At 42.6% G+C, this 71,169-nt stretch overlaps 4 protein-coding genes and 1 pseudogene across 5 annotated transcripts; 2 read left to right on the top strand and 3 right to left on the bottom strand.

Annotated features, from left to right (window-relative positions):
* Positions 1 to 9,575: 9,575 nt before the first annotated feature.
* ZNF77 (zinc finger protein 77) lies at positions 9,576 to 17,485 on the top strand. 2 transcript variants are annotated; one of them, XM_075998001.1, is made up of 5 exons: positions 9,819 to 10,410; positions 10,708 to 10,839; positions 13,240 to 13,366; positions 14,538 to 14,718; positions 15,361 to 17,485. In XM_075998001.1, exons 2-5 carry the CDS (start codon positions 10,792 to 10,794, stop codon positions 16,694 to 16,696), a joined length of 1,692 nt encoding a protein of 563 aa, XP_075854116.1. In that variant the 5' UTR covers positions 9,819 to 10,410; positions 10,708 to 10,791; the 3' UTR covers positions 16,697 to 17,485. The 2 variants fall into 2 exon arrangements, with proteins under 2 accessions (XP_012624810.1, XP_075854116.1); XM_012769356.3 differs by lacking the exons at positions 9,819 to 10,410; positions 10,708 to 10,839 and adding an exon at positions 9,576 to 9,749.
* A 4,464-nt stretch (positions 17,486 to 21,949) lies between these two features.
* LOC142864982 (uncharacterized) lies at positions 21,950 to 22,033 on the bottom strand (annotated as a pseudogene).
* Positions 22,034 to 23,294: 1,261 nt separating this feature from the next.
* On the bottom strand, positions 23,295 to 43,129 carry ZNF57 (zinc finger protein 57). The gene is given in 11 exon segments (XM_075998189.1): positions 23,295 to 24,561; positions 24,564 to 24,606; positions 24,608 to 24,969; positions 25,035 to 25,423; positions 25,585 to 25,896; positions 25,898 to 25,962; positions 25,965 to 26,055; positions 26,365 to 26,422; positions 26,425 to 26,490; positions 26,912 to 27,035; positions 42,985 to 43,129. Coding segments are annotated over 10 exon segments (1,500 nt in total). The 5' UTR covers positions 26,943 to 27,035; positions 42,985 to 43,129; the 3' UTR covers positions 23,295 to 24,478.
* Positions 38,699 to 58,324, top strand: LOC105874005 (uncharacterized). Its single transcript, XM_020284021.2, has 7 exons — positions 38,699 to 38,790; positions 42,666 to 42,747; positions 44,867 to 45,015; positions 45,259 to 45,373; positions 53,000 to 53,126; positions 53,986 to 54,046; positions 54,470 to 58,324. The coding sequence occupies exons 1-7, from the start codon at positions 38,699 to 38,701 to the stop codon at positions 55,557 to 55,559; spliced, it is 1,716 nt and encodes a 571-aa protein (XP_020139610.2). The 3' UTR covers positions 55,560 to 58,324.
* A 7,096-nt stretch (positions 58,325 to 65,420) lies between these two features.
* ZNF556 (zinc finger protein 556) lies at positions 65,421 to 69,524 on the bottom strand. The gene is made up of 5 exons (XM_075997967.1): positions 69,507 to 69,524; positions 69,248 to 69,374; positions 68,632 to 68,815; positions 67,290 to 68,235; positions 65,421 to 67,131 (listed from the first exon to the last, which is right to left on the bottom strand). The coding sequence occupies exons 1-5, from the start codon at positions 69,522 to 69,524 to the stop codon at positions 67,030 to 67,032; spliced, it is 1,377 nt and encodes a 458-aa protein (XP_075854082.1). The 3' UTR covers positions 65,421 to 67,029.
* Positions 69,525 to 71,169: the final 1,645 nt, after the last annotated feature.

Consider the following 71,169-nt stretch of genomic DNA (forward strand, 5'->3'; position numbering starts at 1 on the left):
GCTTGAGCCCAGGAGTTTGAGGTTGCTGTAAGCCAGGCTGACGCCAGGGCACTCTAGCCTGGGCAGCAGAGTGAGACTCTGTCTCAAAAAAAAAAAAAGTGAGTATTTTCCAGAAACATCATTTAGATTAGGAGACCCCAACCTATGTGGTCAGTTGGCATTTATTAGCATGATTTTTTTTTTTTTGAGACAGAGTCTTACTCTGTTGCCCGGGACAGAGTGCTGTGGCATCAGCCTAGCTCACAGCAACGTCAAATTCCTAAGTTCAAGCGATCCTCCTGCCTCAGCCTCCCAAGTAGCTGGGACTACAGGCATGCGCCACCATGCCAGGCTCGTTTTTTTCTATATATTTTTAGTTGGCCAATTAATTTCTTTCTATTTTTAGTAGAGATGGGGTCTAGCTCTTGGTCAGGCTGGTTTTGAACTCCTGACCTCGAGCAATCCGCCCGCCTCGGCCTCCCAGAGTGCTAGGATTACAGGCCTGAGCCACCACGCTCTGCCAAGCATGATATTTATTTGTATTTTCTCAACAGATGTTAAGGTACAATTGTGTTTCTGTTGATGAAATCTAAAATCCACAGTACTGAAATTGAACAGTTGTGAAGATGCGTCTTAATGGTGTAAAGAATTGAAGTTGTCATGATTTAACTGATAACTCCTGTGCACGGACTCTGTCTTTGCTGCTAACCTCATTAGTTGAATCAGCTGATTTCAACTCTAGCCCTGAACAGAAATAACTCCTTAAACGTACTGTTCTCCTTCAGCCGCGTGGAGTTAGCTAATCAAGATAGCTCATGCAAGCAAAATCTGCCTTAAGAAAATTTAATATATTTTAGTTTTTTTTTGTTTTTTTTTTTTTTTTTTTTTTTGAGACAGAGTCTCACTTTGTTGCCCAGGCTAGAGTGAGTGCCGTGGCGTCAGCCTAGCTCACAGCAACCTCAAACTCCTGGGCTCAAGCGATCCTCCTGCCTCAGCCTCCCAAGTAGCTGGGACTACAGGCATGCACCACCATGCCCGGCTAATTTTTTATATATATATCAGTTGGCCAATTAATTTCTTTCTATTTATAGTAGAGACAGGGTCTCGCTCAGGCTGGTTTTGAACTCCTGACCTTGAGCAATCCGCCCGCCTCGGCCTCCCAAGAGCTAGGATTACAGGCGTGAGCCACAGCGCCCGGCCTGTTTTTTTGTTTTTTTTTTTGAGACAGAGTCTTACTTCTGTTGCCCAGGCTAGAGTGCCATGGCGTCAGTCTAGCTCACAGCAACCTCAAACTCCTGGGCTTAAGCGATCCTCCTGCCTCAGCCTCCAGAGTAGCTGGGACTACAGGCATGCACCACCTTGCCCGGCTAATTTTTTTTCTCTATATATTTTTAGTTAGGCAATTAATTTCTTTTTATTTATAGTAGGGATGGGGGGGTGGTCTTGCTCTTGCTCAGGCTGGTTTCGAACCCCTGACCTTGAGCAATCTGCCTGCCTCGGCCTTCCAGAGTGCTAGGATCACAGGCATGAGCCACCACGCCCGGCCTAATTCATGTATTTTTGAGACAGGGGCTCCCTAGGTTGCCCTCGGAGAGCCACCGCTCCCAGTCTGCTTTCGTTTCTTTTGGGTAGATCAACTCATGATCAGTGGGCAGGTGTGGTATGACGATGGGTATGTTTATTTTATTTTATTGATTTATTTTTTTGAGACACAGTCTCGCTCTGTTGCCCTGGCTGGAGTGCCGTGTCGTCAGCCTAGCTCACAGCAATGTCCAACTCCTGGGTTCAAGCGATCCTCCCGCCTTGGCCTCCCGGAGTGCTGGGACTACAGGCTGAGAGCCACTGTGCCCGCTGACACGTTATTTCTAAATGCAAAATAAAACAAAACAGAGTATCCAAAGATGTAAAACCTCCATCGGGTGCCTTGGAGGCCGCTCCGTGTTCCTCTCAGGTGTTGATCTTTAAGTCAGTGGTTCTTCAATTCGAGGATGCATTGGAACCACCTGAAGAGGGGTTTGTTAAACCCAGATTGCTCAGCCTCAACCTGTGAGTTTCTGACTCAGCAAGTCTGCATTTCTAGCAAGTTCCCAGGTAGCTGTGCTGCTCTTGGGGGTCTGGGGACCACAGTTTGAGCAAGGTTACTCTCAGGCCAGGTGCCATGACTCACACCTGGAATCCCAGCACTCTGGGAGGCCGAGGTGGGTGATCACTTGAGGCCAGGAGTTCGAGACCAGCCTGAGCAAAAGCGAGACCCCCTCTCTAGGGGGGAAAAAAAAAAGGAAAGAAAGGTTACTGTTAATACTAAAGCTTAGGGTTCTATTTCTATTTTTGGATTTGCAATGGTGGAGATTATCGATCACAGGTGACGAGTGAAGAGTTAGCTCCGTTACCAACTCCCGTCTCCCTGCCATCTCAAGGCAGTTGTAAGTTTAGTTAGATCAATAACGAATGTTTACGTCGTTGTGAATCTGTAAATATTGTTCTCTTTTGAACAACATCGAGCAGTGGCTCACGCCTGTAATCCTAGCACTCTGGGAGGCCGAGGCGGGCGGATCGCTCAAGGTCAGGAGTTGGAGACCAGCCAGAGCAAGAGCGAGACCCCGTCTCTACTAAAAATAGATAGAAATTAGCTGGACAACTAAAAATATGTAGAAAAAAATCAGCCGGGCATGGTGGCGCATGCCTGTAGTCCCAGCTACTGGGGAGGCTGAGGCAGGAGGCTCGCTTGAGCCCAGGAGTTTGAGGTTGCTGTGAGCTAGGCTGACGCCACGGCACTCACTCTAATAGGCAATGCACCTATTAAAGTGTTTTTAAGTATATTCACTGTGTTATGAAACCCTCACTACACTCAATTTTAGGACATTTCCATCAATCCTCAAAAAACCCCGTCCCCATCAGCTGTCACCCCCATCCCCTCCCAGCCCATGGCACGCACGAACCCACGTCCCGTCTCTGTGGATCTGCCTGTTCTGGACATTTCATATAAATGGAGTCGCACACTGTGTGTCCTGTGTCTGGCGTCTCTCACTGAGCACGATGTCCTCAAGGTCCCTCCACGCTGTGGCCTGCGTCAGAGCCCCGTCCCTGTTCATGGCCGAGTAATGTTCCACATGGGAATGGACCATGTGTCTTCATCCACCCCTCTGTTCATGGACATCTGAATTGTCCACGCTAGGTTTTAGTTACCCTATTCCTCTCCCTCCTCTCCCCCCCCCTTTTTTTTGAGACAGGGCCTCACTCTGTCACCCAGGCTGGAGTGCAGTGGCGTCATCACAGCTCACTGCAGCCTCCAACTCCTGGCCTCAAGCCATCCTCCTGCCTCAGCACCTGGGACTACAGGTGCAGCCCCCATGCCTGGTTCTTTCCCCCACCCCTCTTTACAGTATATTTGGAGCACAGCAGCTGGAAAAGTTCTTTATAGATTAAATCAGATCCTGTTCCTCCTCTGCTCAAACTCCTACCATGGCTCCCATGTACTTAGAGGCAAAGTCTTCAGAATGGCTTTTGAAGGCCCCACCGGCTCTTTACCACGGCAGTGATTGCCCTCTGTGTGCAGTCCCTTTACTCGAGCCCTAAAGGCCTCCCTGCTGGTCCTCAAACATGACCACAGGGCCTTTGCACGGGCTGCTCCTTCCACACAGAACACCTTTGCTTGATATTAATATCATCATGACACATCCTTCACTTACTTGGATTCTCAGCTCAATACCACCTCCTCTAATCTATAAACTATGTCCCTATAATCTTTTGAGAGCACCTACCTACTTTCTGGCATAAACCGATGATCCAAGTTGTTTTTTTTTTCTCTCTCTCTCTCTCATAGATAGTTTGGATGTGATATTGCACATTAGTTTTGCAAAATATTACCATTGGAGGAATCTTGGCCCTGTGCAGAAAGGATCTGTCTGCCTTATATTCTTACAACTGCATGTGACTCTACAATTATCTCAATAAAAATTTCAACGAGAAAAGACACCTGCTAATAGAAATACAAGGAAGCAGTGCCATGATGGCAACACCAACAACAGAGGCTACGGAAAGAAAATAAAGACACATATTGGCTGCTGCTTGGGAGCAGTGATCATTTAGAGCGAAATGAACGAATTCCCTCTGTCATTGTCCAAGTATGATGCTTTACAGCAATACATTTGAGAAGAAATAAAAATCAGGAATAAATAGAAAAAGAAAAAAGCATCTGGGTGATTCAGGTGAGTGGCCTTGTTGGGGACTCCCCCCTGTCTTCAACCATAAATGATTCTAAAATTCCTTCAGGGAAAAATGTTACCAGTTATATTTTTGGCAAATACAGCAACAAAACCAGAAACGTAGGAAAAAGGATGAGAGAAAATGGTTACGATTAAAAACCTTGCAAATTATTCTTTGATCATTGCATGGCTATCTATTAACATATGCTTTATTGTCCAAACTGGGAAACTGTTTTTGGGTAACTTTTTATCTTGATATAACTTCAAAGTTACAGAAGAGTTGCAAGAACAGTACCAAGAACTTCTGCATCCTTCTTCCACTTTTCCCAGTGTTTTTTTTCCCGTTTTGCTTTATCCTCTCCGTGTGTTATGAATATATACATAAATTATGTAAATTATGTCCCTTAACTCTAAGAGCAAGTAGCTTTCTTTGCCTTCTGTGGGTATTTCTGAAGAGCAGCAAACTGAGCCGTTTTGAGAGTCAAAGGCGCCCTCTTGTGGTCATGCTTTTTCTACGTTGAAAGAATAGTTTTTATATTAATTACTTGATCAATACAGTTGGCCCTCTGTATCCGCGGGTTCTGTATCCGCGGGTTCTGTGTCGCGGGTTCCATATTCGCGGTTTTCAGTCTCAAACCCATGGATTCAATTGACCACAGATCGAAAATATTTGAAAAAACAAAAAATGACAATAGAACAAAACAACACAAGTTTTAAAAGTATAGCATAACCACTGTGTAGATAGATAGTGTTGACAGTGTTATTAGGTATTTTAAGCACCCTACAGGTGGGGGTGTGAAATCAATCTCCTGCAGACACCAGGGGATGCCTAAAGGTATATATTTCACAAGTATTTTCTCAGTGACATCATCACAGCTCACTGCAACCTCAAACTCCTCGGCGCAAATGATGTCCTGCCTCAGCCTCCCAAGTAGCTGGGACTACAGGTGTGCACCACCACGACCTGCTAATTTTTTTCTATTTTTTTTGTAGAGACTGGGTTCTCACTCTTGCTCAGGCTGGTCTTGAACTCCTGACCTCAAGCCATCCGCCCAGAGTGCTAGGATTATAGGTGTGAGCCACCGCACCTGGCCAGGTTTTCCCTAAATTGAACCTGCTAGTTTAAGGCAGTTTCCCGCGTGCAGAGCCTGGAGGGCAACTGAGCAAAAGCACACGTGCTCATAGCCACGCCCCTCTCCCTTACCTGAGTATGGTCCTCTTAGCGGGAAACACCACCGGGCTATGTTATAATATGCATGGCATTTATTAACACGGTTAACTTATTGTCCCTCCCCGCTGCAATCTGAGAAGGAAAAGAACTAGGATCTCTGCGCTCTGTTTACTGACTGGTTCCACCCAAGGCACAGCAACGAAATATGCCCAAACGTGAAAGTGCGAGCTAGGGCGCCATCTAGCGGCCGGGACGGAATATCACAAGGCATTCGTTAGAAAAGCCACCTGTAAAAAAATGCGTAAAACACGGCCCCATTTCTGGAATAAATAAAAGACACACAAGGAAGAAAAATTCCAACCATGGGAATATCTCCGTATAGGAGTGTGTCAGCGCGGAGACAGTGCCGCCTGGAGGAATCGAGCAGGTATTGCTTATTTTAGCATTTATTGTTTACCAGGGTAATGGGAGACCACGCCCCCAGCCTCTCCCCTGGGCCTGTTCGGGCCGTAGCCACGCCCAGGGGTGGATACCAGTGCAAACCACGCCGACAACGCCAATCTCGCGTCTGGCACGCCCTGGGGAGGCGGATCCGGCCACAAGGCCCAATCGCATCCTAGAGGGCGGGGGAACTACTTGCTTCCTGCTCATCGATTGGAGAACGAAGCATGCCCCGCCCATCTTTGAGGCATCACCAATCCTAAACCCCGGGCCGCCTCCTTTTTCCGCTCCTGGCAGACCCGGAAGCGGAAGCACAAGTACCAGTCCGAGGGCAGCGGTGGGTGTCGCCCTTACTGGCCGTATCGCCTCCTGAGGGCGGTTCCTCCTCTGTCTATCTCTGGACCTGGCCCCGCGTCTCTTCGGTGACCCGGGCTAAGCCTGGGGCGGGCGGGGCTGGGGGTGGGTGGGTCAAAGGACAGTGGCGGAGTTCAAAGGGCAGGGGTCAGGCTCTTTCTAATGGCGGATTCCAGGTGCGCGCCCGAGGAAGATGTCTCCGGAGGCCAGTGGAACCGGGGGAGGCCTCAGGGGGTCTTTTTTGGGGGCGCGGGACGTTTTGGCCCCCTAGACCTTGGGACCTGCGGCGGTCCCACTGTAAGATTTGCTAGGGTTTAGGTGAAATTTGAATGCAGTGTGGCTTCTATTGGCTCAGCAAGGCAGGACTGTGTGTAAAGGGGTCAGCCGCGGGTCTGGACTGCTAAATGAACTCAATTCCCGTTTCCTTGGGAACCACAGATAAGATAGCTGTGCGTTGTTGTGTCCGGAAACCCCCTTATCTGAGCCCTGCACCTGCGTTGGAAATGGAGACGGACCAGGCAAGGGAGAGAGGTTTCATTGTTAACTGATAAAATTTCTGCCACGGGCTCTGATTTTCCTGGGCAGAGTTTTTAGCGAGTTAGAAGACAGGAACAGCTCAGAGAAAGGTGTCCTTGGAGGAAATACTGTTTTTTGTTAATTTTACAGGTGGCATTATCTGAGTCTGTCCTCCCAGCCTGATAATGTCTGGGCAGATACTAATCATTCGGAGCTGATTTTTTTTTTTTTTTTTGAAACAGAGTCTCACTTTGTTGCCCAGGCTAGAGTGAGTGCCGTGGCATTAGCCTGGCTCACAGCAACCTCAATCTCCGGGGCTCAGCGATTCTCCTGCCTCAGCCTCCCGAGTAGCTGGGACTACAGGCATGCGCCACCATGCCCGGCTAATTTTTTTGTATATATATTTTTAGTTGGTCAATTAATTTATTTCTATTTTTGGTAGAGACGGGGTCTCGCTCAGGCTGGTTTCGAACTCCTGACCTTGAGCAATCCGCCCGCCTCGGCCTCCCAAAGTGCTAGGATTACAGGCGTGAGCCACCACGCCGGGCCCGCAGCTGATTTTTACTGTCTCGCTCAGATCTTGTGCACGGAGGCTTTCTGCTCAGCTGGGCACCAGCCTTGGATTGGGGTGCTGGCCCAAAACCTTAATCAGCTCTCGGGCGTTATTAGGGAAGTTGTTTAAGCCTCTTAGTGCCTCAGTTTCCACAATTGTAAAGTACGTAAGGTAACCTGCATTTATCAAGTAGTGAGTTGATTACTATTGTGAGCTCAGCACCGCGACCAACATCCTCATAGAAACGCCTTAGAGCCGCAAAGGGCAGACGGTTATGACTGGTTATGACCGTGGGCTTTGGAGAAAAGACTCTCTAATATCAAATAAAGGGTGGAGAGCAGTGACAATGCCTGGAGATATTTTTGGTTCTTGCCACTGGCATCTAGTGAGCGCGGAGATCAGGGATGCTGCTCAACGCCCCACGAGGAACAGATCGGCTTCCCACCAGCTAGAATTATCCAAGGCTTTGAGAAACGCTGTACACGGCATAGAGTAGGTTCATTAGATAATTGACGTTATTATTGTGTTATTTGTCAATTTGCATGGAGGAATGACTTTCCAATCCCAGTTAATTCCTTAATCTTCTCAACAAGCAGTTAAACCATTTCCCAATTTGCTTTTTAATGAAAAAAACAAAGTATAGAAGTAACTTACAAAATTAAACATTTAGTCATATTTCCTGAACATATTTGTAAAACAGTAAGTAACAGCTATTTCTCATCCTCCCTGCCTGGAGGTAGCCGTTTTTTCTAATTTGACACGTAACCTTCTAGTCCATGTTTATATAGGGATTTTTTTTTAATGTGTGTGTGATGTTTTATGTGCTTTTAGAATTTTATTTCAAATATAGTTTTATTCTGATTCTAAATAAAAAGGAATGAGAATGATGGAAATAAAATTTCACCACTGAATATTGTGATGTGACTAACAGTCTCAAGGAGGAAACCACTGTGTTCAAAAACAGCTAAATATGCAGATCCAAACTATGAGGGTATTTTTATTTTTTTAGCTGCTGCATTCACTCCCAAGGCCATTTATCTCCTTCCACATCCCCCAGATGAAGCACATGTTCTGCTGAGCTGGATAACAAAGTGGCACACACACTGCACTGCTGACATCGCAGGACAGCTGCCTGTGAAACTGGGACTTCTGATATTGGGCTCTAGCTTCATCCTTACAGGGTATCATCCTTATCTGGGAGAGCAGTTGTCTGAGTAGCCTCTAAATCATGCTCATACTGCACTGTCAAAGCTGGGTCTGGGCAGGGCATGGTGACTCACACCTGTAATCCCAGCGGAGGCCCAGGCAGGCAGGGCGATCGCTTGAAACTTCGAAACCAGTATGGACAACATAGCGAGACCCCTCCATCTCTACAGAAAAATAGAAAAATTAGCTGGTGCCTGTCTGTAGTCCCAGCCTCCTCCCAGGAGGCTGAGGTAGGAGGATCGCTGAAGCCAGGAATTTGAGGCTGCAGTGAGCTTATTGAGCCGTGATGATAACACTGCACTCACTCTAGCTGAGGCAACAGAGCAAGACTCTTTTCTCAAAATAAATAAAAATAAAGAATTTTCAGGTCCAATTCCAAAATTATGTAAGCTTTTATTACTTTTTATTAAATCAGTTAAAATAAGAATTTGATTGCCTTAGGGGTATGACAGCCTTGTACATTTTAACATTTCTCTAGGGACACACACAAAAACGAAAGTAAAAATGTTGGTTTTTTTTCTAGTATCAAATATACAGGAGCATTTTAAAGAACACATCTCAGGTCTAGTGGCGTCCTTCCCCAGCCAGGGCTGCGGGCTCCCGTCTCCCCCGGGGCAGAGATTCGGGTCTCCAGCCCGGGCGCTCAGGCTGGGCGGGGCCTTCGCAGCGTGCGTGGTCCGACGTGGTGACGTCACGCCGAGGGTCTCCTCTGGGACGGGGAGCAGAGACCCCGGGACCCCACCGAACCCCAGGCCACTACGTCCCGCCCTGGCTCCTCCTGCCCCGGAAAAGTACGATGGGTGGGGAAAATGAGTCTGGAATTCCCGCCATTGTTTGGGAGGGGCCGCACCGAGCCAGACCGAGTTCGCCTGGATGTGAAGGTCCCCCGGGTGGGAGGGGTCAGCCACGGGCGTTCGCGACGCGCTTGTCACTCAGGCTTCAGGGGGCGGGGCCCAGAGAATTATCCAATCAGGGGAGACAGGGGCGGTGCCCAGGGGAACAATGAGGAGTGCTGGGGCGGGACTCAGAGACCTGTCCAATCAGAGACACGAAGTCGAAGTCTGGTGGAACTGCCCAATCAAGGGAGCTAGGGGTACGCGCGACTGGGTAGCTGCCCAATCAAGGGAGCTGACGCCCGCAGCACTTTCCAATGAGGGCTGCGCGGCCTCTAGCTCCTGTCCAGTGAGGCTCCGAGGGCGGCCGTTGCTGTGCCCGCGGCCCCGCGCCCCGCCTGCCGGAGCGACCCAGGTGTCCCGGTCCCTGGCGCTCTCACCCTCACGGGCCGCGGCGCCGCCCCGGCGCGCCCAGGAGCGAGCGAGACATGGTGAGTGTGCGGGGCCGGGGCGGGGCCGAGGGAGCGCGGGGACGGCCCCGGGAGGGCGGGGTGGGGGGTGGGCGCTGGGACCGCGGGCGACACGGTCACCGGGCCGGGCCGGGCCCTGGAGCCCGTCAGATAAAATCGGATCCGGGCTGGGGGGCACTTTATCAAAAAGGCTGTTGACTCAGGGACAAGCGTCAGTCTCGAGCCGTAGTACAATGGGGTTGGGGAACCGTTGCTATAGGGCAGAGGGGAAATGCAAGAGGGGTATGGGGACAGTTGATATTGGGCTGGGGTGGCAGGGAGACAACTTCAGCAGAGCACTCTGACCCAGTCTGCAAGCATCTGAGGAGCTGGTAAAAAGAGGTTTTCTTTTATGGAGGGGAGTGAATAACGGTAGAAAGAGCCAACTGTGGGGAGATGGAATGGAAGGCTGACACAATGGGATAGTAGATCCAAGAATGTTTCACCCCATGCCAGCCTGTTTTCAGCAGGGCTGCCACCTGGCCCAGGGTGGGGACATGCAGGGGGATGGAGGGAAGCTTAACCCAGAGCTGACTATAAGACAGTTTGTTCCTACGGATCAGTGGGGACAACCAGGTCGCCTAATCATTTCTGAGAAGAAGACTGGGGATTTGGAGGATCTGGGTCTGGCTTTGTCAACTGTGTGAGTCTTACCTAAGTTATATGGGAAGGGTGGGTCCTTGCAGTGTCCCATTCCAGAACACAGCAGGGTGGGGGGATTCCTTTAACCTTTGCTGTTTACCAGGAGGACAGGGCTCAAATAAAAGTCGACATTGTCACCTGACAGCTGTGACCAGCGATGTCTGTGTCCAGCCTCAGGTTTCAGTAAATGTAAAATAATGAATTCTTTTTACCTTTTTATTGTCCTTAATGAGGGTAGTAACCTTCTCTGGTGTGTCCCTTGCCTTTTGCTGCTACCTTGTGTTATTCGGGGGCTTAGCCTCAGAATGCTGCCATGGCAAAATGGCTCAAGTTCAGAAAAGTGAAGACATGGATTGAAGATTCGTGAAAACAATAATGACTGATGCAGGGTGCAGGATTTGTGACAGTGTGTGATCCTGTTCCATTTCCTGTTAGTATCTCGTCATCACAGATTAATGCACATTCTATAAAATGTAACCTTTAGTACTGACCAGTGACAATTCTGATTAGTTGATTTGCGGACAATTTGTTTATCATGAGCATAGGTGTTAACTGATACCTGTTTCCTGCTAGGGACCCTTAGTGGGATAAAAAGCCTTTTATCTCATTTGGAAGGGGTTGTAAAATTAAAAAAAAAAAAAGTCTTTAACTTTGAACACAGGCTGGAAGTAGTGATTCTGCTGCATTCTTATTTGGACCTTGGGTTTAAGGGACTTTGGCTTGAAGAGGGTGTAGCACGTGAAGTGGGAAACAGTTGGGCTTTGTACCATTTGTGTGTTCTTTGATGAACATTGCTTTCCAATGCAGATGTCCAGCTATTCTGATACTGCTAAGATTTTTGGTACAGATGGATGTTGAATAGGATAAACTGCTTGTTTGGGGGCATCCATTAAGATGATTTGACAGTTTTGATGTATTTTGACAAATTTTATTAGATGAGTTCATAGCATATCGTAAGCTAGAATACACATAGAATTTTCATAAGACAATTGCACAGTCAGCTGAAGCGTTCTGGAATGAACATTGTGTAGTGACAACCAGGCCAAGTCTTGGAAGAAGCTTTCACGTCAGATATCCCCTTTGACACGATAAGTAGTGGTTGGCCCCTCTCTCAAGATTAGGTCAATATACTGCATTATAAGGAGATAGTTTTCTTGCTTTTCTTCATAGTTTTATCACTTGTGTGTACATCAGTAAGTCAAGATATTTTGCATGTTTATTTTGTATGCAAATGGTACCATACTGTGTGTGTGTACTGCTGTATGTCAGATTTCTTTCTTTCTTTCTTTCTTTTTTTTAGATTTCAAGAACTTATTTTTTGTTTAGATGATCTGTGATTTATTTTTGATGATTGTTTGCTCTTCATGGGTATGGGTTCCTCCCATATTTCACTAAAGATACTGATTATGTGTGTTTTTTTCTGTTAAAGTCACTTGTGGCTATTTTACATAGCCACAGATAATTAAACAGCTCTGTCTGTGGTGCCACTTACCTTTAATTCTAGGCACTTGGTTATTTATTTGAGAGACCCTGCTGGCTTGACAGAATCTTCAGGAACCAGGTTCTATTTTTTTTTTTTTTTTTTTTGAGACAGAGTCTCGCTTTGTTGCCCAGGCTAGAGTGAGTGCCATGGCGTCAGCCTACCTCACTACAACCTCAAACTCCTGGGCTTAAGCAATCCTCCTGCCTCAGCCTACTGAGTAACTAGGACTACAGGCACATGCCACCATGCCTGCTAAGTTTTTCTATATATATTAGTTGGCCAATTAATTTCTTTCTATTTATAGTAGAGACGGGGTTTTGCTCTTGCTCAGGCTGGTTTTGAACTCCTGAGCTCAAGCAATCCGCCCACCTCAGCCTCCCAGAGTGCTAGGATTACAGGCATGAGCCACCACGCCCGGCCAGGAACCAGGTTCTGTTCTTACCGAACAGGTGTTGCCAGACCCCAGAGCCCAGGTCTGCCTCTCTGTCCCTAGTGTCCACAGCCTCCTGCAGGGAGACCATGTTTCAGGTTGCATGCGATGAGCCCAGACCAGATTCATTGACTCTGTTGCCTTCTGAGATAGGAGTTCAAATCAAAGCAGCGTTGGAAATCCACCCTAAGAATTTGCAACATCCTGACCTTCTTGTACCAGTTCTTGGAGCTGAATAAGAAATAATAAATTTTTGCCAGGCACAGTGGCTCACACCTGTAATCCTAGCACTCTGGGAGGCCGAGGCGGGAGGATCGTTTCAGTTCAGGAGTTCGAGATCAGCCTGAGCAAGAGCGAGACACCATCTTTACTAAAAATAGAAAGAAATTAGCTGGACAACAAATATATAGAAAAAATCAGCCGGGCATGGTGGTGCGTGCCTGTAGTCCCAGCTACTCAGGAGGCTGAGGCAGGAGGATTGCTTGAGCCCAGGAGTGTGAGGTTGCTGTGAGCTAGGCTGACGCTATGGCACTCTAGCCTGGGCAACAGAGCGAGACTCTGTCTCAAAATAATAATAATAATAAATTTTGAGCAGGACATGTATCAATTTCCATGTTACCTGAATGATGATTTCATAGATCAGTCATTACCCTGCCCCCAAATAAGCTCTATCTTAGTAACTGTAAGTCTATACCAGTTGTTATCGTGGCATTTTGTTTCGTGTTTCTAGAGCACCTGCCGCTGAATGTGTTGCATTTTTTGCATATTATTTGTCATCTCACAAGACTGTATGGTCCACGTGGTTCAGGATTCCTGTCAGTTGACTCCATTTCCCTGGACTGTCAGCCTCACCCTTCCTCCTGTACAGGTGGGGGCAGATAGTGCCTTGCTGAAATAGAATGTGTGGGATGTTTTAGGGCTCAGTGGCCTTTGAGGAAGTGGCTGTGAACTTCACCCCAGAAGAGTGGGCTCTGCTCGATCGCGCTCAGAGGACACTCTATCGAGAGGTGATGCTGGAGACCTTCAGGAACCTGGCCTCTTTGGGTAAGGATGACACCGTCCCTTCGCTGTATCTCTAGAGAGCAAATATATCTTGTCTTTTTAAAGTTTGAACTCAAAAATAAAAATATATTGGAAAAGAGACAGACATGATCCCAACCCTCATGACACATGGAGTCAAAAGACTTCTCTGTGAAAACAAAGTTGGTTTTTATTCATTTATTTTTGAGACAGGGTCTTGCTGGGTTGCTCAGGCTGGTCTTGAACTCATGGGCTCAAGCGATCCTCCCACCTCAGTCTCTTGAGTAGTTGGGATTATAGGCCTGAGCTACCACGCCCAGCTGATGAAAACAGAGTTTTGTGTATTATTGAAATTTTATTTTTCTTGATCACCAGACTTGAGGGGCCCTATGTTTTGTAAGTGTGAACATCGTCTCCAGTGTCACATTGGGGCAATGAAAGCAGCTTTGTGGGTTCATCCCTGTGACAGTGACTCTGTGATTAATCCATATTTGACATGGTAGTTTTGCTGCAATTATACCCACACTTAATCATCATCAGTGGTCTAGAAGACCAAAGTATTGGCCTGTCTTGTGGAAGTGTTTGTTAATCTCATCATGTAATTTTCTTTGTGAGTGTATGGCAGTCACATACAGCCATCTCATCTCCCAAGGACAGCTGGGGACAGTGCAGAAATGTTTCACATAGGGCCTCTGTTTGCGAGTGCCTTGAGAGGAATAGGTTTTGGATAAGGAGATTCTATTTGGACCTGTCTGTTAGAAACATAGATCATTCTTTGTTTAAGAAGGGAGAAGTTTGTCCTCTCGGCTGCTTTGTTTGACATTTTTTCCATCCTTCTTTGGGGAAGACCTTCTGTATTTCCTCTTATAGAGATAGCATTTGAGCATGTGCATTTTGCTCCCTCCCTCCCTCCCTACTTTGCTTTTCTGATAATATTCTACTTAACAACACCCTCCATCTGTTTGGAAGTGGTTCTTAGTAAATAGGCTGTCATTCTGATGCATTCTTTACTATTGCCGAAGTCCCATATAGATGAGGTCCTCAGAGTCTCACATTGGTGGCATGTCTGTTCTTATAAAATGTGGTTACAATTGTGGATCAGTACATGAAAAGAAATCCACATGTGGTCTACTTTCTTTCTTCTATCCTACAATTTTCCCCCCAAGGAATTAAATTATGTCACTAATTGTTACAGATTGTTGCATTTATGTTAGAACCAATGGATCAAGTCCTTGGCGGCATATTTTTGGGAATGAAGTAACCAATGGTGAGAAAATTATAAAATTCACAGGAAATGATTCCAGGTCTATTTTTGGAGAAAACTGGAGACTTCATAACATTGAGGATCAGCACCAAATCCCAGAGAGGCATTTGAGGTGAGTGGTACTCAACCAGAGGAATGAGTATCTCAGCAAGTATAAGACTAACTTGAAATTAAAGAACAAGTGTATTTGAGAGGCCAAGATGGCCTCTCAAATTACTTGAGGCCAAGAGTTTGAGATCAGCCTGGGGAATATAGCAAGACCCCATCTTTACAAACAATTTTAAAATTAGTTGGGCATGGTGGTGTGCATCTGTAGTCCCAGCTACTCAGGAGGCTGAGGTAGGAGGATGGCTTTCACCCAAGAGTTGGAGGCTGCAGCGAGCTATGTGATGATGCCACTGTGGTTGAGCCTGGGTGATGGAGCAAGACTCTATCTCTTAAAAAAAAAAAAAAAAAAAGCCAAAAAGAATAAGTATAAACCTAGCTAAACAATTATTTACTCAGGGAGTTTTCATAGGATAATATTTTCATAAATTTGATGTTGATGTTAAGTATCTGAAATATAATCAATTGCAAACAATATCCAGAAACCCCATATGTATGACACTGTGACAATTCTGGCTATAGTTGAGCCTCCATCCAGAGCCTTAAGATTGTTCCACTTAGAGATAATGTTGATGATGTTGAAAATATACTCATTCAGTGAAAATGGCTAATCATTAATGACTAACAGTGTGCTTACTATTTTAAACAGAAGCCAGTTGGTGGAGAGCCTCTGTGAAAGCAATGAAAGTCATAAATGTGGAGAAACATTGAGCCAGATTGAAAACTTTACTGTGCACAAGAGTTATCCTATGGAAGTTAAGCCCAATGAATGTACTAAATGTGGCAAAGCCTTCAAGAATCAGCAAAAGTCTCACACTGGACAGAGACCGTATCACTGTGAGGCATGTGGGCAAGTCTGTGGTTGTCTTTTGTGCCGAAGCCCTCATGTGGAAACTCACGTTGTGGAGAAACCTTATAAATGTCAGGACTCCGGGAGAGTATCTAAGAAATACGTGAAAAATGTCAGCAGTAAAAAATCTTTTGAATGCAAGAAATGTGGAAAGGCTTTCACTTGTCCCTCTTCTTTTAGGGGACATGTGAGAGGTCACTGTGGACAGAAAACACACACATGTAAAGTATGTGGGAAAACATTCATGTATCACTCCTACCTTACACGACACATAAGAACTCATACTGGAGAGAAACCCTATGAATGTAAGGAATGTGGGAAGGCCTTCAGTTGTCCTTCATACTTTCAAGAACACGTTAGAACACACACTGGAGAGAAACCATATGAATGTAAGCATTGCAGAAAACCATTCAACTGTTACTCATCTTTTAGAGATCATGTGAGAACGCACACTGGAGAGAAACCCTATCAATGTAAGCATTGTGAAAAAGCCTTCACTTGTTACTCATCTCTTCGAGAACATGGGAGAACACACAGTGGAGAGAAACCTTACGAATGTAAGCAGTGTGGCAAAACCTTCAGGTATCCCTCATCCCTGCGAGCACACGGGAGAATGCACACTGGAGAGAAACCTTACATGTGTAAGCAGTGTGGGAAAGCCTTTGGTTGTGCCACTTACCTTAGAAGGCATGTGAAAACACACAGTGCAGTGAAACCCTATGAGTGTAAGGAGTGTGGCAAGGCCTACAGATTTTCCTCATCCCTTCGAATACATGTCAGAACACACACTGGAGAGAAACCCTTTGAATGTAAGCATTGTGGGAAAGCCTTCGGTTGTCACTCCTCCCTTCAAGAACACATAAGAACGCATAGTGGAGAGAAACCTTATGAATGTAAGCAATGTGGGAAAGCCTTTAGCCATTCTCAGTATTTTAAAAAACACGTGAAATCGCACAGTGGAGTAAGACCCTATGAATGTACGCAGTGTGGGAAAGCGTACAGTTGTTCCTCATCCCTTCGAGTGCACGTGAGAACACACACTGGCGAGAGACCATATGACTGCAAGCACTGTGGGAAAGCCTTCAGGTATCTTTCATCCCTTCAAGCACATGTTAGAACACATACTGGAGAGTAACTCTAAGAATATAACGAATGTGTGAAAGTGTTCATTCAACCTTAAAACCTTGTTGTAAATGCAAAAAGAAAACAAAAAACCCACACTGGTAAGAAACCTTATATATGTAGAGAATGTGAGAAAACTTTCTGGTAGAGTACTTATTTTGTATAAGAAAACTCAGAGTAGGAGAGAAATCTCTTGATTTTTATTGTGATATCACCGTTTAAGTGTCTCAGCCTTAATAGTGACTCCTAGGATATTAATTTTTAGATCATGTTTGGGATATAAACAATAAATACCCTGTTTTGTACCCTTTTGGCTATTTTTTGTTATATAGAACTTTAAATAATTGTATTATTCAAAACCTTTCTTATTTATGTTACGATGTCTTTTGGACCCAGAGGTGTAAAGTGTTTTTTTCTTTTCCTGTACAAGTTGACGTGATTCTAGATGAAATGTTTCCTGATTTTTACTTTCTATTATGTCTCCAGTGTGTGATCACGATGAGACTTTGGTGTTGAAAATTTTTTCCAGTCCACAGTTGCAGGTACTGGAATTTGCTGTTACACTATGCACCCCTTCAGTCCTTATTATTAGAAGATGTACCTTCCACATTTGTTTGTTGCTAGTGGATACCACATGCATATAATTCACAGAAATTAGTACTTGTAGAAGGCTCTTGAAAGAGGTCATTATCAACTGATACGGTCATATTTCACATTTTTGCTCGTTGTCCTTAATCTTGGTTGGAAATTGGACACCCAGCATTTAGAAAAGAAACCTGACATAAAGATGAAAATTAGTGTACAGATGATTCTCTTTAATTGTGTTGTCAACCTTAATAACCTGGGAAACCATATATCCTAGAGCCCTTTCTGTTTATGGTTCTGAGTTAAAGTTCATGAGAAGAGGAAGAAACATGAGTTATGGGAAGAAGCCATTATTCTCAGTTCTTCATTATTATCAGGAAACAGAGACATCATAACCTCGTGGGCTTAGGTTACAACACATTATTCTGACTTCTGGCTCTGGTAGACTAGAAAAGCCCCAAAGCAAACAACATGCTTGACTTTAGTTTCTTCTTAGCACACTCTGCAGACTTTCCCACAAGATTCCCCATCGTGGACCCTCTTTGCTACTCAGGCCCACACAGATCCCTTGATTTCACTGTAGCTCTGTGGGTGTCATCAGGCTATTTCTGGCTGTTGCATTTAGTGATCTCTCATCCTGTGAACCCCTTTATTTCCAACTCTTCTCATATTTACATCATGTCTGTAGCCATCATCTTGTTCCTTAATGGTAGCTTTGCTTCCTGACTCCACCCTGGCAGATTTACTGTTGCAGCCCCAAATGCCAAAAACTTAAGTCCCTGTTTACATTGTTGAGAAGTGGCAGTGACTATGGAAGCTGCCATTTTATTTCCAACAGGTTATGATTACCATTGTCTGTGGCCCTGGAGTTTATTGTTCATTGAGCTACACGATCTTCCCTATGACCTCCCAGAAAGCTTAAAGAGCTTATGTGAAATAGATTGATGTTCTTTCTCTGGTGTCACAGTTGTGTCCATACCTGTTTCACCATGTAAAAAAAAAAAAATTCCTTAGAACATGAGAAGCTTCAAATCCATTTTGGGTATGTAGACATTTTCATCCAATTAGACAATGCCAATGGTGGGACAAAATTTTGTGATACAGGACTCAACATCTTCATTGCCCACAGTAACTAAAACTTATCCCAGTATAATTACTTTTCAGGTCCTACTCATGATGTCTTGAAATGAGTATATGAAAGAACCTAGTTCTTTGAACTTCTCTGTGAAAGACATTGTAGAGCAATTTCCATAATTCATCTAAATGCTGTAGCACCTTATATGACAGGTAGCACAGTCCCCTTCTACAGTTGGGAAACTGAAGTTAAGAGGAGTAAATTCAACTAATCCAAGATAGTAGACATTATTCATATGTTAGCCTGATTTCAACCCAGGTTTTGGGAAGTAACACTACATGCACAGATTACATCTCGTCTTAAAGCATCAAGGTGTTCCTGGCATTTCATTTACCACATTAATATGAGGATAATATCTATTTGTTTGTTTTAATATGTAACAGTTTACCACACATATGTTATTTGATCTTCACAGAATGGACATTATAGATATTTTAGCTTTTTTCACACTTTAGACTTAGGAAAGTGATTCTCCAGCTTGCATATCAATGAGAATATTTCAAAGGTACACCGCAATCTGCAGTGTTTTGCTCTACTTGCTGAGCCCTGCTCCAGAGCTAGGTCTCCATCTTCTCCCGGGGTTAGACATTTCTGGTCTCAAGCCCAAGCGGCTGGGCTGGGCGGGGCCTCTGCGGTCAGATGTCTGACGTGGTCTGACGTGCGTCTGACGTCACGCTCTCGTCTTGTCTGAGACTGAGGCACAGAGCCTGGGACCTCACGGCCCAGGCCCGCCCGACCTCGCAGGCCCCGAGGCTATCCGATCCACCCTGGCCCCTCCTGCCCAGACAAGGACGCTGGGTGGGGAAATTGAGTCTGGAGTTCCCACACGCGTCCAGGAGGAGGACGCGGGAAGGGCAGCGCCAGGCCCAGATGCGAAGGCCCCCGGTTGGGCGGGGTCACACATGGGTGTTCTCAAGGGGCCTGTCGCTCAGGCTGCAGGGGGCGGATCGTAGAGAACTATCCAATCTGGTTAGTAAGTCTGGAGGAACTGCCCAATCAAGGGCGCCAGACTTGGAAACTCTCCAATCAGGGGCACTGACCTCGGCAGCATCTTCCAATCAGGGGCACCGCGGCCCGAGCTCAGTCCAATCAGGCCATGAAGGCGGGCCATCGCGGGTCTCGCAGCTCCCGTGGCGCAACGGCCCAGACATTTCCGTTTCCGGTGTCCTCACCTGCGTGCGCAGGCTGTAGCGCCGCTGGGAGCCTAGGAGCGGCCCCGGGACACGGTGAGTGCGCGGGCTTGGAGCAGAGCCGGGGAGGGGGCAGTGCAAAGCAGCCTGAGCCGGCGGGACCCGGTATCCGCCCCTGAGTCCCAGCCGGGGCTGAGGGACGCTGGCAATCCCTCACCCGACGAGGGAGGACGCGCTCCTGGGCCTACGTGCGACGTCCTCACAGCGCCGAGGGGTCAGGGAGCAGTTTGAGGGGACAAACCGGAGTTGAGGGGTGACCTGCCCTGGGGCCTGACGGGTGTGTGCCACTGTAGACTAATAATTTTTATGAAGGCCTCAGTTTTCAGTAAATGTAAAATTATGAATCCTTTAGGCCTAAATTTTGTTCGACGTAGTGAGAATAATAACTTTCTCAGATTTCTTTATCTTGTTGCTGACTACTGTTACTCAGGAACTTACCCTGAAAGCGCTGCTGTGAAAAAGTGTCGCAGTAATAGTGTTTCTTCCGTTGAGGTAAAGAAATTGACGCAGTTGCACACTTAAAAGTGAGGTGGATGAAGAGATGGGTTTTAAGTTCATATACATCGTTGTCACTCTTGTTTGCAGAGTTTGTGACAATGTGTGATCCTGTTGTGTTTCCTGTTAGTGTCTGAGCATCAGATTAATGCAAATTCTGGAAAATGTGACCCATAAAACCGAGGAGTGTTCAATTCTGATTAATTGACACACAACTTGTAATCGTTGCTCTTTTAGCACATTAACTGCCACACTAGAAGAAGTTTTTTCTCTGGGGCCACGGTGTTTTATTAAAACAAAATGATCCTTTCTAATTTGTTTTTTGTTGCTTTCTGTGCGTGAGTCATATGCAACGCAATGCACGTATTTAGAATTAAATTGTCAATTGTAATAATGAGAACATCAACAAGTAAGATTTTCACAAACCACCTGTAGGGTTTTTCTTTAAGAGACTCCAAGCTCCAAATTAGCATGAGTTAGATATAACTCACGTGGCAGTCAGTGTGTTAAGGAAAGTGCTCTATACCGTTTTGTCTTCAAACCATTTTTCCTGACAGCTTCACATCCTCAAAAAATGAAGGGCTTTGTGAAATGCTGGCAAGCAGAAAGGAACAAACATGGCTTCTTACTTGTGCTACTTGTTTTGTTTCTCGAACACACAATGAAATTAGTGGTTTTCCTATAGTCTCATTCCAATACTGGGATTGGAAGTCTTTGAGTAATTTAAAATTTCTGTGATGCTGTGAAGCCAGTGTAGCACCTGGGATCTAGGGGAAGGGTTTGAGGCAAGTGAATCCAGCTGAGTCTACCGTGGAGCCTGCAGAGGCGGCTGATACAGGTGCAAGTTGGGTTGAGGAGCCTCTCCCCGTGCAGGGGCCTCCAGCCAGAGCAGCCACGGCAGGAGCTGATTATGCTGGGAGGCCTCATGGAGGCTTGGAAGGGGAGCTATCCTGGTGCACACGCACTTGGGGGTGTTTTGACCTAACTGAGGTTGTACTTGTGGTGGCCTTGGGGATGCCTCCTGCTGGTTTAGTTTGGGTATGCCCAGAGTTGGCGCAGAGCGTAATTTGTGCAAACTGAGACAATCTGTGAAAATCAGACTTAAGAATAGGTTCTTTGGGTTCCACTGCTGTTGAAAGAGTTTATGAATCGGAGAATTTATTTGGGTGAGAACTTAAACTCACTCCAGCTGAGAGTTTCCGGGGTGGTGAGACTTGAGGTCTTGGAGGAGGAAGCATTGCATGGCTACGCTGTGAGGAGCGGGAGGAAACTGTGGAGACAACCAGAGATAAGTCCCCTGGGTTCTCAGGTTTCCCTCCTTCCCTAGGAGTAGCCCCCAGGGTATATCTCTGCATTACCTAACTATACTTGTCTTTTAGAGTTCTAAAAGAGTTTTTTAAATTTTTTTTTTATTTTTAGACAGAGTCTCATTCTGTTGCCCAGCTAGAGTGCAGTGGTGTCATCGTAGCTCACTGCAACCTCAAACTCCTGGGCTCAAGCGATCCTCCTGCCTCAGCCTCCCGAGTAGCTGGGACTACAGGCACATATCACTATGACTGGCTAATTTTTCTTTTCTTTCTTTCTTTCTTTTTTTTTTTTTTTTTTGAGAGATGGGGTCTCCCTCTTGCTCAGGCTGGTCTCAAACTCCTGGCCTCTAGCAATCCTCCCACCTTGGCCTCCCAGAGTGCTAGGATTACAGGCATGAACCACCACACCCAGCTAGAGTTCTGAGCTTAAAACTTTTAGTACAAGGGGTGGCACATAATAGGCCTTCAAAACTGAGGGATTACATTATTACGATTACACTGAGATATGTAAGCCTAGGTTAAGATTCTGTGCCTTCTGCTATTTTTATCCCCCATGTCAGATGGGTAATGTGCCTTTGAGGAAGTCACCTCTTAGATGACTGTGAAAACCCAGTCATGGTTAAAAACTACAAAAGGATTCTCTCTTTCTTAACTTTCTTCATTTGTATGATGGGAGGGAAGACGGGGACAGGAGAGGAAATGAGATGATAATCAAATCACATTCTTCTCTGCAGTACTTAACACTGAGAAATGGACAAAATTTTATTTGCTTTCCTCATTAACAAAACACAAAGCTATTACATTTTTGTTTCCCCTAAATTTGGTGGCAGTCTAAACACATAAAAAAGCAAAGTTTTATTTATTTATTTTTAAAATTTTTTTGAGATAGTGTCTCTGTTGCCTGGGCTAGAGTGCCGTGGCGTTAGCCTAGCTCACAGCAACCTCAAACTCCTGAGCTCAAGCAATCCTACTCCCTCAGCCTCCCAAGTAGCTGGGACTACAGGCATGCACCACCATGCTTGGCTAATTTTTTCTATACATTTTTAGTTGTGCAGCTAATTTTTTTCTATTTTTAGTAGAGACAGGATCTCACTCTTGCTCAGGCTCGTCTTGAACTCTTGAGCTCAAATGATCCACCTTGGCCTCCCAGAGTGCTAGGATTGCAGGCGGGAGCCACCATGCCTGCCTCAAAGTATTTTGGGAGGGCTTTGCAGATCACTAAAACAAAAAGCTTCCAAGAGCTGAGGGCAGAATCCACAAGTTAGCAATGCAGCTTAGTCTCTGTATCAGATGACCCATCTGCCATTTACGAAATTTCGAAAATTTAACATTTCATGTCAATTTTTAACATCCATTCAGACGCAAGAGCCAGAGAATACAAAGGCTTTTAATAAAATCCCCACTGCCCTTTTTAACTATTACAAATGTACTCAGACCACTAGCAGTAAATGCAGCATTAACATTATGGCTGCCAAGGAGCATCCCGGTTGGAATGCAGGAGAGGCTGGGGAGCAGCAGGAGCTAGGTTAAAATGCAGCTCACAGTGCACTGAGAAGAGTTGTAAGACACCCTGTGATCCACATCAGTGGGGGGCCTCTGATCAGTGATAGGACATTCAAACTTGTGATCATATATTGCAGAGCCTAAGAGTTTTAGCCAGCCGGGCGTGGTGGCTCACACCTGTAATCCTAGCACTCTGGGAGGCCGAGGTGGGTAGATCACTCGAGGTCAGGAGTTCAAAACCAGCCTGAGCAAGAGCCAGACCCCGTCTCTACTATAAATAGAAAGAAATTAATTGGCCAATTAATATATATAGAAAAAATTAGGCAGGCATGGTGGCACATGCCTGTAGTCCCAGCTACTTGGGAAGCTGAGGCAGTAGGATTGCTTGAGCCCAGGAGTTTGGGGTTGCTGTGAGCTAGGCTGATGCCATGGCACTCACTCTAGCCTGGGCAACAAAGCGAGACTCTGTCTAAAAGAAAAACAAAAAAAGAACTTTAGCCACTGCAGAAATTAAGCTGAAGCATATCTGTTTATTTTTATGGGGATTCAGAACTATTAACTCCGTGAATGCACAACTATGTATGTATGTATTGCTCCCCACTATTTACAAACACCCCTGAGTAGTTTCTCAGTTAATTTAGTACCCACTAGGTAGAAGAATATATAAATTAATGATGGCATCTTCACTAAGGCTGCTACTGTCTATAGGGAAAATACACAGAACATCCATACATTTCCTGTTATTTCACTTGCCATAGTTTACTTTCTTGCGAAGCCCTTATTTCCTTATAAAAACTTTGCCATTTATAAACTGTCTTTGTCCACAAAAATGTAAGAGCAAGGACTCTAAGAATTTGTTTTGTACTTCTATAGCTAGAACATACAGTGTCTTAATTAAATTGTGTACATCCTGAGACCAAAATGCTTGTTATATGAGGGATGCACAAAAATTAGCATCAAATAAAGAACATAGACTCTGTGTAGGAAAGGCTTGATTTGAACTTTGATCCTGTCTTTGTCCCTAACTCAGTTTGTGACCATTGGCAATTTACTTAAATGTGTAAGCCCCAGCATTTACCTTATAACGTTTGATGAATAACTGAACTTTAAAATTTTAACTGTTATTTCATAGAAAACAAAGCACAATCTGATACATACTAAGAAACATGTCAGTGTTTAGATAATGAGAAAGACCAAAAAGAAAAATAGTTATGTGATATCTATCCACTATCTACCACACCAGGTCAGTAAGAAAATTATGAAAGTACACTTCAAATCACCATGGGTTCAATAAACTTCAAGACAAAAAGACAAGTGGTTTTATTTCATTTAAATTTCTTAACTATTCAAATATATGTTCTGTAGCTAAAAGAAGATTTAGATAATTATTTCTTACATAAACATTTTCAAAAGAGCTGAAAATTCATTCATTACTTATGAGTCTACTTCATGAATGAAGTATTGACAAAGACAATACGATACTTACAACTTGTAAGATGTCTCTCCTGGTGTGAATTTTCTGGAGCACCATACATGAATTAACATGAGGTTTCCCCATACTACTGACAGTTACAGAATTTCTAGTGTGTGCCCTCACATGTTTTAGAAAGAATGACTTGACAACTAAGGGCTTTTGAATACTACATACATTCATAGGCCATTCATTCATGTGGCTCTGAAAGGATTAGGGCCACTTGAAGGATTTTTGGACACTGTTTACATTCATGAGGTTTCTCTCCAGTGTGCATTCTCACGTGTTTCTGTAAGGATGAGGACCAACTGAAGGCTTTTCCGCATTGCTTACATTCATAAGGTTTCTGCCTTGTGTGCGTTCTCACGTGGCCTTGAAATGATCTAGAAGAAGTGAAAGCCTTCCCACATTTTTCACATTTATAGAGTTGGTCTTCAGTGTGAATTCTCACATGTTCTCTAAATGTTGATGTCCAAGTGAAGGCTTTTCCACATTGCTTACATTCATAAGGATTCTCTCCAGTGTGAATTTGCACATGACCTTGAAAGGATTTGGGAGAACTGAATGCTTTCCCACATTGCGTACATTCATAGGGTTTTTCTCCAGAGTGAGTCTTTTCATGGCTTTGAAAAGATTGGCGATAACTGTTTTCCCACATTGTTTACATTTATAGGGATTCTCTCCAGTATGTGTTATCATGTGTCTTTGAAATGTTGAGGGATAAATGAATGCTCTCCCACATTGTTTACATTTATATGGCTTGTCTGTTTTGTGAGTTCTCACATGCCTAGTGAAACTTGAGATGTGATTGAAGGCTATCCTACACTGCTTGCATTTATAGCTTTTCTCTATTGTGTGAATCTTTATATGATGAGTGAGGGAGTAGGAATGGTGAAATGTTTTCCCACATGATTGACATTCATAAGGCTTTTTCCCAGTGTGTGTTATAATGTGTCTTTGAAAGACTGAGGGATAATTAAAGACTTTCTTACATTCCTTACATTTATAAGGCTTCTCACCAAAGTGAGTTTTCACATGCCTGGTAAAACTGGAGAACTGATTGAAGGCTACTTTACGTTGTTTGGATTCACAGGTTTTCTCTGAAGTGTGAATCTTTATGTGTTGAGTGAGAGAGTAAGAATGGTGAAATGTTTTCCCACATAATTTACATTCATAGGGCTTCTCTCCAGTGCCTGTTATGTGTCTTTGAAAGATGGAGGGATAAAGGCTTTCCCACATTTCTTACATTTATATGGCTTCTCTTCTGTGTGAGTTCTCACATGTCTAGTAAGACTGGAGAACTCAATGAAGACTTTCCCACAGTGCTTGCATTCATAGTTTTTCTTTGAAGTTTGAGTCCTGATATGTTGAGTAAAGGAGTAGAAGTGAGGAAAGGTTTTCCCACATAATTTACATCCATCAGGTTTCTCTCCAGTGTGAGGTCTTGCATGACTGTTTAGATGTGAGGGATAAATGCAGGCCTGCTTTCATTTCTGATCGTGATACGGTTTTTGTCCACAGTGAGATAAGAGAAGAAAGATGCATGAAAACTGTCCCACACTTGGTGTACTCATATGGTTTTTCTCCAGAAGAGAAGAAATTTTCTTGTACAGAGTAAGATTGGGCATGTGACTGAAGCATTGATTACCTTCATTATCTTTAAAGAGTCTGTTTACCATATTATTTCTGTTAAAAATGAGAAGCATTTTATTTATAGTATGTTCATTTACAATTTATTAATATGCATTAGTATTAGAACTACATTTCTAATTAAATTTCAGTATACATGAAGGTTTTTCTATTTTGAATTGTTTTAAAGAAGAATATGCTTGTTCAAGCATATTTATTACTACAGTATTTATGGGGTTTCTCTGTAATTATTTTTTTTGAGACAGAGTCTCACTCTATTGCCTGGGCTAGAGTGCCGTGGCATCAGCCTAGCTCCATGACAGAATTCTGTCTTGGAATATGCTTTCTCTTGTGAATGACACTCACCTCATATATGTCCCCTGGTTTTACCAATTTTTTTCTAAAATGTAGGCACAGGTATTTTCTGTTCCTTAGATATTTTTTCCCCATTCATATCCTGCTGAGAAACTGACCCACTGATTTTAAATTGACCTGAAACAAAAAAATGAACAAATCTCATAAGAAAGGAGACACATGAACAAAGAAACACAGACATGAAGAATATAGCATTTTGAACAGACACAATGTTCAGTATTTCAATGAAATTATCACAGTCACAGGTTTCAAACAAGAAACCTCTCTGTGATCCATAGTGACCAATGAGGCCTATACCTATCCTCATGATAATAAAGGAGCTTCAAATCCTTTAAACCAAGACAGAAGTAAAATCTGTTTATCATACATGGTTTCACTGTCACAGAATGATGATTCTAGGTCCATGATGGCTGTGACCATGTCTGTCTTATTTACCACTGTACTCCCTTTCCATATTTCAAAACTTGGAAAAGCATTAGAGCAAGACATACTTGTTCACTAAGTAACTAAGTGAGGCGATGATGTCACCCTTACCCACATGAGGCCAGGTTCCTGAAGGTTTCCAGCATCACATCTCTGTAGAGGTTCCTCTGGGCAGAATCCAGCAAAGCCCACTCCTCCAAGGTGAAGTCCACAGCCACATCCTTAAAGACCACTGAATCCTAAAAAATCCAACATGTGTGTGCAGGAGTATGTGTATGAATGTGAAAGCACTGGCAAACTGCACTCAATTCAGAAGAAATTCAAACAGGATTCTGTGATCTCCCAATATCTACTCTATGATTTTTTATTTTTTTGAGACAGAGTCTCACTCTGTTGCCTGGGCTAGAGTGCTGTGGTGTCAGCCTAGCTCACAGCAACCTCAAACTCCTGGGCTCAAGCGATCCCTCTGCTTCAGCCTCCTGAGCAGCTGGGACTACAGGCATGTGCCACCATGCCCGGCTAATTTTTTTTCTATTTTTGGTAGAGGTGGGATCTGATTACAGGCATGAGCCACTGCACCCAGCCTATGATATGATCTTGATGCTTAACTTCCTGATAAACTTAAAAGCACCACTAACATTCTGAACTCATGTCTACATTTTTATTGTGACTACTCATTTTATTCTCTTATCAGGAGGGTCAAGAGATAAATACTATACAAATTTCACTTGTATTTTGGACAAGCCCTTGATTGGCTAGGGGAAGAAAACTATAATACCTTGGAATACACTGCTTGATAAATATATCTTTGCATAGGTGAAGCCTTGGGCCATGACAGAGTTTATGCTAAAATATGACTAATAGCGGTGGCTCCCGCCTGTGATCCTAGCACTCTGGGAGGCCAAGGTGGGAGGATCGTTTGAGCTCAGGAGTTCAAAACCAGCAAGAGCAAGACCCCATCTCTACTAAAAACAGAAAGAAATCAATTGGCCAACTAAAAATATACAGAAAATATTAGCTGGGCATGGTGACTCGTGGTGGATGCCTGTAGTCCCAGCTACTTGGGAGGCTGAGGCAGAAGGACTGCTTGAGCCCAGGAGTTTAAGGTTGCTGTGAGCTAGGCTGATGCCACAGCACTCTAGCCCGGGCAACAGAATGTGACTCTCATTCATAAATAAGTAAATAATAAATATAAAAATAAACATTCATAAATAAATAAATGCCTGTTTTTGTCCACTTGGAGCCCTGAGCCACACTGTATCAGTTAGATCTCTGGAAAAGGTAGACACTGAATAGCTAAGGTCAGTCAGTAGGGCAATGTGGCTAACCCTCAACAAAACTCCTGGGTACCAAGGCATGGATGAAATCTGAGTAGTTAACATCTCATACGTGTTGTGATACATCATTGCTGAGTAAACCAACCTCTGTGCAACTCTGTCAGGAGAGAAGTAACTTGAAGTTTCAGCCTGGTTTTTCCTGGAGTCTTTCCCTTGTACCTTTTTCCATTGCTAATTTTTACATGTATCCTTTCACTGTAATACGCTGCTGAAAGAAAGTATTTGTGTGAAATATATAGTGAATACCTCATACCTGAGCATGTTTATAGGGACCCCAGACAGAGAAAACCATCGATTCCTGTGACAATAAAGAATTAGTGAACTTGAAGGTAGACTAACAGAAATCATACAATCTGAAGAACAGAATAAAGAATGATAAAAGAACAGAGCCTTAGAGAAATTAGGACACCATTAAGTGCACCAACACACATGTAATGGCACTAGAACAAGGAGAAGAGGGGGAAAGCAGAAAAAAACATCAAAGAAATAATGGCTGAAAGAATTCTAAATATATTGAAAAGCACCAACCTACACGTCCAAGAGTTCAATGAACTCCAAACAGGAAAATAACTAGGAGATCCACAGATATGGCATAGTAAAAATGGGAAAAGTCAAAGACAAGTAGAAAGTCTTGAAAGCAGCCAAAGAAAAATGACTTGTCACTTAAAAGGCATCTGCAATAATACTAAGAGCTGACTTCTCAGCAGAAGCAGTGGATGTCAGAAGGTAATGGGATAACATTCAGAGTGCTCAAAGAAATACTATCAATGCAAGAATTCTACATACAGAAAACTATCTTTTAGCACATTCATTGCCACGGTATAAAAAAATGTTTTTCCCTTAGGGCCATGGTGTTTTATTACAAAAATAGAATAAAAACTTGGAAAACAAAATGATCCTTTATAATTTAATTATAAATGTATTTTTAAAAATTGTTTTCTGTGTGTGAGTTATATGTTTCATGAAGCCCAGGGCTCAAAACTAGTGTGAGTTAAATACCACTCATGGCTGGGAGTGGTGGCTCACGCCTGTAATGCTAGCACTCTGGGAGGCCAAGGCGGGTGGATTGCTCAAGGTCAGGAGTTCAAAACCAGCCTGAGCAAGAGTGAGACCCCGTCTCTACTATAAATAGAAAGAAATTAATTGACCAACTAAATATATATAGAAAATATTATCCGGGCATGGTGGCGCATGCCTGTAGTCCCAGCTACTCGGGAGGCTGAGGCAGGAGGATTGCTTGAGCCCAGGAGTTTGAGGTTGCTGTGAGCTAGGCTAACGCCACGGCACTCACTCTAGCCTGGGCAACAAAGTGAGACTCTGTCTCAAAATACATACATACATACATACAACTCACATGACATTCAATGTTTAAAAATGAAGGCAAAATGAATGCAGTTTAAAAAAACCCAAAAGAATTTGCTGCCAGGAGAAGTACCTTTATAAAAAATGAAACAAACCTCAGTAAATTAAAAACAGAAATAATACAAACTGACCACTATGGAATGAAATTAGAAACCAATACAGAGAAAACATTTGGCAAATTCACAAATATGTGAATATTAACACACTCCTCCATAATAAATGGGCTGAAGAAGAAATCAAAAGGGAAATCAGAAAATAATCTGAAATGGATAGGAAATGAAGACATAATATACCAAAACTTATGTGAGGTAACTTAAGAGGTACTTGGAAGGAAATTAATACACCAGAGAAAAGTTTGTAAATCAATAACCTAATCTTCCCACCTCAAGACACTAGAAAAAGAAAACTAAACGTAAGGTAATCAGGAGGAAGAAATTAATATTACAGCAAATAATGAAATCGAGAAAATCAATAAAACCAAAGCTGATTCTTTGAAAAAACTCAAAACTGATTTAGCTCAATTGACAAAGAAAAAAGAAACTCAAATTAGTGGAAGCAGAAATGAGTGAACATTACTACAAAACTTAAAAAAGGATTAAGAAATACAATGAACAATTACATGCCAACAAATTAGGTAACTTAGATGAAACATTATTCTCAGAAAGATCTAAACTACCAAATTGAATGTACCTACAATAAGTGAAGAGACTGAATTTAGTAATAAAAAATATACTAAAAGAGAAGCCCACAGCTAGTTGACTTGACCCCTGAATTCTATCAAAAATTTAAAGAAAATTGTTCACAGATGTTTACAAAAATCAGAGCAAGGAACAATTTCCAACTCACTTTACAAGACCATTATCCTGGTACCAAAACCAGACAAAGACATCACATGAAAACAACAGACCAATATTTATGGTTATGGATGCTAAAATCTTCAACAAAATACTAGTGAACCAAATCCAGTAACATATAAAAGAATTATACATTGTGACCATCTAGAATTTATCTCAGGAATGCAGTGTCAAATTTAACGTATATCTCATAAGGGACTTGGGTCCAGAATATATGAAGCATTCACAATTTAATAATGAAAAGAAAAACCCAATTAAAAAGGATGTGAATAGACATTTCTCCAGGGAAGACAAACAAATGGTCAGTAAGCACATGAAAAGATGCCCGACATCATTAGTCAGCAAGAAAATGCAAATCAAAACAACAAAGAGATACTAATTCCCACACACTAGGGTGATTAAAATAAAGAAAAATTGGAAAATAAGTTTTGGTAAGGACATGGAGAAACAGCAAATGTAGAAAACAGTTTCGCAGTTCCTCAAAACATTAAACGGATGATTTCTGATTCCCAGTCCAGCATGGAGCTTGGAAGTCACCTCTCCATTCTAACAAGTTAGAAGCTGAATAAACTGAAAAAAATCAACTCTTCTTAGATCCATCAGAGAACTGATGTCACAGAGCAAACTCTGTCCCCAAAGTTGGAGACAGATGGATATGCAGAATCACAACGTACCAGAACAGAAACCCATGAGCAAAAACCTCTGTGGGAACCAGTACTGGGTAGGAAAATCTGAACTATAATTGATGAATTGCTACAAGTGCACTATGGACAAGTCTGAGAGTTAGGAACCTCAGAGGGCCTGGTTTTAAGGCGGGGGCTGTGCCCATACTTTTGTCACTTTTACCTCCAGGAGCTCTACCAGGATCTCACATTGAAATTAAGAAAAAATCCCTTTGGGCTTCTGGCAGGTACAGGAGAAAAAGAATGATTTTGAAATAAGCTAAAGAATTTTGTTCCTAACAGGGCCTTCCCTCAAGAGAAATGATTTTATCAGAGCTTAATCTGTTGGGATTTTTATCAGAGTCTAACTGACCTGGGGGGAGAGAATTACCCAACTCCAGCTTCCTCTAACTATCCTGTCCCACCTAAATGGAAAGAGTAGGAAGAATTGAAAAGCACTTGTGAACTTCATAGTCCCCGGGCACAGGCTCACCAGAAGACTGAGACCTAATAGGATTATACAATGCTTCCCCTCTGACCACACCTTACCACCACATTACTAAAGTCCAGTTTACTCAGCTCCTTTCACCCAGTACATTGTTTCCAGCTTTGAACAAAAAATTACAAGGTATACTAAAATGCAAAAGACATAGAGCAAGCCTTAGAACCAGACCCAGATATGGCAGGGATGTTGGAATTATCAGACTGGGAAAATAAAACAGTTATGATTAATAGGTGAAGAGCGCTAATAGTAAAAGTAGACAACATGAAAGAACAGATAGGTAATATAACAGAAATGTAAATTCAAAGAAAAGAATAAAAAAATGCTGAAGATCAAAAAAATCAACAGAAATGGAGAATGACATTCATGGATTCAGTAGACTGGATGTGGCTGAAGAAAGACTTTTTGAGCCTGATATGTCAATAAAAACTTCTAAAACTGAAAAGCAGGCCGGGCGCGGTGGCTCACGCCTGTAACCCTAGCTCTCTGGGAGGCCGAGGCGGGCGGATCGCTTGAGGTAGGGAGTTCGAAACCAGCCTGAGCAAGAGCGAGACCCCGTCTCTACTATAAATAGAAAGAAACTAATTGGCCAACTAATATATATAGAAAAAATTAGCCGGGCATGGTGGCGCATGCCTGTAGTCCCAGCTACTTGGGAGGCTGAGACAGAAGGATCGCTTGAGCCCAGGAGTTTGAGGTTGCTGTGAGCTAGGCTGACGCCATGGCACTCACTCTAGCCTAGGCAACAAAGCAAGACTCTGTCTCAAAAAAAAAAAAATAAATAAATAAAAAAAAATAAAACTGAAAAGCAAAGAGAAAAAAAGACAGAAACATAATGGAGGACACTACTATGGGACAACTACAAAAGGTTTAACCTATGTGTAATTGAATATTAGAAGAAAAACAGAACATGATATTTGAAATAATAAGAAAATTTCTCCAAATTAAGGTCAGATAGCAGACTACAGATTCAGGATACTCAGAGAACACCAAGTAGGGTAAATGTAAAAAAACCCCATAAACAACAACAAAAAAATCCCCACAACCAGGAATATATTCAAACTGTTCAAAGTAAAAGAAAAAAAATCTTGAAAGAAGCCAGAGGAAAAAAACACCTTACCTACAGAGAGCAACAAAAAGAATTACATAATATGTCTCTTCATAAACTATGCAAAGAAGAAAGTAAAGTGAAATACTTTAACCAAGTAGGGTAAATGTAAAAAAAAAACCAAAAACCCCACACCCAGGAATATATTCAAACTGTTCAAAGTCAAAGAAAAAAATCTTGAAATAAGCCAGAGGAAAAAACACCTTACCTACAGAGAGCAACAAAAAGAATTACATAAAATGTCTCCTCAGAAACTATGCAAGCAAGAAGAAAGTAAAGTGAAATACTTTAAGTGTTGAGAAAAAAAAATCCTCACCAATCTAGAACTCTATATCCTGTAAAATTACCCTTCAACCTGAAGGAGAAATAAAGATTCTAAAACAAAAATTGAGGGAATATGTAGCCTCCTGCATTGCAAGAAATGTTAAAAATAAATTCTTCAGAGAAAAACAAAGTGGATCATACAATCAGAAATGTGGATCTACATGAAGAGCATGAGAGAAAGAATATGTAAAAATAAAAACTTATTTTTGTTGTTTCTAAGTGATCTATAATATATTGTTCAAAATAATAACAGTGTATTCAGTACCTATAGCTATAAGTGAAATAAATGACAGCAATGTTACAAGGAAGGAGAAATACAGAATAATTATTACAAGGTTACTTGCATTAACTGTGAAACAGTATAGTGTTGTTTGAAAGTGGATTTGGACTGGCTGTAAGTGTATATTAAAAACTCTAGGGCAATCACTTAAAAAAGGAAAAAGTATAATTGATAAGAAAGGAAAGGAAATGGAATTATATAAAATGCTTAATTAAACCACAAAAGGCAAACGAGAGATGAGAAAACCAGGAACAAAGAATAAGGGCAGCAAATAGAAAACAGTAACAAATATTGTAGATATTAACCCTACTATATCAACAGTCACTTTAAAAGTCACTGGTCTAAATATACCAATTAACAATAGATCGTCAGAGTGGATCAAAAAACTAGACCCAACCATATGTTGTCTACAAGAAACACAAAGATACATATAGATTAAAAGTAAAGGGATAGAGAAAGATAAACCATGTTGCCACCATTCAAAAGAAAGATGGAGTACATATATTAATGTCAGAGTAGGTTAAGAACTGCAAGGAAAAACAGATGAATCCATCACCATAGTTGAAGAATTCAACACCCCTCTATTAGAAATGAACAGATACAGCAGGAAGAAAATCATTATGGGCATAATTGGACTCAATACCACTGCTAATCAACTGGGTGTGATTAATATCTATAAACTAATTCAATAGCACCACCAATCAATTGAATGTAATTAACATCGATAGGCTACTTCAAACTGATTCTAAAGTTTACATGGAGAGACAAAAGATCCAAAATACCAATGCAACATTGAAGTGAAAGATAAAAGTTGGAGGACTGACACTATTCACCTTCAAGACATACTATAAAGCTACAGTAATCAGGACAGTATGATACTGGTTAAAGAGTATACAAATAGATGAGTGTAACAGATTAGATATCCCCCAGATAGAACCATACAGTCAACTGATCTTGGCTATACAATGGAAAAAAAAGATAATCTTTTCAATAAATGGTGCCAGACAACTGGCTATTACATGCAAAAAAATGAATCGATACATAGACTTTAAGCCCTTCACGAAAATTAACTGAAACAGATCACAGACCTAAAGGTAAAACAAAACTACAAAAATCCTAGAAGATAACTTAGGAGAACATCTAGATGACCTTGGGTTTGGCGGTGACTTTTATTCTTTTTCTTTTTTTTTTTTTATTTATTTTTCTTTTAATAAACCTCACTTTTAATTACTGGTTCAATGGCGGTGACTTTTAAACATAACAAAGGCATGGTCCATGAAAGAAATAATTGATAAACTGCACTTCTGCAAAAGACATTGTCAAGAGAATGAGAAGAAAAGCCATGGATTAGAAGAAAATATAAAAGACAGTAAAAGACACATCTCATTAAGGATTGTCATCCAAAATACAGTGTCTGATAAAGGATTGTTATCTGAAATACAGTACACAAAGAACTCTTTAAAAACTCAACAATAAGAAAATAACTTTTTAAAAATGGGCTAAAAACCTTAAGACACTTCACCAAAGAAAATAGTTGGCAAATAAGCATATGAAAGAAATGCTCCACATTGTATGTTATAAGGGAAATGCAAATTAAAACAATGTGGTACCACTACACACCTATCAGAACACCCAAATCCACAACACTCACAGCACCAAATGTTGGCCAGGATGTGGAGCAATAGGAACTTTAATTAATTGCTAGTGGGAATGCAAAATGGTATTTTGGAAGAGTTTGGTGGTTTCTTATAAAACTAAACATACTTATATAATCCATTCTAGCAACTGCACTCCTTGATATTTACCCAAGGGAGTTGAAAACTTAGGTCTACATAAAATCTTGTACACAAATATTTACAGCAGATTTATTCATAATTGTTAAAACACAGCAGCAATGAAGACATCTTTCAGTAGGTGAATGGATTAATAAACTGGTATATCAAGACAACTGAATATTAATTAGTGTTAAAAAGAAATGAGCTACCAAGCCCTGAAAAGACAGAAATTGAAATGTGTATTATCAATCGAAAGAAGCCAGACTGAAAAGGGTACACGCGGTTTGATTCCAACTGCATGATTTTCTCAGAAAGGTAAAACTATGGAGACAGTAAAAAGATAAGAGTGGTTGTTGGGGTTAGCAGGGGAGGGAGGGATGAATGGGCAGAGTGACAAGGATTTTTTAAGACAATAATATGCCCCCATATGACACTACAATAGTGGATACACGTCATTGCACATTTGTGGACATTCATACAATGTGCAGTGCCAAGAGTGAACCCCAATGTAAACTCTGAACTTCGGGGGACACTGATGTGTCAGAGGAGGTACATCAGTTGTACCAAATGCACCAATGTGGTGTGAGACGCTGACAGTGGCGAAGGTTGTGCACATGGGGGCCGGGGGCATATGGGAACTTTCTGTACTTTCTGTTCAATTTTGCCCCGAACCTAAACTGCTCTAAAAAATAAAGTCTATTAAAAAGGAAAGAGTTAAACATGGTGTTATCAAAGGTGCAGGGGGACAAGGGCAATATACATAACCTTAACATTTGTACGCCCATAATATGCTGAAAAAAATAAATTAAAAAAAAAAACATGGTGTTATCAAATGGCCCAGCAATTCCACTCTAGATATATGACGAAATTTGAAAACAGATATTCAAAGAAATATTTGTACCCAAATGTTCACAGCACTATTCACAATAGTCAGAAGGTGGAAACCACCCAAATGTCCATCAGCTGATAAATGGGTGAACAAAAGGTGGTATGTTTACACAGTAATCACTCAGCCGGGTAAGGAACGGAACACTGACAGATGGTACAACATGAACGACCCTTGGACAAGATCATGCTCAGTGAGAGGAGCCAGACACAAAAGAACACGTGGGGTGTGATTCCATTTACATGAAACAGAACTGGCAGATCCACAGACAGGAAGTGCATGAGTCATTTCTTAGAGCTGGGGGAAGGGCACATGGGGAATAGAAAGGTGACAGCTAAAGGGTATGGGGTTTCCTTTCGGGGTGATGAAAATGTTCTAAAGTTGGCAGTTGGTCTTGGTCACATAATTCTGTGAATATACTAAAAATCAATGAAATGTACACTCTAAATGGGTGAATTGTATGATATGTAAATTATACATCAATAAAGCTTTCTTAAAGCACATATAAATAGCATGAAGTTCATTGTCTTCCTCAAAAACATTAGATACACAATGAAGATGCCCATTACCTGAGCCCTAATCAACATACTAGATCCACTGCCACTAGAAAACAAATTGATAAGATTTATAAAAGAAAAACTTGTCTTTTTGCATGCCTCTAAGAATTATGCATGTAAAAGCCCAACAGAACAAAAAGATAATTACAGAATAAGAATTTTAGCAAGATCCCAAGAAGCTGCATTATGTTTTTACTTAATAGCAATAGCTGGAAAACTAATGTTTAAAAACTAATATACGTAGGGAAAAGACCAAAGTTTAGTAAGTACTTAATACGTCTAGTGAAGAATAGAAAGATCCCTAGCTGGGCGTGGAGTCTTAGGTACTTGGGAGGCTGAGATGGAAAGATTGCTTGAGCCTAGGAGTTTGAGACCAGCCTGGACAGTGTGGCAAGACCCTGACTCTACAAAAAAAATTAAAAAGAAGATCCCAATGAAGAAATTAAAACATTATTGGGTAATAAGAATTGGGTAATAAGAATTAGGTAATATCAAAGATGGAAAGGTCGTGTAAGCTCTTAGTACAATTCTATGTCACCAAAATGTTGGATCTCCCAAGAGACTTACAGTCTTTATAAAATTCCATTATATCTTCAAGTGAGACTTTTTAGGACTTAAAAAAAACTACTTTCCAAACCTAATGTGAAGAAAAAAATGTCTAAAAATGGCCAAACTTTTCTGAAGAACAAGGTGAAAGCTTACCTAATACAGGACAAGGATTTTTAAACTATTAGTCTGAGCAAGACAGTATTAGCAGAAGGACAGAAAAATAAAACAATGGGCAAATGGACACGTCTGTGAAATAATCATAAACAATTAAAATACTGTAGCTTTTAGAAACGGAAGACAAGGGACAAGTAAGTGATGATGATGTTAGGAGGTGGAGGAGGGTAGCTGGCTTTGGCAACAAGAGAGGGATTTGGGTTTTTAGGGATTTAATTCCAGCCTTAGGAGGGGACAGGCTGGGGGATCTGTGATAGAACTTTCCATTCAGAGTTGAGCCATTGTGTCGCATAAAACTCAAGGCCCCAACACTTCATTCACATTTCCGGTCACTATTTTTTGAGAACCAGCCAAGGGCCGGGCACGGTGGCTCACGCCTGTAATCCTAGCTCTCTGGGAGGCCGAGGCGGGTGGATTGCTCGAGGTCAGGAGTTCGAAACCAGCCTGAGCAAGAGCGAGACCCCGTCTCTACTATAAATAGAAAGAAATTAATTGGCCAACTAATATATATAGAAAAAATTAGCCGGGCATGGTGGCGCATGCCTGTAGTCCCAGCTACTCAGGAGGCTGAGGCAGGAGGATCGCTTGAGCCCAGGAGTTTAAGGTTGCTGTGAGCAAGGCCAATGCCACGGCACTCACTCTAGCCTGGGCAACAAAGTGAGACTCTGTCTCAAAAAAATAAATAAATACAAAAAAAAAGAATAGAGAGGTCGGATCCGTTTGTGTTGCTGGACTGTTAACAGCTTTTCAAACCTCACCGTCTTCCTCCCCTGCCCCACGGCGGGTGACCAGACAAGGAGGCCCCCGGGGGCCACGCATCCTGCCTCGGTGTGAGCAGAAAGGTCAAAGCCCACCACCCCCAGCCCCACCGCCAGCCACCACAGGGGCCTGGCCCCGACCCTCCCTGCCCCCTCGCGCCACCTGGACCAGCCCACCCGCCCTGATCTGCCCCGATCACTCAACGTTTTGTTCCCGAGCCCATTTTGGGTGGAGGTGGGGGTTGGCACCCCCAAAGGGCAGCCACGCAGCCAGACCCTGAGACGGCAGGCGGCCGGTGTCCTGCGTCGGCGTCCAGGAGGGCGGAGGCCCCGCTCTGGCTGCGGCTGGATTTGGAGCCGACTAGAAGCAAGAGCCCCAACCCACCAGCCACAGCCGTAGGGGCCGGGGACTCACCGAGGCGCGGGTAGGTTAGGCTCCAACTTGCAGTAACCTTTTCCTCACCTTCAGAGCAAAAATCGCGCCGGGTGCAGGCTTAAAATGCTAATGCTACATCCCGCGCAGGAAGTCCTGTGTGACGCTGCTGCGCAGGCGCTAGAAGCACCCTCAGCCGCGTGCTTTGGCGGGACCCTTGCCCTCACAAAACCCTACGAAACCAAGCCCACACTGTCCCCCTCAGTGCCGGCGCCCTTGTGCACAGCCGAATAAACTTTAGAAACTCTTTTCTTGGCTGCGATGTCTGGTAATGTCTCAGGAGTCCTGTCCCGGGACATCCCCGGAAGCCAGGGGCGACGGTGACAAGGCCGCGACAGCCAATGCTTAAGACACCCGCGCAGCGTCTGCAGAAGCGCAGGTCGCGATGGGAGAACCCGGCGCTCCGCAGCGGCTACAGGCGCCGGGATCCTAGGTGACAGTGGTGTGGTCCCACAGGGGGGCAGTACAGACCGACAAAAGTGACTGAACCCCCATTCCGTGGAAAACGTCACCGTGAGAACAAGAAACCTGTCACAGCGGTGCACACAGTACGCTGCCACTGTGGTCACAATCAGCCCCGCAGAAATCACAGATACGGGCTCGGGGGTGCACGCGCGCACTCATCACCCACCCAGAGAGAGGCCTGTCCCCGGCAGTCCCCTCCAGCGGGGGGTCTGGGCCGAAGGCTTCTCCGAGTCTTGGTCTGGCTCTCATTACCCAGAATCTCACTTTAGAATGTTTTGCTTAATTGTGCAATTATTTATGCATTTTTCTATATATTATACGATGAAATATTATGAAATCAGTTTTTGTAATTTATCCCAATGCTACATTAAAGGAAAAATCATCTGAACAAGATGAAGAAAAAGATGTACTGCTCAGCAGTGCCTCCCTGTAAAATCTGTTAGCAGGTTAGGACGAGCACAGCTTGACAAAAGGTCCAATGAAAGGCAGTGTTCCTTAAAGAACATACACATGACATAAAGTACAACCCATTCCCAATTAGGTTCAAAAAGAATTCTATGACCTCACTCCTACTAGCATTGCACTAATAGGCCCATCCAGAGCCAGAGAAAACGTAAGAATTATAACAGAAGAAGAAAGTTGTATCTGTTCACAGCTCAAAGTGTGACATAGGGGAGCCCCATAGAAACATGAAGAGAACCAGAGGACAGGGTTTAGTAAGCTTCCAGAATGCAAATGCAGTCTAAAATTAAATCTCAGTATATTCATATTTGAATTACTTAGCAACAAGCAGTTTAAAAAGCTTTTTAGAAGATAACATAGACTATAAAAATATCTTAAATGACAACTTTTCAACTTACTACACATTTTAAGTGTTAAAGCGTGTCTAATGAAGGATATAAAATGATCATGGAAAAATTATAAAACATTGAGTGACATCAAAGTAGAATGGAAAGAGGGCACACATTCTAAGAAAACTTTTTGCCACCACGACAGAAGAGCTCTCAAATAGATCTAGGGTTTTAATAAAATTCCATTAAATCCAAAACCAGCTTCATTTTTTTTTTTAAAGCAAAAGCAAATTTATTCAAGTAACAAACAGCAGGAAGGCTTCCTCTAATGGCCAGAGCAGTGGCTATCTCTTAGAGCAACAGAGAACAGCCTGTTTTGCTTTTAATTTATGAAAAACTACTTCTAAGAATTAAAATGAAAGACAAATATCTAAGAATAGCTAATGCTCCACAGAACAAGATGAAGAGACTTTTCTAAAACACATCAAGGCATTTAAAACACAATAGTAGGCCAGGCGTGGTGGCTCACGCCTGTAATCCTAGCACTCTGGGAGGCCGAGGCGGGCGGATTGCTCGAGGTCAGGAGTTCGAAAGCAGCCTGAGCAAGAGCGAGACCCCGTCTCTACTATGAATAGAAAGAAATTAATCGGCCAACTAATATATATAGAAAAAATTAGCCAGGCATGGTGGCGCATGCTTGTAGTCCCAGCTACTCGGAGGCTGAGGCAGGAGGATCGCTTGAGCCCAGGAGTCTGAGGTTGCTGTGAGCTAGGCTGACGCCACGGCACTCACTCTAGCCTGGGCAACAAAGCGAGACTCTGTCTCAAACACACACACACACACACACACACACACACACACACACACACACTAGTAATTAGGAGAAGATGGTATTAGCAACAGGATGGACAAATACATCAATAAAAAGGAATGGAAATCTCTGAAATGGGACCATCTATTCATGGTGCATGAATGTGTAACAAGTGTCACCTACAGTGGTCAAAATGAGGGACATTTGAACACCTGGGGCAAGGACAGCTAGTTATCCATGGGGGATAAGGGATGTTCATATCAACTTCATGTACAATAATATAATGCAGATCTCACTGAGAATGTCAAAAGAGCACTCAGCAGAAAAAGTCAAGTGTTATGACTAAGTACAGTATTCACATATGCGCATATATATATATACAAAAAAAAAAACCAATAAGCTACAAAGGAAGAGATTGACAAATTCAGTTCTATTCAAATTAAGAAAAGTCCCCTCACCAGCACAGAATAAAGGGAATGAAAAGAGAAACCACAAACTGAGAGAGAGTATTTGCAGTACCTGCCAATGCAAAGGCACGAGGCCCAGAGTATACCAAGAAATGAGAAACATAAGAAAGCAGTACGCAGATAGATGAATTAAAGGTGAGGAAATGCTACCGATGATGCAATACCACATCAGAAAAGAATGCTCAAATTCAATGGCAACCAGTAAAAAGCAATATATAATCACAAGCAGATCCTGTTTCATACACAAGATGGACGGAAGTTAATTAGATGATTGCAAGTGCTGGTGATCACGTGGAAGGAATAAACACATCGTCACGAGGGGGCGGGGCGGTCAGTTCACACCCTCCACCAGCATTTCCTAGTAAAGTTAAACTTATTCATAATCTACAACCCCACAGTTTTTCTCTCAAGTGTAGAAACTTAGGATGCATTTTGCATTTGGAGACAAGCAAGTATGGCTGTTGTAGCATTGCTGAGTACATCAAAAAATCAACTGGAAATAAGCCAAGCCCCAGAAGGCCTGGGTGGATGAGCTAACTGGGCACCCACAGCCTTGGGTGCCAGCGTGTGTGCACAGGACCAAGGCAACAAAACCACGGAAAAGCCTTTGGGTGGGCAGGGGTGGTGATAATATTCTGGTTGAAATTTAAAGAGAGGCAAAATTAAACAAAACCCTGCTTGGTGACAAATAACAGATGGTAAAGTTAGAATCTGGACGGTGCTTACCCTGGAGACAGGAGAGAGATGAACAGATGTTAACAAATACCCAAGACCTGTTTGCTTACCTGAGTGGTGAGGCCACTGGTGTCCATATAATTAAACCTTAATGCAAAACCCAAACCAGCTGTTTAGAACCAGCTCGGAGGCAATCAGGAGTGCAACCTCAGAAGGGACAAAGTGCCCCCGAGCTCATCTGTTGCAAAGATCTGTAGCCTCTCTGGACACAAACAGCTCATGCTGTGGCTGTTCTGAGCATTTGAAGGTCCCCTGCCCAGGAAGGCGCTGGAGCAAGGCCCAACTGCACCTTCTTTGCCCTCCTAGCAGGCTCACCCGAGACGCAGCTGGAATGACTGAGTGCAGGCCACGCCTCCCTGCCCCAAGTGCCACTGACACCTGCTTCACTTTAACACATTGACTGCTATGCACACACAATCAGAAACTTTTCTTTGGGGCCACAGTGTGTTTTATTATGAAAACAGAATAAAAACTTTTGAGTGTAATTTAAAGGTAAATGTAAATAGAAAAACGAATTCTATTGACTTCTATTCATTAAATCCACGTTTTTAGAATTAAATTATCAATATTAATTGTAAAAATAAGAACATCAACAAGATTTTATATATGCCTCACATGGCCCCGGGGGCAAAACAGAGGGAGTTAAATACAACTCTCGTGACAATCAATGTGTTAAGTGACACCAAGACCCCGCTCCCAGTGTCCGAGACAGGAGAATCATGACTTTCATCTCATGCTCAAATAAGAAAAGGAAATTCAAAGGCATTTTTTATAGCATTAAGTCACTGGAAAATGCTTACCCTTATCAGAAAACATACACTGCATAATTACTACCCTTACGACAACAAACTGTGTGTAAGTTACTCTCACTTGCACACTCCTCGGTTGTACAGGTCACATTTTGGAGAATTTGCATTAGTGACGCCCAGACGAACAGAAATGGAACAGGGACACACACTGTCACACAATCTGCACCTTGTGTGGAAGGGTAACTACGGTTTTTAGGAACATTTCACTCTATCTCTTCTTCTCCTTTTAGGTACGTAACCACGGACGTGCCTTTCCCCGCGGTTGTAGTGGGACAGGGAACATTCCCGAGTGATCCCCCAGAGAAACAGGAGGCAAGCACTCAGGGCGAAGGGCAGACCCGAGAAACGTCCTGTTCCCGCTGAGCAGAAGGACCAAGGCCAGCAGAAGACGTTACCTCACCTTTGCTCCAACCTGCCGCCCCAGTAAAGGAATCCTCAGGGCTGCGCTTGACACACCCGACAGTCCCCAGGTGTGGGACCAGGTGGGACCAGGGCAGGCCGGCCCGCGAACCGCCCCAAAACACACTCGCCTCGGCCCCGCGCACTCACCGCGTCCCGCCCGCTCCTGGGCTCTCCCGGGTGAGCTCCGCGGCCAGTGCAGGTGAGCGCGCCAGGGTCGGGGACACCTGGGCACGTTGGGATCCGGCATGCGGGAAAGCAGCGACGTCCCGTACTCTGGGCCTGATTGGACAGAGCGCGTGCCTATGACGCCTATGATTGGACAGTTCTCCAGTTCCCGCCCTCACGGCGCTCTGATTGGGCAGTGCTTCTGGCACTCTTTTGCCACCGCCCCCTTGGCGAAGCCTTTGATTGGACAGTGCTTCAGACCTAACTAAGCAGTCCCGGGTTCCCCCTCCCCCAGGGCCTTGATTGGACAGTTGTCAGTTCCTGGGGCCTCTGATTGGGTAGCTTTTCCGGGCCTAACCCAGAATCCCTGATTGGACGATAACTTCCGACTCCGCCCCGCCCCCTGCAGTCCGAATGACAGGCGCGTCGCGAACACCAGTGGCTGACCCCGCAGGCGGGGGGACCGTCACATCTGGGGAAACTCGGTCCGGCCAGAGGCGGACACCGGCCTCTCCTCGCAGTTGGCGGCCCCTCCCGGACGCGCGCGGGAACTCCAGACTGTGCCTTTTGCTTGACACACTTTAGATGAGGCAATCGCCACACTCCCTGGATGCCGAGTGCTGGCGACAACTTGGAACCCCGCAGCCCTAGTCTACTCAGAACAACCAAAAGATAGATGTGTTTATCAAAATTTCCAGGCGCACTGGAAAGAAATTTTAGATCACTTTTTGTATGTGTCCCTAGAGAATTGTGATATGTACAAAGCTATGCTATCTCTAAGGCAACTGAATCGCCACTTTTGCTGATTTAAAAAATAAATAAATAAAAGCTTATATAAATTTGGGATGAATCCATGAACACAATAGAAACAGAGAAATTTCAGCATTTGAAAGTGACTGGCAAAATGCTGGTATCTACATGAGATTTTACCCACGTGAAAGGAAAGACCTATTCCCCAGTGGGGAGTTTAATAGAGGTATCAAGAAAAATAAACTTGTTTCTGGTGTTTCACACCAAGATAGGCCGTCACCATCAATGAACCATTTGTTCTAGTTTCTAATAAGAGGGCAGTGTGTCTTGTGCTAAGATGGTAGAATAATGGCCACAGGCTTCTTTCCCAGTGGTGCTTAAATTAGGTCAGGGAGACACCACCACCACATGAGCACATAGAAAATGATGAGGGTGTGAATTCGAAGAAGAGATTCCTGGGTTTCTTTTCTCTTTTTCATTTTTTGTTTGTTTTTGAGACAGACTCTCACTCTGTTGCCCTGGATAGAGTGCAGTGGCGTCATCACAGCTGACTGCAACCTCAGATTCCTGGGCTCAAGTGATCCTCCTGCCTCAGCCTCCCAAGTAGCTGGAAGTACAGGCATTCGCCAGAAAACCCAGCCAATTTTGTTCTATTTTTAGTAGAGACAGGCTCTCCTTGCTCAGGCTGGTCTGGAACTCCTGACATCAAGCAATCCTCCCGCCATGCATGGCCTCCCAGAGTGCTGGGATTACAGGCATGAGCCACTGCGCCCGTCCTAGAGATTCCTAATAGGGCCATTAATAAAAGTGAAGATACTGCTTCTGGGGCCTCTTCTCAAAAGGCAGTGTGAAGACTGACCTTAAGACTGAGACCGAGGGGTAAAAGTGGAGGTGCCAGGGAGAGGGAGGAGAGATGGATTCTTACATCGAAACCTCATCGATTTTGTAATCGACGGCTGGCATCTGAGGGTGAGACAGGGTGGTGGCGGATCTATCCAGACCTCTGACAGCAGACTTTCCAAGCAGGGAGTAGGGGTGCCACATACATGGAGTAACAGGGCCTGCAGCTGTCCCTGAGGTCCCCAAAGCCCCAGGCCCACCCCTGGCCCTGCAGGACCCCAGGTCCTCGTGGCCTGTCCAGTTCCATCCTGGCCCCATCCTGCCCTGGACAAGGGGTCGCTCCGTGGGAAAACCGAGTCTGGAATTCCGTGCACACCTGCGTCCCCGCGTTCAGGAGGAGGACGCAGGGGTAGACGCCCTGCTGTAAGCCCCGGGGCCTGACCAAGCTCTGCCTAAAGTGGAAAGTCCTCTGACCTCTGTCCCGGCCTGGGGAGGAAGCGGAGTGGGTAAGGGCAGCGCCCGAGACCCCGTATTTCCGCCCGGCTTAGCCGAGGGACGCCCGTCTGTCACTCGGCGGAACACTGCACAATCAGAGGTGTCTAAGCCTGGAGCACTGCCCAATCAGCGTTCAGGGGGCGGGGAGGGCCTGGACCATTGTCCAATCAGGCTCGGGGGGCGGGCCGTCGCTGTCCCCGAGCGGCGGCGCAGGCGTCCTGGTGCCCGGCGCGCTCCCGTCACGGGCCGCCGAGCCGCCCCGCAGCGCCAGGAGCCGCGGGACATGGTGAGTCGCGGAGCCGGGGAGGCCGCGCGAGGGCCAGACCCCCGGGGAGGCTCCGGGACCCGGTCAGGCGGCCGCGGGGTGGTCCGGGCCGCCCGGCTTCTCGAGGCCTCCAGGGCGGGGGAAGCCGGTCCCCCGAGCCCGACCCCGAAACTGGTCGTCCGGCCTCCGCCCGGGACCCCGGACCCTGCCCGCTCCTCACGGGCCGCCCCCCGCGCTCCCGGGCCCGCGGGTCCCGCACGTTGTGCGTGCGCAGCCGGCCGACGTCTCTCTCCGGGGCTTTGGTCCCTGCGTCCCTCCGCCCGGCCGGAGCCCCAGTCCCGCGGGGACATTCCCGGTCTCTCCCCCGGGGCCTTCCCGGGACGGGCATCCCGGAGCCGCGGCGGGTCGGGCCCGGGCTGGTGTCCTCTCAGCTGCCCGCGCTCGGGGACCCGCCGGGCTGCCCCGCTGGACAGCGCGGGGCTGGTGGGGGTCCCCGGGGCTGGAGGAATCGCGAGGACCCCCCCCATGTGAACAGCCCACCGCTGGGGCACGCGGAGACGTGCTCCCCTAAGTCCAGTGTCCTTCTTGGGGACACGGTGGTTAGTCTCCTCTCACCTGCAAGGTGCTGGTAGTAAGGGGGGAAGACGGGTGACTCCGGGCCCTGGGCTCTCACACAAGGAGGAAACGGTAACCAAGACAGGAGAGGACCCCACACCTGGGAGGGAGTGTAAGGATTCGAAAAGCAAAGTGCGCGTCAGACACACGGCGGGGACACGATCAGTTGGGAGGTTGTGACTTTGTGTCCTGGGACTCTTGTAACAAATGGCCACTAACTGGGTGGCTAGAAAGAACAGAAATTTACTCTTTCACGGTTCTCTAGGGGCTAACTTTCTCAGATCTGGCCTTTTCTTTTGAGTGCCAACCAATGGGATTCCAGGATTTGGCCTTGAGAACGCTACTGGGGGAGAGAATCTCGGAAAAAAATAGAAAAAATCTCCCTTCCAGTGTGGCTGCAGAAAAAATGAATACGACTTTACAAAACGAGCGAGGGAGATAGGTTGGTGAATTACAAAGATTCACAAAAACATCAGTTACTCTCCTGTGCAGAGTCTCCGGAGAATTTGGGATTTTCTGTGTCCTGTTATCTTGACTTCAGAAATTAATGCTGAATCCTAAGAGATGAGACTTGTAACACCAGACGTGTGCAAATGTGATTGTTTAGGAATAATTGGGTAGAATGGAAATAATTACTACCTGGCATCGTGCGTCCAAGGCCCACTCCCACTTTAGGGTCGGTGCTGTGGCTCTTGCCTTCATCTGGAAGAATCTTTTCTCAACCTACAAGTCTGGTCCTAGTCTTTCCTTTTCCACGAAGCTTACTCTAAACACCATAATTAATTCTGCACATTTCATTCCCGCTGTCTTCATCCTCTGGAGTTTGCTGTCTTCCCTCCTCACCACAGCACGTATCCCCTCCACAGAAAACACATGATTTCATTTTGTTTTGACTGTCTGACTTACCAAGTTTCCTAGACCATAAGGCAGGGGTCCTGAAACTTTTTAAACAGGGGGCCAGTTCACTGTCCCTCAGACCGTTGGAGAGTGCATGCACATTCCACACATGCGCACTGTGGGCCCGGGAGGAGTCGGCTGCTAAGCAGGACAGGCAGCAGTGGCAAAAACACCCAGCGTGTCAGATAAATGTCCTAGGTGGCAGGCTGCTGTTTGAGGACCCCTGCCATAAGGCTTTAAAAGAGGAGAGCTTTTTACTTCTCATCGGCTTACTGCATGCAAGTGTTTGGCACATACTGTGCACTCAAGTTATTTTTGATGAAACGGAGGGACCCTGGTGCCCTGGGATTGAGTTTCTCAAAAAGCTAGGAATAGAATCAGCACTTTGATAAAGGATGAGCTGGGATTACTTTGAATCTGTAGATGGATTCAAAAGGTGGATTTATAGCCTTACAATATGTAGCTTTCCAATCCATGAACTTGGTATGTCTCTGTATTAATTTTGATCTTCCTTAATTTCTCCCAGTAATGTTTGACTGTTTTCTTCATAAATGTTTTACAAAACCTTTGTTAGACTTCTGACTCTGCATTTAATATCGATGTCGATTGAAGTGGTATCTTTTAAAATACTATTAATAATACATAGAAGTGGATTTTTGAGCATTGTTCCTTTAACCAGTGTCCTCATTAAGTGCAAAATAGATTTTAATTATTCATCTGTAAGTTCTCCAAATCTACATGCAAAATATCTGCAGATTTTCAACACTTCTGTTCATTTTACCTTTCATTTCTTTTAGTTTCTTTAGTTTACTCACTAGGACCTCAGAATTCAGGGTCCTGAAGTAGCATAAACACACTGTGCATCCGTCCTTGTCTTCTTGACAAGAAACTGTTTACTATTTCAAAATTTTCATTTAACATTGCAGTAGATGTTTTTATGCACCCTCTTCCCCAACTAGCCACATTCCTTCTACTTGTAATGTATTAAATTTTGATATCTATTAATGATAGTGACATAACATTCATATTTTTGGGTCCAAGGACATGAATTAAGGTTTTTCATTAATGTGGTAAAATGTAATTTCTGAATCAATTTCTAAACACTTTTGCATTCCAGGAATAAAATGAGCTTTGTTGTGCTTTTTAAATGTTTTACTTTATTTTTTTACCCAAGAACATAGATTCAAGTTGTGCTGAATATACACTCCTGGTTGTGCTTTATTATGCATATTATTCATTATTCCATTTAGGGTTCTAATGTCTTTTATAGACTCTTTTTTTCTTTTTGAGACAGAGTCTCACTCTGTTGCCCGGGCTAGAGTGCCATGACGTCAGCCTAGCTCACAGCAACCTCAAACTCAAGTGATCCTCCTGCCCCAGCCTCCTGAGTAGCTGGGACTACAGGAATGTGGCATCATGCCCGGCTAATTTTTTCTATATATTTTTAGTTGGCCAATTTTTCTATTTTTTTTTTTTTTTTGAGACAGAGTCTCATTTTGTTGCCCAGGCTAGAGTGAGTGCCGTGGCATCAGCCTAGCTCAAAACAACCTCAATTTCCTGGGCTCAAGCGATCCTACTGCTTCAGCCTCCCGAGTAGCTGGAACTACAGGCATGCAACACCATGCCCAGCTAATTTTTTGTATATATATTTTTTTTAGTTGGTCAATTAATTTCTATTTTTAGTAGAGATGGGGTCTCAGGCTGGTTTTGAACTCCTGACCTCAAGCAATCTGCCCACCTCGGGCTCCCAGAATGCTAGGATTACAGGCATGAGCCACTACACCCAGCCCAATTTTTCTATTTTTAGTAGTGACAGGGTCTCACTTTTGCTCGGGCTGGTTTCCATCTGACCTTGAGCGATCCTCCTGCCTTGGCCTCCCAGAGTGCGAGGGTTACATGCGTGAGCCACTGCGCCTGGCCCAGACTTTTGCATTTATGTTTGTTAATGATATTAGATTTAATTTTTAAAAGTTATACTGTTAAGCTCTCGGCTTGTCTCTAAAAAAGTAATTACTTCCTACATTTATAATTATCAATCTCTTTAATAATTAGTAAAACTGGCCTATAAAACAATTTGAGATTTTTGTTTCCTGTGTGTGAATATTTTAAAACACCCTTTTATTTTATTTTCAACTGCGGAATACTATGGCAGTCCTCATATTTTAACATTTTAGATTTTATTTATTTATTTATTGATTGATTGATTAAGACAGAGTCTCACTTTGTTGCCCAGGCTAGAGTGAGTGCCGTGGTGTCAGCCTAGCTCACAGCAACCTCAAACTCCTGGGTTCAAGCAATCCTGCTGCCTCAGCCTCCCAAGTAGCTGGGACTACAGGCATGTGCCACTATGCCCAGCTAATTTTTTTTTCTATATATATTAGTTGGCCAATTAATTTTCTTTCTATTTATAGTAGAGACGGGGTCTCACTCTTGCTCAGGCTGGTTTCAAACTCCTGACCATGAGCAATCCGCCCGCCTCGGCCTCCCAGAGTGCTAGGATTACAGGCGTGAGCCACTGCGCCTGGCCATTTTAGATAACATTTAGATCATTCCTCTCCTGTCACGTTTAATCCTTGCAACATCCTAATTAGCATACTTTTCGTTTGTAACTTTATTAGTTCCTGTTTTGTTTTTCTTGAAGAACGTTGCCAAAGGTGTACCGATTTGATCTGTTTTCAAAAGATATATATATTTATTTAGCCTATTTTTATTTCATTAACTTTGCCCTCCACTTTTGTTTCTACACTTTTTTCCTTTATGGTACTGTTCATTTTCCAAAATCTTGAGTTCACTTTTAGCCCGTCTATACTGCTCCATCCTTCCTTTTGGGAGTCAATATTTCTGCCCTTGGCTGGCATGAGGGACAATAGCCATCTCCTTTGATTCTGTTGCCTCTCAGTTAGGACTTGGTGAAGCTGAGAAACACTTGAGACCTTTCCTGGGATTTTTGTGTAATTATGACACTAATTTTTAGAGTTGAAAAATGCAGTGACATTAAAAAATAAAAAACAAATAACAAATGCAAGTATCCATTTCCAGTGTGACCTCAGCTGGTTGTTTTACTGTTTTTGTTTGACTCTGCGCTAGATCTGTTTGCTCATATGTTTCTCACTCTAAGGCCCTCACTGTCCTGTGCTTTATTTATAGTGCTCACCCTATTACCTATATTATATCTGATTTACTGCCCTTCCCCTAAGAATTTGAGAATCATATGGTTCAGAAATTTTTCCTTTTAAGTGCTGTATCTCTATAGCATATGCATATGGTAGGAACTGTCTAAATGTCAACTAAATTGGTTTTAACAAATGAATGAGCCAGAGAGTTATAGGCATGGAGGAACAACTTGCTTGGGACACAGGGCTCCAGTAGAAGGAGCCCAGGGATGTCTGAAGAGAAGTTTCATTTTTTGAGTCTCTACAGGGTCTAGATCTGCACTGTCCAGGACAGCAGCCACTGGCCACATGTGACTGTTGAGCTCTTAAAATACAGCTAGTCAAAACTGGCCTGGGTTCTATGTGCAAAACACATACCAGACGTTTAGGACTTAGTGTGATGAAAAGAATATAAACTATCTCAAGAATTATTGGGTACATGTTGAAATGACATTTGTATTTAATAGATAAATAAAATATACCATTAAATATAAGGTTAGTATAAATATAAATAAGTTAATTCCAATACTGCTTTTGATAATATGGATTATATATATGATCTGCATTGTATTCTTATTTGACGAGATTTCTGTAGATTAGGGATTGGCAAATTATGATCCACAGGCCAATTCTACCCTGCCACCTGTTTATATCAATAAAGTTTTATTGACACACAGCCACATCCATTCCTCTACATGTTGTCTGTGGCTGCTTTTGTGCCACAGAGTTGAGCAGTAGCAACAGAGACCACATGACTGAGAAACCCTAAACAATGCACTGTCCATTTACAAAGTTTGCTGACTTCTGCCCTAGATCATCTGTAATTCATGTTGAGTAGTAGCCATAATAATACCATGAGGTATGTGCAGAAATGCAGCTATTGGGAGTTAAGCTTCAAAGGCAAGCAGACCTGCAACATTCTAATTGGGTAACACTGAGCATGTTAATAATTCACTGTGTCTTAAGTTTCTTCTGCTATATATTGATTATAATGATATGTATACTTGGAAGATTTATGAGGCTAAATGAATAAGCTAATGTGTGGGAATTTATGTGCAAAACATCTCACACAGGGGTGCTCAATAGCACATTTTATTACTATTGTTGTGATGGAGAATGTTATGGGCTTCATGGCTTTCAAATGTCACCTGCCGCATAGCAGTGGAGGAGCTGGTTGAATTTTATCTGTAGAAAGTTATTGTTAGAGAACTTTTGGATTCCAGTGTACCAAGAGTAATTAAGGATGCCCAGGCATCTGACCTCACTCACTGACCTCACAAGCAGAGTGTCCCATTCTGGAGCATTCTAGTTCTACTGGCTGTTTATTGTGCAGGCAAACTGCAGCACCTGTGTTGCAGTGTGGCAGCCTGTACTGGCACCTCTGCATGTAGAAGCCAAGAGGATGATGTGTTTTCTAAGAGACCAGGTTTTCTGGGGGTCCTGCTATCAGATTCCATGCTCAGGGGTGGGGGAGTGATGCTTGTCTGCATGCCAAGGGGGTTGGCAATGGTTACTGTGTGTAGAGCTCCCAGGAGCTTGGTTCATAAGTCGTACCTCCAAATGTTCAGACAGTGGGAGTGGATGTTCTTCTGGAAGAACATCCTGATCCCGTTATGAATTTCTAATCTTAGCAAATTCACAGCCAAACTTCTCTGGACTTCAATTAACTTACTTCTACACTAGGACTTATGATATTTTCTTCCCAGGCATGAAGGAGCACTCTTTTCTGGAGGAGACAGGGCTGTTCTGGGATCTGATGGCCACAGTCTGTGTGCTGAGGGAGCTGTCACCTGTAACTGGTGGCTTGCAGCACCCAGGCCCCTGAATGTGGGATTGTGGTAGGTCTGAACCTTTGTGCTTCCTTTCTCTTGTTGGAGCCTAACTCATCAATACACTGCCTGTCTCCTAGAAGAGGAGGTGGAGAAAGGAGAGTCGCTGCTTTATAGAAAAACAAGTCACAAATACGTAAATATTCATGCTCCTCATAAAGAATATTCTTATTCTACCAGATAGGTCTGTCCGTTTATAAGGATTGGGGTTCTTCAAGGAAATGTATCTATCTCAGGGCCTTTGTTGAAGGTTGGGCATAATCAGGCCTCTGGGAATCAAGTTGTTGGTGGAGGGGTCAGGAAGGAAATGCTCCCAGACCCTCGAAGTGTTTTCATTCATTAAAACCTCATTCAGCCGGGCGCGGTGGCTCACGCCTGTAATCCTAGCACTCTGGGAGGCCGAGGCGGGCGGATTGCTCAAGGTCAGGAGTTCGAAACCAGCCTGAGCGAGACCCTGTCTCTACCAGAAATAGAAAGAAATTAATTGACCAACTAAAAATATATATACAAAAAATTAGCCGGGCATGGTGGCGCATGCCTGTAGTCCCAGCTACTCGGGAGGCTGAGACAATAGGATCGCTGAGCCCAGGAGATTGAGGTTGCTGTGAGCCAGGCTGACACCACGGCACTCACTCTAGCCTGGGCAACAAAGTGAGACTCTGTCTCAAAAAAAAAAAAAAAAACAAACAAACAAACCTCATTCAGCCTGACCCTTGTTGCCTGTCACGGTGAGAGCTATAGTGGGCAAATGAAGAAGATGAAATCATTTTTGTCATAAGGAACTGGTGTTTTAAAAGAAATAACTTTCATTTGCACAGCATTTCCTTCATTTCGCCAGTGTATTATGGTCTTTTCTGGCCCCTTCACATGGGAAGAAGTGTGGAAGAGTGGAAGTAGTCACAGTGAGACCGCAGAGATAAGTTCATCAGAGAGGATATTAAATATCTGAGGCAGGATGGGCTCACTGCAGAAGAGGGTGCTGAAATAGGTGGGGAATAACTGGGTGATGGAGCCTTCGAGTAGATGGGAGGCCACAGAACCACGCGTGAACTTGCTGAGTTGATTCTCAGTCCTCCAGTGCGGGCTGCCTCACCCTCACGCACACATGGTAGAGAACGGTTTCTCACTGAACCTGAATTTGTTCCATGTTTCAGGACTCAGTGGTCTTTGAGGATGTGGCTGTGGACTTCACCCCAGAGGAATGGGCTTTGTTGGATTCTGCCCAGAGGAACCTCTACAGAGATGTGATGCTGGAAACCTTCAGGAACCTGGCCTCAGTAGGTAAGGGTGACGACATTCCTTCACTTAGTCATTTAGAGTACAAGTATTCCCTGGCTATTGAGCTTGTCCCCAAACTGGGGCTGAACAGTGGGAATTTACTGCTAACTAAGACAGATGTGGTCACATTACTTATGGAACGCATCGTCTAAAGTTTTCTCATGGACTACTACTCCATAAGCCTACTTTTCCTCTTAAATGCTTTTGGCCTCCTGAAGGGTTATAACTCTGTGCCTTAGAGGAACAGTCCTTGTTGAGGAACAGTACATTTGGAAATATTAATGAACAAAATAAATGAATCTTCTTACTATGGAAGGTGAATTTGGCAGATTCCTTGGCTTCATTGTTTGATTTTCATCTGTCCTCTCAAAATGTCCTTATTGCAAGGGAAAGACCATTTATATTTCCTTGTCTAAAGTTAAGATCTGGGCAGATGGATTTGTTCATTTCCTTTCCAGTTACTTTCCTGACAACAAGGCATATGCATTCTGATTTGTCTCAATGTTCTTGGAAGTATTTTTAGTATATTGTCTACCATTTTGTCTTCTAGTTCTTATTACTGTTAAATTCCTGAAACAGCTAAAACTCCTCAAAGTCTTTTTTGCTAGAAAGTACATTCTTCCTTATAAAATTTATTTTTGGATCACTGTTTGAAAAGGAATTTACATGTTCCCTACTTATTTTCTTGCCTTCATCCTACCAGTTCTTTCCAAAGAAAAAAAAATTTGTTACCATTTGTTTTATATTATAACACACAACTTATTGGGTAAAATCCTCTGCACTATATATTTGGGAAAGAAATATGAAGTGGACCGAATATACTATGATTCATAAAAAAATGATTTCTGGTTCTTCATTTTAGGAGAAAGCTGGAAAGGTTATGACATTGAAGAACAGCATAAGAACCAGGGGACACATTTGAGGTGAGTGACATTTGCATAAGAGAAAGTAATGTCTCAGGAGAGAGTATTGGCATGCCAATTTGTGTGTGTGTGTGTGTGTGTGTGTGTGTGTGTGTGTATGCATATGCATGTTGATATGGGGGATATGAAGCATTCACAGAAAATTTTCATCAGTTTTATAAAAGTGATGCAGATGTGGATTGAGACATAGTTTACTTGTAAATAATTATTAAGAAGAAAAAAACAGTTTAAGAAAAAACTGAAAATGATACCTGTGGTTGAGCCCTCTGTCAGAGCATTCAGCTCATATCACTTTGAAACAATTCCAAGAGGTCAAAAGACACACACATTCACTGGAAATGGTGAATGTAATCATATTAATCATTAATAGCCATCATCAAATCATTAACAAAAAATTGATAATATGTTTCCTCTTTTCAACAGAAGTCATGTGGTGGAGATACCCCCAGAAAATAATGAAAGAAATCTATGTGGAGAAACCTTCCACCAGATTCCAAAACTTAATGTGCATAAGAGACTTTCTACTGGAGTAAAATCCCACAAAAACAATAAGTTTGAAAAAGCCATCAGAAATACTTCATCCCTAAAGAGTCACATAGCATCATCTCAACATGGACAAAAACCCTATCAATGTAAGGAGTGTGGGAGAACTTTTATTTGTTACTCATCCTTTAGGGCACATGTAAGAGCTCATACTGAAGAGAAACCCTATAAATGTAAAGAATGTGGAAAAGCCTTTATATACTTCTCTAAACTTAGAGTACACATAAGAACGCACACTGGAGAGAAACCTTATGAATGTGAAAAGTGTGGTAAAACCTTCAGATCTCCTTCAAACCTTTGGACACATAGAGAAACTCATACTGTTGAGAAACCTTATTCTTGTAAAGAATGTGAGAAATCCTTCTCTTCTCCCTCTTCCCTTAGAAAACACATGAAAGTTCACAGTGCAGAGAAAGCCTATGAATGTAAGGAATGTGGGAAAGCCTTTCTTCATTCTTTTTACCTGATCATACATGCAAGAATGCACACTGGAGAGAAAGCATACAAATGTGTGGAATGTGGGAAGGCCTACAGTTGGCCCTCAGACCTTAGGATTCACATGAGAACACACTCTGGAGAAAAGCCTTATGAATGTAAACAATGTGGAAAATCCTTCAGTTCTCCTTCATCCTTTAAGGGACACGTGAGAACTCACACTGGAGAGAAACCATATGCATGTAATGAATGTGGGAAAGCCTTCAGTAGTCCTTCATACTTTAGAACACATGTGAGAATTCACACTGGAGAGAAACCCTATACATGTAAACAATGTGGGAAGGCCTTCAGTTGGTCGTCATCTTTTCGAGGACATTTGAGAACTCACAGTAGAGAGAAACCCTATGAATGTAAAGAGTGTACAAAAACCTTCAGTAGACTCTCATCCTTACAAAGACATGTAAGAATTCACAATGAAGAGAAACCATCAAAATATAAGCAATGTGGAAAGGCCTTTTGTAGTCCCCATCCTTAAAAAAACACATAAGAACTTATACAGGAGGGAAAACCCTATGTTAGTAAGTAACATGGGAAAGCTTTCATGAAGATTACTTAATGTACACAACAAATTTCATATGGTTAGAAAATTTTTGTAAAGGTCTTAAATATAGTGTTGGCTTTATTAGTGCCTTATGCTTAAAGTAGACCTCTAGCACATTATTTCGGGTTCTGTTTGAGAAAAACACTTAGGAGATAAGTATTCCTTTAAGTGTTATTTTACAAGGGCTGCTATAACAAATTGCTGCTATATTGGTGGCTTAATGACACAAATTTATTCTCTTATAATTCTAGAGGCTAGAAGTCTGAAATCAAGGTGTCATTAAGGTTGGTTTGTTTTGGACATCCCCAGGGAGACTCTGATCTCTCCAAGCTTCTGGTGGCTACCAGCAATGCTTGGTGTTCTTTAGCTTGTAGATGCATCATTCCAATCTCTCACTCCATCTTCCCATATCCTTCTCCTCTAAGAGTTTTATCCCCTTCTCTTATAAGGCATTGGATTTAGGGTCCACCCTAATCCATCATGATCTTGAGAACCTTAATTATTACATCTGCAAAGACCCTTTTTCCAAATAAGGTTGCATTCACAGGTTCTTGGGAGATATATCTTTTGGGGGTACCATTTTATTACATATCTGGTCAGTCAAATTATATAACTTTTGGTATATATATATAGTTTTAATGATGAATTACTTATGCAAAAATTGTCCGATTTGCAATATAAAGTTTTTCAGACTCATCTTTTGGAAGTGTGTTGCTAATATGCAACTGTTGGGATTTTAGATATATTTATTTCTAAGTTTCATTAGCTATTATGACATGTAGCTATTATGTTAATGATACTTTATCATTAGGACTTTATTTATGGCCTAACAGCACAGATACTGGAATTTATATATCTGATACTTATCCTATCTTTCCTCCTTTCTAACACATTATTTGTGAGGGTTAGTCTTTAGTATGTACATTCAGTTTCTTCTAGTTACTAGGCACAATATTTCATTGTCCTGGGAAGAACTGCTAAACACCAGGCTGTTGAATGAGGACACCCTTATCTGACTAATTTTCTTCTTTTGCTGTTTTCTGTTTATCCTAGCTCTTGGCTGAGAATTGGATACCAAGTTTTTTGTTGTTGTTTTTTTTGAGACAGAGTCTCCCTTTGTTGCTCAGGCTAGAGTGAGTGCCATGGCATCAGCCTAGCTCACAGCAACCTCAAACTCCTGGGCTCAAACGATCCTACTGCCTCAGCCTCCCAAGTAGCTGGGACTACAGGCATGCGCCACCATGCCCGGCTACTTTTTTCGATATATATTAGTTGGCCAATTAATTTCTTTCTATTTATAGTAGAGACGGGGTCTCACTCTTGCTCAGGCTGGTTTCGAACTCCTGACCTAGAGCAATCCGCCCACCTCGGCCTCCCAGAGAGCTAGGATTACATTACAGGTGTGAGCCACCACGCCCGGCCTGGACACCAAGTTTTATATTAAAAAGATAGAACTTGTTGCTTAAAGATGATAAAATCTAGAGTAGATGTATGGTGCAAGATTACCCTTTCAACATGGGTACATGTTCTACATTTCACAGAATCTCTTCCTTATATTGTTGCAAATTAAGAGTTGAATACTACATCATACTTAGTTTTTGGAGCTACCATACAGAGAGATAAACATATAAGGTGCATAAGGGCTTGACAGACACCCATTTCCAGCTGTTTTTCCTGCTTTCTGGGCCCACCAATAAATGATGTCCACAAACCAAACACCATACCCCCATTGTTGGTGACTTCCATAGACATCTCCAGTAACTCTCCTGACATAGATCTACTTCCATGCTCATCCTTCTACAATGCCCACACAAGCCACTTGTTTGTACTTTTGTGGCTGATGACTACCACTGTTGCTCTGACTCCCCTTTCTCTAGTTCTTACCAAATTTGTTCTAGGTCTAATTTGTGTATTGAATATCTTGTTACATGTGACTAGTGGCTCTGTGTTCTTGGCTCCACCCTGAAAGTTACACTTGTGGCATGTGGCATCAGAAAACACACAGGACTTTGTTTCCTGATTGCAATGTTGAGTGGTTGCATTTACCCTGTACTTTTTGTTTCTGGACAATTCCATATGAGTAATAGACACCTTGTAGATATATGAAGCAGATTGTAGGAGTTTTCTGTTCTACAGAGAGGAATGCAATCTCTAAACAATAAACTCAGTATGTGTTAAGTAATTACCATTTTTAAATTTGGAAAATAATCTACATTTTTGTATGCCAAACACAAGGTTCTGTATATATTTCTTAGAAAATTCCTAGAACTGTTTTTATATTTGCTCTGTACTTAAATTTTTAACTTAATTTTTCATGTACTGAGAAAGGATATGTCAAAGTATTCTGATACAATTATGAATTGTCAAATCAATTTTATAATTTTATGTTTTTAAACATGTTAGGTCTGAGGCCATAGTGTTAAACAATTTTGAACTTTTTATGTGATTTTAAAAATTCTTTTAATGTTAAACAATTTTCTCATTAAAATGACTTCTTCATAAGAAGAAAAGATTAAATATTGGTTGTGTCAATGCCCACCAGACAAAAACCATGAGAAACACACTTGCACTTGAACAAAGTTAGGTTTGTTGGCTTATTTCAGTGGACTGACTGCATAGCATGGGGAACAATGGGACATCTCATAAACTGCATGTTACATTGGATTTTCTTTAGGTGACTTGGGGTGGCTTCAAGGAAGGAGGCTTTGCACTAGGTTGGATGTTGTCAGGAAGTTTATATTAAAGTTAATTCAGAAGGCTCTGGTTGCTGAAACCCTGTACTTTCCATAGAAAGCACTGGTCTTTTTTTTTTTTTTGAGACAGAGTCTCACTTTGTTGTCCAGGCTAGAGTGAGTGCCGTGGCGTCAGCCTAGCTCACAGCAACCTCAAACTCCTGGGCTCAAGCGATCCTCCTGCCTCAGCCTCCCGAGTGGCTGGGACTACAGGCATGCGCCACCATGCCCGGCTAATTTTTTTATATATATATCAGTTGGCCAATTAATTTCTTTTCTATTTATAGTAGAGACAGGGTCTCGCTCTTGCTCAGGCTGGTTTTGAACTCCTGACCTTGAGCAATCCGCCCGACTCGGCCTCCCAAGAGCAAGGATTACAGGCGTGAGCCACAGCGCCCGGCCAAAAGCACTGGTCTTTGACCAGATAGATTATCCTAACAATATGACTTACGGTGAATGTTTGTTTTTGTATGCCTGAGGCCACAGACACGGCTGTATGTGTTTGATCTGAGACAAGCTGGAGACTACGTAGCTAATGTCCGTCATCTCGATGCTGCATGGCTACATGACTGACCTCCAATAAAATCCCCGGACACCTAGCCTCAGATGAGCTTCTCTGACTGGCAACACTTCACAAGTTGTCACACATCATTGCCTCTCTTGACTCCACTGAGAGGACAACTGAAAGCCTCTGCCTGACTTCTCCTAAACTTCACCTTAATTCCCTTTCCCTTTGCTGACTGTAATCTTTGTCCTTTCACCATAATCATGACTATAACAGCGCTCCTGAATCCCGTCAAACCTACTGAATCATTGAGCCTGAGGATGCACTTTGGGAACTTCTGATACAGGAAGTGAATGTAATTTTATGATTGGAAATTTTAATAGTTCTCATCTAGAAGCCAGGAAGCATGGACTTGAGCTAAAATTGATTTGTGAAGAAGCAGAAGCCAGTTTTATTAGCTAGAATAGGAGAATATTTCATCATTTTGTGGTTTGCAAAATTCCTTTTATTCTGTGTAATGACACGATTACAGAGTGCTAGTGAACCGGGTTCACTGTGTGCTAGTTACCACTAGTCTGAGTGCAGTGAGGACACCCATGCACGTAGTAAGTTACATGGAGCAGGTTTATGACACACGATTCTTTGTGAACTGATTCCTCAAGGCTCAGAAGGCTCTCTGGAGCAGATGGAGCCTCAACTACACATGCCTCACTTGCATGACACTTAAGCACCCCAAAAGGTGGCTGGTCCCAGGATATATACCCCAGGGGAAACATGACATGCTGAGCTAAAGCATTAAATAACATTCTGTGTTTTGGGGGGAGGTTTGGGAGGGAATGGAATAGAACTCAAGTTTTCCAGCCAGCTCCACCCTTATCTCAGGATGTTGCATTCCCATACACTCTGGTCATTTTTTTTTTTTTTTTTTTTTTTTGAGACAGAGTCTCGCTTTCTTGCCTAGGCTAGAGTGAGTGCCGTGGCGTCAGCCTAGCTCACAGCAACCTCAAACTCCTGGGCTCAAGCGATCCTCCTGCCTCAGCCTCCCGAGTAGCTGGGACTACAGGCACAAGCCACCATGCCCGGCTGATCTTTTATATATATATATTAGTTGGCCAATTAATTTCTTTCTATTTTTATGGTAGAGACGGGGTCTCGCTCAGGCTGGTTTTGAACTCCTGACCTTGAGCAATCCGCCCGCCTCGGCCTCCCAGAGTGCTAGGATTACAGGCGTGAGCCACCGCGCCCGGCCTGGTCATTTTTTTTTGAGACAGAGTCTCACTCTGTTGCCCGAGCTAGAGTGCTATGGCATCAGCCTAGCTCACAGCAACCTCAAACTCCTGGGCTCAAGCGATCCTTCTGCCTCAGCTTCCTGAGTAGCTGGGACTACAGGCATATGCCACCATGCCCGGCTAATTTTTTCTATATATATATATTTTTTTAGTTGTCCAGATAATTTCTATTTTTAGTAAAGAGAGGGTCTCACTATAGCTCAGGCTGGTCTTGAACTCCTGACCTTGAGCGATCCTCCCGCCTCGGCCTCTCAGAGTGCTAGGACTACAGGGATGAGCCACCACATCTGGCCCATTCTGGTCATTTTTGAGAACTACAAGTGAGAGGAGGGAGAACTAACTGTCCTGTGATCTTGTTTATGCTTCGTTCCACCATGACCACCCACTGGCCCTGTGTGATGTTGGTGTCATGAAAAATTGTTTCTGTCCAACAGAACACCATGGCTAAGGAGTGAACACCAAGCCAGGTTCTCAGGGGCTGATTTTTCTACATAAACAGTTGAATATTGCTTACTATATATCTGCCATTGTTTTAATTGTTTCCCATAAATTCAGTTAACATACATAAATAACGTGAACCCTCCAAAACTATAATGTAGACACTTTTATCATTTCCCTTCGTGAGTTAACTGAGGCCTGCTGATTACAAAGTTAGCAAGTGATGTAAGACAGGATCAGGATTCAAGACAAGTCCTTCTAGCTCAAAGACCATGCTCCTTACTAATGTTTGAGCCTCTCTCATGCTTGCACCAGGCATTGCAAGCTCAAAACAAACAAAAAAATTAGTCTCAAAATTAATTAAGGCATGGTAGACTGTCAGCTTAGAAGCAATAAATAAGTCCTTGCAGTTTCCGGTCCATGTATTTTTGTGGGAAAAGAGATGTTTTGAAAAAGTAAAGACTTTAATATAGAAAGTTGAGATTTGGTATAAAAGTTATTGGAGGGAAAAAAAAATCCACACCAAAGGAGATAATAGGGAAAGCAGGAGGATGTGTAGTCTGTATTTTTTCTATGGATGGTAGGGGCATCAGAAAATGAGCATGTATTCATTAACTTATATTTCCATCATCTAGTGTGTCTTAAGGAAATACTGTTACAAGGACTCCAGGGGGTTTGTAAATACTGTGGAGTGATACACAGTCCATGATTTTCTACATCCTCGTGGCTCAGGTTTCTTTTTGCAATGATCAAAAGCTTTAGGTCACGGGATACGTATTTATGAATGGGAAAAAGTTTCTGTCACCAGAGTCCTGTCATTTATTAGGGCCACTGAGTGTGGCTGCTTATATTAATAGTTCTTTTAAATGAACTGTAACTTTTATTAAATAGGTAGCATTATCCTTTTGCTACTAGTGTATCCTGACAGAATTTATAGCTTAGAAGACCATAGATAGAGCTGCCCCAGTGTTAGAAAGGTATAAGGTTATCTATAGTTTTACTCCAGCATGTGGCCTTTCTTATAAGCAGAATGACATCTATGTAAGCTCTTGGTGATTTGGCAGATGCAAGGGGAAGAGCTGGGGAGGGTGAGGGGAATTCTAGAAATAATGAAGGTGAGTTGAAGACACAGTGTGTCATTTTGAGTACCATCCAATTTAGTATCAAAGAAAGTATACTGGGCATTCTCAAACGTGGAAAATTTCAATGCCATTTTATAGGAGATGGAAGATTTTTGTTTTAGTGATACATAAAGCCCAAAATGGAGCACAATTTGCTCTTCAGATTATTTCCATATGCTTAGTCTTCCAGTACATGTTAGAGAAAAGAAGAAATGTAATATCTTTTTGCTTAAACAGCAAAGGAAGCCCAATCTGTGTCCATTCTCCCAATGCTAACATTTTTATCACACGGCAGATATATCACTGTTATTCAACAATTACTATTTCATTTGATATTACCCCTCTCCATCTCTACCACCTTCCAAAGAAGAAAGTTAAGCACAAGGAGCATAGTCTTGCATAAGCTCATGGAACTTATAATAAGAATAAAAGAATACAATGGCGGTTTTTAAGACTTACTTCATTCCATGATATGTACTGGGCATTGTAAAAACCTAAAACTCAGAATCTGAGATGTCAGAAAAAAAAATAAAAAATAAAAAAAAAACTCAGAACATCACTGAAAGTATAATTAATTACTCTGTCTTACAGAAATGAAATAAAATATTATAAATCTGACTCAAATGCTACAATGACTGCATTTATATGGCACTCAGCTTTTGGAAAAAGGTAAGGTTTAGGAATCTATAAAAGATAATGATCTAAGGATGGGGGAGAGCTTGACTACAAATTGGGCAGCTCTAGAGTAATGATGTGGGGTAGTGTACTAGTCTGTGTCGTGACTGTTGGTACCACTGTATGCACTTGAGGAAACTCACAGAAATTCACTAAAGAGACTGTTACCATTATGCATGTTCATAAATAATCAAAAACGCACACACACCTGTGAACTAAGAGGAAACTTAAACTCACCTGAACCTTGACTTTTAGGTAAGCAAAGCCAATTGTTCCCATCGCCTTAGCAATCTTACAGAGGATGGCGGATGTGAGAAAGAAGACATCTGGAGTTATCAGTCCTTTCTTGGGACCCGGCATGAAATTAGGACACGCGCCCTGGGGCCACATCTCTCACCTCAGACACATACCTGGAGGGCAGTGAGAGCTTCCTGGGGTCTGAGTTCTGGAAATGCAGTAGGTCTGAAATGTAAAGTTCCCTTTTGAGGATCCTCCTGGGGGGAATTCCCATGCTTAGCCGTCTGCCTCAAGTCTTCCCAGAACTTGTGTCGAGGCCCTTTCAATCCTAAAACGCCTATTCCACATCCAATTCTTTCTGCTCGGAATCTTCCTTAGGGATCCATAGCTGTTCTTGTCTTAAGGGTATTTCCCTGGAGCCCCGGGAAAGAAATCTCAGCAACGTGGTGAAGAGAAGTAGAAAATGGGGGTAACCCAGCCTCTGGACACAGGCACCTTCACCACTGGGACACAGCAACTCCGCGCTTCCGCCCCATCTCTCCAGGACTCCATCTTGCAGTCTCCACACACGCCACTTCCGGGACAGGTTGCTCCGCCCACAGGCGCTGGGGCACGCACGGGCACACGGGCCCCTGGTTTGCAGTCACCTGACTCAGTCCTGCACTGTGGGGAGTCTTGGGGCCACACATGCGCAGTCCACACCTACGGCCCCTGCCCATCCTCAGGCATCATGCAGGGGGCCTGATGAGCAGTTTACTTCCTGCCCCCTGCTCGCCCACTGCTGGAGACACTACGGAAGGGACCCCCAAGCCCTTTGGGAAATGCAGTTAAAAAGAAAGACAGCCCTTAGACGCTAAAAATCCCTGCCCTCAGATTGCTCCCAGCATGCAGTGCAGCCCGTCCTCCAAGGCAGATGTGTCCCAGGGGCTGCTGGGAGTTCCGACCTTCGCCGTGTGCGCAGGTGCAATGGGGAAAGCTGGTTTTCCCGAAGGCCCAGAAGGGGAGGTGTTTACCACAATGGTACTTTGTGTATCTAAACATAACCAGGCATAGAAAAGGTACAGCTTTCCAAAGAGTCTGTGTATTCCTGTTGCTCCCCATCTTCACCAACACTTGGCATTTTCCTGGGTGTTGATTTTTCTTATTTTAGCCTTTATTATGGTGGGGATGTAGTGGTATCTCATTGTGGTTCTAATTTACATTTCCCTTATTACAACGTTGAGCATAATTGAAGTATGTATTAGCAATGTGGATAGCTTCCTTTGTGAACGATTCATCAAATCTGTTTGTATTTTACTTTTCTGCTGAACTGCCTTGCTGCATTAATTTACAGGAGCTCATATTCTAGATGCAGGTCCTTTGTAATATATGTATTGCAAGTTCCTTCTTACGTGATATATGCTGTCTTTTCACTCTCCTCATTGTGCCTTTAGTTGAGTAGTTCTTAATATCAGTGATTTCTAATTTTTATGGTTGGTGTGTTTGTGTTTCAAGAAATATTTGCCTATTCCAATTCATGAAAATGATCTGTTTTCTTTTTAAGTTGTTTAATTTTTACATTTATCTTCAGTCCATCTGGAAAAAATTTTTATGTATAGCCTGATTTAGAGATCTAGATACATTTTATTTTTGTGTAAAGTTCCTGACTAAGGGGCAGAGGCAAGAATATGACTCAGTGTTCATGGCTAGGAATGATCATGGACAAATGGGGAGAAGTCACCAGGTTGGTTAAGTTTATATCACATAGAGAAGACCCTACGAGTCCCTATGGTTGGAGGGTGGTGCCAAAATGGGGAAAATAAGGCAGACAGCACTAAATGTCAGCCTACACTGCCAGCCATTTGACAGGATTTCATAGGTAAAGGACTTTGCAAAGATTCCTGGGCTCCATGTGTGTGTAGAGGGAGTGGGCTGCATCAGTTATAGCTTTGGCCTGAGCAGCATCCTAAAGATTACACACGCAGTAACCACAGTCATTGGCTTCACTTGCTAGAGCCGGCTTAACCTTCTATTAAATTCTGAAACATGCTCTCTGCTGCCTCCTAGTGATAACTAATGAAAATGCACACTCCCTAAAACAACTAATTGATGAAGGGCTGTTTACAAGACTATAAAGGTCACCAACTTGTAGTTTTTAGAGCACAGTCAAAAGAATACACTTGTCCTTTGTGACTTGGGTTTAATTTTCTTTCAGACTAGATAAAACCAAGATTTACTGATGGTGCACTAAAAATGTAATCACCCAGACTTTGGCACTTGAGACACACAGGTAGACACATTCTTAGAAATAATGGTCTCAGAGAAACTAACAGATTTCCTTGTGATACAAACACAGCACAGACTCTCTGCACATCTCCCCTGGCTTATTTTTCTCCTTAAGAGTTGCCACCATATACCATATATTTTACTTATGTATCTATTTTTCCCTTGTAGAATTTCAGCTCCAAGAGGGCAGGAGTATTTCCTCTGTTATGATCACATATAAATCAACAGCATATAGCACAAAGCCTATTATACATATGGAAATAAATGCTTTTTGGAATACTGGTACATGTATACACACACGCCTTGTGTGGGTACTCTTTCCATTTATCCAAACTCACAGGCTCACATCCACTTGATCTGTAGAAAGTGAAGGGTTGTCTCCCCACATTCGAAATAGCAACAGTGTCTGTTGGCCTCTGAATATACCTGATAATATTGATTAACAATGTATAATGCTTAAATTCACAAAGTTACAAAGTTGATTTGGCAATTCATACTTTCAATATTTTATACAGCTTTGAGTAAATGAAAAATAGAAATTGACATTTGTTAGTACACAACTTATTTGAAAACACAGTTAATAGGCTATTTATCAGAAACATTTTATATATTTACATAGTATACAACTTATTTGAAAACACAGTTAATATGGTATTTCTTAAAACAGAAGCTTTTGTTTTAACCATACATAATCAAACATAATAATTGAACACATACTGAGAGATTGTATTCAGCTTTGAATAGCAGAAAACCCCCACCATATGCCCAATATGTCAGTAATATGTTTACTTATCCAATGGAATACCAGGTCAAGGTAGTCTCTCAATGATACAATAGGGAAACAATCCCATGTGTTTTTATGGCTGTACCATCATATCTGTTATGATGGAATCAGGAAGACAGAAGCATAAGTATTAAGAGAATGAGGTATTCACCATACAAACTAGACTTTACATGCATATGATAACACTAAAGGGGAGTCGAAACATCAAATAAGATCAACCATCATGGCATCCTGACTCAGTAGCCTGGTAGACAGCATAGGGCTCATAGAAAAATCCAAACTGTGGGATGTCTGACCATGCACTGTGGTGCACCCATGATGGGAAATCTGGTGGGGCTGTTTGTGGAAGCCTACACCTCTGAAATAATGGAAGTCAAGCAGTTGATATGTATAAGTTATACCCTGGTTTCCACAGTCCCTATGCATCCATCTATCCTGTATGGTGGTGGCTCCATACACTGAATAATTGCTTCTTCCAAATTTCATGCAAGTTGGGATATTATGGGATTCTAACATGGAGCCATATAGAGAAGGCATCTTGGGAAATGTACTTCCTAGTCTTACCTATGTTGATATAACACAATCCAGCAGAACCATTTACTCCTCAGGATTTCATTGCTATATAATAGGCCTCTCTTTGTAACTCAAACTTATTATCCAATTCCCAGCCATAACCAGGACACGGAGCAAACAGCAACTGATGAAAATAATAGTTCATAGGAGACTATACTGTTTCAAGACTTTTTCATACTTACAAATTTCTACCACCTATTTCTTAGCCAGCCAGCAAAATGGAAGAAGGATCCTCTGACCAAGAAATTTAAGTCACTGAGAACAGATAGTTTATGTAAATAAAATGTTTTAACATTAAAAATTGTTGGATTTCTAGTAAAATAGAAAGTTGGGGTATAAGTAATAGGTAAGTGATATCCAGTTTGGAACACATAGGGCCAGTCAGAAAATGCCAACAGATATCAATGTTTCATTGTCTAATCACCTCAAACTTACAGAACAGCCAAAAATCTATGTAAAAATTAAACTTAATGAAAATTAAAAATACAATTTAAATCACCCATGGGTGCAACACACTTCTAAATGGAAAGAGAAAAATTATTCACTGAATTCATAAGGAAAAACATTATTATCAAAATTTATGTAGTATAGATGAAAGAGCACTTAGAGAATCCTCACCTTAATCTTTATCTGCAAGAGAACTGGAAATTCATTTGCTAGAGCTCTACTTTTAGTGTGTGTTACTGATCTAGGTAATACTATATGTATAATTTTTATAAGATTTCTCCCCTGGTGTGAATTTTCTGAATCATTATACATGAATTATTTGCATAGGATTTCCCACACTACTTAGATTTATAGGGTTTCTTTCTAGTGTGATTTCTCACATGACCTTGAAAGGATTTGGGACAACTAAAAGCTTTCTCACATTTTTCACATTTATAGGGCTTCTCTCCATTCTTACATTTTTGGAAGGAAGAGGCCCAACTGAAGGCTTTCCCACATTGTTCACATTTATAGGTTTCTCTCCAGTGTGCTTTCTCACATGTTTGCGTAAAGATGAGGACCAACCAAATGTTTTCCCACATTTTTCACATTTGTAGACATTCTCTCCAGTCTTCTTTCCTACATTTTTGGAAGGATGAGGCCCAACTGAAGGCTTTACCACATTGTTCACATTTATAGGTTTCTCTCCAGTGTGCTTTCTCGCATGTTTGTGTAAGGATGAGGACCAACCAAATGTTTTCCCACATTTTTCACATTTATAGACATTCTCTCCAGTCTTCTTTCCTACATTTTTGGAAGGATGAGGCCCAACTGAAGGCTTTTTCACACTGCTTACATTTATAGTTTTCTTGCTAGTGTGCATTCTCACATGCTTGTGTAAGGATGAAGGCCAACCAAATGCTTTCCCACATTTTTCACATTTATAGGGTTTCTCTCCATTGTGAATTCTCACATGCCTTTGGAAGGATGTAAGCCAACAGTAGGCTTTCCCACACTGCTTGCATTCATAGGGTCTCTTTCCAGTGTGCATTATCATATGTACTCTAAAGGACTTTTGGCAACTGAAGGCTTTCCCACATGGCTTACATTCATACGGTTTCCCTCCACTGTGCATCATCACATGTGATCGAAAAGATTTGGGGCAACTGAAGGCTTTCCCACACTCCTTACATTCATAGGGTTTCTCTCCAGTGTGAATCCTTATATGTTCAGTGAGAGAATAGAAACGAAGAAATGTTTTCCCACAAAATTTACATGCATAGGGTTTCTCTCCACTGTGAGTTTTCACATGAATCCATAGGTATGAAGAACGACTGAAGGCTTTCCCACATTCCTTACATCGATACAGTTTTTGTCCACTGTGACTTCTTTTGTGTCTCATAAGGGATGAAGAATGGGTAAAGACATTTCCACACTGATTGCATTCATACCTCTTTACTCTGCCAAGACGTTTCTTGTGCAGCTTAAAATTTGGGATCTTGCTGAAGGTTCTGCAATGCTCATTATCTTTACTATTTTTACATGATCTTGCCACCATTTCAATTCTGCAAAAAATAGGAAGCACATTAGTAATAGTTTATGTCTTAATACTTTCTTAATATTTACTAATGAGTATTAAGCTTTCATTTTTACCATTTTTCTATGTAAGGTTTTCTTATTTGAATTAATTCAAAGTAGAAAAAACTATGTGCTATATAATAAGTTTCAACTATAGCATATTACTACAACAATAGTAATATATGGGGCTTCCTGGTAATTGTTTCCAACTGAATTATCTTTCAAACACTTTGTGTATAAGTCATATAAAGAAAAAAGTGTTGGGGAGAGGATTTTCTGTGAATAAATAAATTTGGAGCAAGGTTTATGTGGGTTTTGAAAAATTTCATGAAATACTATGATTGTATAGTGGGATACTACTTTTCATTTTAAGTGCAACTCACCTCAAGTATCTCCCCTTGTTTTTGTGCTTATCTTTAATGCTATAGTCTTCCCAATTTTTTCTTAAAAGGGAGGCCCAGGTATCATTTCTTTTGAACCTTGCTATTTTCTGTTCAATAGATACTTTTTCTCCAAAAATATCCTGCTGAGAAATTGACCCATTGGTTTTAAGTTGAGTCTCATTATCTGAAACAAAAAAGTGAACAAGTCTTATTAGAAGTCACCTGTGAGCAAGTAAATACATTGAGGAGTTTAGCTGTTTCATGACTTTATTATAAACAGGCACAAAAGGTAAAAAATGGTAGACAATTTAAAATGCACAAAAAAATCACAAGGTTTCAAACAATAAATCTCTCCATGCTCCCCAAATGACCCATCAATATGTACCCACACTAATGACACTAAAGGAGCCTAACTCTTTAAAACAAGACAGAAAGAAAGCATGGTTTAATATACATATTATTATCACAGAGAAACTATTCATTATAGGTCCAATACAACAATGATTATAACTATCCTATTAACCAATGTATTCCCATACAAATCTAAGAATAGGATCAATGAGCAAGAAATACTTATTCTTTAAATAACTCAGTGAAGAAATAATGCCATCCTTACCCACTGAGGCCAAGTTCTTGAAGGTTTCCAGCATCACATCTCTGTAGAGTTTTCTCTGAACAGGACTCAGCAAGTCCCACTCCTCCACTGTGAAGTCCACAGCCACATCTTCAAAGTCCACTGAGTCCTAAAGTAAACCACGTATATGTGCAGGAGTATGGATGAAACTCACAGAACTGGGCAACTGGACTCAATTCATAGGAAGTTCACACAAGATCCTATAGTCTCCCAACATCTATTTATGACCCACTTGTCAGACCTCTTCCTTTCTGTTCATAGTCACTTGTACACATCACCAGTTAGAGTGGGGAATAAAATAGACTTAACTAAAATAATTTAGCCAGTCACCAAACAAATAAAAATAGATAATAATAATAAGTCCAGAGGGGAAGGGCTACTATCCAAACTTGTTAAAATATATTACCCAAAATGCCCAGTTTTGAATAAAAATGACAAGACACACAAAAAAGAGGAAAATATACTCCTTACATAAGAAAAAGAAAAGCAGGCAATAGATACTGCTCATGAGAGCAAATAGATGTCAGCTTTAAAGAAAAAGCCTTTCCCAGCTACTCGGAAGGCTGAGGCAGTAGGATTGCTTAAGCCCAGGAGTTTGAGGTTGCTGTGAGCTAGGCTGATGCCAGGGCACTCACTCTAGCCTGAGCAACAAAGCGAGACTCTGTCTCAAAAAAAAAAAAAAAGAAAAGAAAAGAAAAAGCCTTCAGGCTGGGCACCGTGGCTCACACAGGTAATCCTAGCACTCCAGGAATTCGAGGTGAGCAGATCATTTGAGCTCAGGAGTTCGAGACTAGCCTAAGCAAGAGCGAGACCCTGTCTCTACTAAAAATAGGAAGAAATTAATTGGCCAACTAAAAATATATAGAAAAAATTAGCCAGGCATGGTGGCACATGCCTGTGGTTTCAGCTACTCAGGAGGTTGAGGCAGAAGGATTGCTTGTGCCCAGGAGTTTGAGGTTGCTGTGAGCTATGCTGATACCACAGCACTCTAGCCTGGGCAGAGTGAGACTCTGTCTCAAAAAAAAAAAAAAAAAAAAAAAAAAAGAAAGAAAGAAAGAAAAAAGAAAAAGAAAAAGCCTTCAATGTAACCATAATAATGTTCAAAAACCTAAAAAGCAATAAGGAATAGTTAAAGAAGTAAAAGAAGGTATGATGACAATGTTGCATCACATAAAGAATACCAATAAAGATATATAATTATATAGTTTTAAAAAGAACCAAGTAAAAATTCTGGAGCTGAAAAACACAACAACTGAAATGAAAAAGTCACTAGAGAGGCTCAATGATAGATTTGAACTAGGGGAAGACAAAACTACAAGTTATATTATTCCACACATATGAAATGTCCAGAATAAAGAACTCTATATAAAAATAATTACATTAGTAATTATTTATGGCTGGGAGGGGCAGGAGTGGTGATAGTTACAGGGCAGGAGTGGTGATAGTTACAGGGTACAAAGTTGTTTTTGAAGTGATGAAAATGTTCTAAAATTGACTGTGGAGATGGTTACACAGACCTGTGAATAAATTGAAGCCATTGAATTATGCACTTTTTTTTTCATTGCTTAAATCAATTCATTTATTTGGATTTCATTTATTTTTTTTCATTTTTTAATTTCAGCATATTAGGGGGGTACAAATGTTAAGGTTACATATATTGCCCTTGCCTCCCCTCCCCCCTCGAGTCAGAGCTTCAAGCGTGTCCATCCCCCCATATACCCATTCCCTCCTCCCCCCTCCCACCTGCCCAACACCTGATAATTTTTTTTTTTAACATTTTGGTTACATTTTATAACTTTGCTTCTCCTTAGCAAGTGTGACAGGTATGCCCTTCCCCTCCACAATGCTCACTACATCCCTCAGATGTGGGTCTACACCCCCAACCCCCAAATCCCTGGTGAACA

This window comes from Microcebus murinus, chromosome 27 (assembly GCF_040939455.1).
Source record: "Microcebus murinus isolate Inina chromosome 27, M.murinus_Inina_mat1.0, whole genome shotgun sequence".
NCBI lineage: Eukaryota > Metazoa > Chordata > Mammalia > Primates > Cheirogaleidae > Microcebus > Microcebus murinus.

Bases quoted from the DNA above. Each gene is read 5' to 3' on its own strand.
- ZNF77 (XM_075998001.1), top strand. From the start codon at position 10,792: ATGCAGGGTGCAGGATTTGTGACAGTGTGTGATCCTGTTCCATTTCCT. The intron at 13,367-14,537 runs GTAAGGATGACA...TAATTGTTACAG, and splicing joins CAGGAACCTGGCCTCTTTGG to ATTGTTGCATTTATGTTAGA. The intron at 14,719-15,360 runs GTGAGTGGTACT...TATTTTAAACAG, and splicing joins ATCCCAGAGAGGCATTTGAG to AAGCCAGTTGGTGGAGAGCC.
- LOC105874005 (XM_020284021.2), top strand. From the start codon at position 38,699: ATGCTTAAGACACCCGCGCAGCGTCTGCAGAAGCGCAGGTCGCGATGG. The intron at 45,374-52,999 runs GTGAGTCGCGGA...TCCATGTTTCAG, and splicing joins GCCAGGAGCCGCGGGACATG to GACTCAGTGGTCTTTGAGGA. The intron at 54,047-54,469 runs GTGAGTGACATT...TCTTTTCAACAG, and splicing joins AACCAGGGGACACATTTGAG to AAGTCATGTGGTGGAGATAC.
- ZNF556 (XM_075997967.1), bottom strand. The intron at 68,816-69,247 runs GTAAGGATGGCA...TTTTTGTTTCAG, and splicing joins CAAGAACTTGGCCTCAGTGG to ATAATGAGACTCAACTTAAA. The intron at 68,236-68,631 runs GTGAGTTGCACT...TATTTTTTGCAG, and splicing joins AACAAGGGGAGATACTTGAG to AATTGAAATGGTGGCAAGAT.